This window comes from Triticum urartu, chromosome 5A (assembly GCF_056163025.1).
Source record: "Triticum urartu cultivar PI428250 chromosome 5A, HENAU_Tu73, whole genome shotgun sequence".
NCBI lineage: Eukaryota > Viridiplantae > Streptophyta > Magnoliopsida > Poales > Poaceae > Triticum > Triticum urartu.
Genome location: NC_141877.1, coordinates 50,604,326 through 50,674,674, shown reverse-complemented (window position 1 = coordinate 50,674,674; position 70,349 = coordinate 50,604,326). Strand labels below are relative to the sequence as shown.

Genomic DNA, 70,349 nt, shown 5'->3' with positions numbered 1-70,349 from the left:
TCGATTCGTGCCAACCCAACAGATACTTTCGGAGATACCCGTAGTGCACCTTTATAGCCACCCAGTTACATTGTGACGTTTGGTACACCCAAAGCATTCCTACGGTATCCGGGAGTTGCACAATCTCATGGTCTAAGGAAATGATACTTGACATTAGAAAAGCTTTAGCATACGAACTACACGATCTTGTGCTAGGCTTAGGATTGGGTCTTGTCCATCACATCATTCTCCTAATGATGTGATCCTGTTATCAATGACATCCAATGTCCATGGTCAGGAAACCGTAACCATCTATTGATCAACGAGCTAGTCAACTAGAGGCTTACTAGGGACATGGTGTTGTCTATGTATCCACACATGTATCTGAGTTTCCTATCAATAAAATTCTAGCATGGATAATAAACGATTATCATGAACAAGGAAATATAATAATAACTAATTTATTATTGCCTCTAGGGCATATTTCCAACAAGAAGAGGATGTCTGGACTTTGGTGGTAGACTAGCTCCTAATGAATTTGAAAAGATCTTGTTTAGGCTTTAAAACCTCCAGCATCTTAACAGCTTCCAGCACCCTGAAATGCATAATTGTTCCAGCATCTACAAGAGGAAGCATCGGATACACGTTTAAACTATTCCAAATGATTAGATAATTAGACTAACATTACTAGCATAAAAGTATCATAGAAATATCACATAACTGTTGGAGTTGTGCATACCCTGCGTTGCTTATACTTTTGTCTCGAATTGCTGGTAAAGATGGGCCCTTTCTATTGAGCCGCAAATCTTGTATGGCTATAATGCAATCCTTCAGCTCTGATGCTTTGTAGCCTATCGGTTTTGCATTTCCTTACTCTACTACACAAAATCACAGGATTGTTTTGTTGGAAATATACCCTAGAGGCAATAATAAAAGCATTATTATTATATTTCCTTGTTCATGATAATTGTCTTTATTCATGCTATAATTGTGTTATCCGAAAATCGTAATACATGTGTGAATAACAGACACCAACATGTCCCTAGTAAGCCTCTAGTTGACTAGCTCGTTGATCAACAGATAGTCATGGTTTCCTGACTATGGACATTGGATGTCATTGATAACGAGATCACATCATTAGGAGAATGATGTGATGGACAAGACCCAATCCTAAACATAGCACAAGATCGTATAGTTCGTTTGCTAGAGTTTTCCAATGTCAAGTATCTTTTCCTTAGACCATGAGATCGTGTAACTCCCGGATACCGTAGGAGTGCTTTGGGTATACCAAACGTCACAACGTAACTGGGTGACTATAAAGGTAGACTACGGGTATCTCCGAAAGTGTCTGTTGGGTTGACATGGATCAAGACTGGGATTTGTCACTCCGTATGACGGAGAGGTATCACTGGGCCCACTCGGTAATGCATCATCATAATGAGCTCAAAGTGACCAAGTGTCTGGTCACGGGATCATGCATTACGGTACGAGTAAAGTGACTTGCCGGTAACGAGATTGAACGAGGTATTGGGATACCGACGATTGAATCTCGGGCAAGTAGCATATCGATTGACAAAGGGAATTGCATACGGGGTTGATTGAATCCTCGACATCGTGGTTCATCCGATGAGATCATCGTGGAGCATGTGGGAGCCAACATGGGTATCCAGATCCCGCTGTTGGTTATTGACCTGAGAGTCGTCTCGGTCATGTCTTCTTGTCTCCCGAACCCGTAGGGTCTACACACTTAAGGTTCGGTGATGCTAGGGTTGTGAAGATATGTATATGCAGTAACCCGAATATTATTCGGGGTCCCGGATGAGATCCCGGACGTCACGAGGAGTTCCGGAATGGTCCGGAGGTAAAGAATTATATATAGGAAGTGCTGTTTCGGCCATCGGGACAAGTTTCGGGGTCACCGGTATTGTACCGGGACCACCGGAAGGGTCCCGGGGGTCCACCGGGTGGGGCCACCTATCCCGGGGGGCCCCATGGGCTGAAGTGGGAGGGAACCCAGCCCATAGTGGGCTGGGGCGCCACCCCCCAAGGGCCCATGCGGCTAGGGTTGGTGGGGAAACCCTAGAGGGGGCGCCCCCTTGCTTGGGGGGCAAGCCCCCCACCCTAGGCCGCCCCCCCCCTAGTAGATCCATCTACTAGGGCCGGCGCCCCCCCCCCCATGGCACCCCTATATATAGTGGGGGAGAGGAGGGACTTCATACCCAGCCCCTGGCGCCTCCCTCTCTCCCCGTTACGTCTCTCTTCCTCGTAGTATAGGCGAAGCCCTGCTACTGTGACGCCCTGCATCCACCACCACGCCGTCGTGCTGCTGGATCTTTGTCAACCTCTCCTTTCCCCTTGCTGGATCAAGAAGGAGGAGACGTCTCCCGTCCCGTACGTGTGTTGAACGCGGAGGTGCCGTCCGTTCGGCGCTTGGTCATCGGTGATTTGGATCACGTCGTGTACGACTACTTCATCACCGTTCTTTGAACACTTCCGCACGCGATCTACAAAGGTATGTAGATGCATCCGATGGCTCGTTGCTAGTTGAACTCCTAGATGGATCTTGGTGAAACGAGTAGGAAAATTTTTGTTTTCTGCAACGTTCCCCAACAGTGGCATCATGAGCTAGGTCTATGCGTAGTTCTTCTTGCGCGAGTAGAACACAATTTGTTGTGGGCGTAGATTTGTCAACTTTCTTGCCGCTACTAGTCTTTTCTTGCTTCAGCGGCATTGTGGGATGAAGCGGCCCAGACCAACCTTACACGTATGCTTACGTGAGACCGGTTCCACCGACTAACATGCACTAGTTGCATAAGGTGGCTGGCGGGTGTCTGTCTCTCCCACTTTAGTTGAAGCGGAATCGATGAACAGGGTCCTTATGAAGGGTAAATAGAAGTTGACAAATCACGTTGTGGCTTTAACGTAGGTAAGAAATCGTTCTTGCTAGAACCCTAATTTAGCCACGTAAAACTTGCAACAACAATTAGAGGACGTCTAACTTGTTTTTGCAGCAAGTGGTTTGTGATATGATATGGCCAAAGTTGTGATGAATGATGAATGATCTATATGTGATGTATGAGATGTTCATGCTATTGTAATAGGAATCACGACTTGCATGTCGATGAGTATGACAACCGGCAGGAGCCATAGGAGTTGTCTTTATTCTTTTATATGACCTGCGTGTCATTGAGAAACGCCATGTAAATTACTTTACTTTATTGCTAAACGCGTTAGCCATAGTAGTAGAAGTAATAGTTGGCGAGCAACTTCATGGAGACACGATGATGGAGATCATGGTGTCAAGCCGGTGACAAGATAATCATGGAGCCCCAAGATGGAGATCAAAGGAGCTATGTGATATTGGCCATATCATGTCACGTTTATTATTTGATTGCATGTGATGTTTATCATGTTTTGCATCTTGTTTACTTAGAACGACGGTAGTAAATAAGATGATCCCTCATAATAATTTCAAGAAGTGTTCCCCCTAACTGTGCACCGTTGCGACAATTCGTTGTTTCAAAACACCACGTGATGATCGGGTGTTTTATTCAGACGTTCACATACAACGGGTGTAAGACAGATTTACACATGCAAACACTTAGGTTGACTTGACGAGCCTAGTATGTACAGACATGGCCTCGGAATACAGAAGACCGAAAGGTCGAGCATGAGTCGTATAGAAGATACGATCAACATGAAGATGTTCACCGACGTTGACTAGTCCGTCTCATGTGATGATCGGACACGGTCTAGTTAACTCGGATCATGTAATACTTAGATGACTAGAGGGATGTCTAATCTAAGTGGGAGTTCATTAATATTTTGATTAGATGAACTTAATTATCATGAACTTAGTCTAAAATATTTTACAATATGTCTTGTAGATCAAATGGCCAACGTAGTCCTCAACTTCAACGCGTTCCTAGAGAAAACCAAGCTGAAAGACGATGGCAGCAACTATACGGACTAGGTCCGGAACCTGAGGATCATCCTCATAGCTGCCAAGAAAGATTATGTCCTACAAGCACCACTAGGTGATCCACCCGTCCCACAGAACCAAGATGTTATGAACGCTTGGCAGACACGTGTTGACGACTACTCCCTCGTTCAGTGCGGCATGCTTTACAGCTTAGAACCGGGGCTCCAAAAGCGTTTTGAGAGACATGGAGCATATGAGATGTTCGAAGAGCTGAAAATGGTTTTTCAAGCTCATGCCCGGATCGAGAGATGTGAAGTCTCCGATAAGTTCTTCAGCTGTAAGATGGAGGAAAATAATTCTGTCAGTGAGCACATACTCACTATGTCTGGGTTACATAACCGCTTATCTCAGCTGGGAGTTAATCTCCCGGATGATGCGGTCATTGACAGAATCCTCCAGTCGCTTCCACCAAGCTACAAGAGCTTTGTGATGAACTTCAACATGCAGGGGATGCAGAAGACCATTCCTGAGTTGTTCTCAATACTGAAATCAGCGGAGGTAGAAGTCAAGAAGGAACATCAAGTGTTGATGGTCAATAAAACCACTAAGTTCAAGAAAGGCAAGGGTAAAAAGAACTTCAAGAAGGACGGCAAGGAGGTTGCCGCGCCCGGCAAGCAAGCTGCCGGGAAGAAGCCAAAGAATGGACCCAAGCCCGAGACTGAGTGCTTTTATTGCAAGGGAAGCGGTCACTGGAAGCGGAACTGCCCTAAATACTTAGCAGACAAGAAGGCCGGCAAAACGAAAGGTATATGTGATATACATGTGATTGATGTGTACCTTACTAGTGTCCGTAGTAGCTCCTGGGTATTTGATACCGGTGCAGTTGCTCACATTTCTAACTCAAAGCAGGGGCTGCGGAATAAGCGGAAACTGGCAAAGGACGAGGTGACGATGCGCGTCGGGAATGGTTCCAAGGTCAATGTGATCGCCGTCGGCACGCTACCTCTACATTTACCATCGGGATTAGTTTTAAACCTTAATAATTGTTATTTAGTGCCAGCTTTGAGCATGAACATTGTATCGGGATCTCGTTTAATTCGAGATGGCTACTCATTTAAATCCGAGAATAATGGTTGTTCCATTTATATGAGTGATATGTTTTATGGTCATGCTCCTATGGTGAATGGTTTATTCTTTATGAATCTCGAACGTAATACTACACATGTTCATAATGTGAGTACCAAAAGATGTAAGGTTGATAATGATAGTCCCACATACTTGTGGCACTGCCGCCTTGGTCACATAGGTGTCAAACGCATGAAGAAGCTCCATGCAGATGGACTTTTAGAGTCTCTTGATTATGAATCATTTGACACATGCGAACCATGCCTCATGGGTAAGATGACCAAGACTCTGTTCTCAGGAACAATGGAGCGAGCAACCAACTTATTGGAAATCATACATACTGATGTGTGCGGTCCAATGAGTGTTGAAGCTCGCGGTGGCTATCGTTATGTTCTCACCCTCACTGATGATTTGAGTAGATATGGGTATATCTACTTAATGAAACACAAGTCTGAAACCTTTGAAAAGTTCAAGGAATTTCAGAGTGAGGTTGAAAATCAACGTGACAGGAAAATCAAGTTTCTACGATCAGATCGTGGAGGAGAATACTTGAGTCACGAATTTGGTGCACACTTAAGAAAATGTGGAATAGTTTCACAACTCACGCCGCCTGGAACACCTCAGCGTAACGGTGTGTCCGAACGTCGTAATCGCACTCTATTGGATATGGTGCGGTCTATGATGTCTCTTACCGATTTACCGCTATCTTTTTGGGGCTATGCTTTAGAGACTGCCGCATTCACTTTAAATAGGGCTCCGTCGAAATCCGTTGAGACGACACCGTATGAATTATGGTTTGGGAAGAAACCTAAGCTGTCGTTTCTAAAAGTTTGGGGATGCGATGCTTATGTCAAGAAACTTCAACCTAAAAAGCTCGAACCCAAGTCGGAAAAATGCGTCTTCATAGGATACCCAAAAGAAACTATTGGGTACACCTTCTACCTCAGATCCGAAGGCAAGATCTTTGTTGCCAAGAATGGGTCCTTTCTAGAGAAAGAGTTTCTCTCGAAAGAAGTAAGTGGGAGGAAAGTAGAACTTGATGAAGTATTACCTCTTGAACCGGAAAATGGCGCAACTAAAGAAAATGTTCCTGAGGTGCCTGCACCGACTAGAGAGGAAGTTAATGATCAAGATACTTCTGATCAAGCTCCTACTGAAATTCGAAGGTCCACAAGGACACGTTCCGCACCAGAGTGGTACGGCAACCCTGTCTTGGAAATCATGTTGTTAGACAACGGTGAACCTTCGAACTATGAAGAAGCGATGGCGGGCCCGGATTCCGACAAATGGCTAGAAGCCATGAAATCCGAGATAGGATCCATGTATGAAAACGAAGTATGGACTTTGACTGACTTGCCCGTTGAACGGCGAGCCATAGAAAATAAATGGATCTCTAAGAAGAAGACAGATGCGGATGGTAATGTGACCATCTATAAAGCTCGACTTGTCGCTAAGGGTTATCGACAAGTTCAAGGGGTTGACTACGATGAGACTTTCTCACCGGTAGCGAAGCTGAAGTCCGTCTGAATCATGTTAGCAATTGCCGCATTCTACGATTATGAAATATGGCAAATGGACGTCAAAACGGCATTCCTTAATGGTTTCCTTAAGGAAGAATTGTATATGATGCAGCCGGAAGGTTTTGTCGATCCTAAGAATGCTAACAAGGTGTGCAAGCTCCAACGCTCGATTTATGGGCTGGTGCAAGCGTCTCGGAGTTGGAACATTCGCTTTGATGAGATGATCAAAGCGTTTGGGTTTACACAGACTTATGGAGAAGCCTGTGTTTACAAGAAAGTGAGTGGGAGCTCTGTAGCATTTCTCATACTATATGTAGATGACATACTTTTGATGGGAAATGATATAGAACTCTTGGACAGCATCAAGGCCTACTTGAATAAGAGTTTTTCAATGAAGGACCTTGGAGAAGCTGCTTATATATTAGGCATCAAAATCTATAGAGATAGATCGAGACGCCTCATAGGTCTTTCACAAAGCACATACCTTGATAAGATATTGAAGAAGTTCAATATGGATCAATCCAAGAAGGGGTTCTTGCCTGTGTTACAAGGTATGAAATTGAGCTCAGCTCAATGTCCAACCACGGCAGAAGATATAGAAGAGATGAGCGTCATCCCCTATGCATCAGCCATAGGTTCTATTATGTATGCCATGCTGTGTACCAGACCTGATGTAAACCTTGCCGTAAGTTTGGTAGGAAGGTACCAAAGTAATCCCGGCAAGGAACACTGGACAGCAGTCAAGAATATCCTGAAGTACCTGAAAAGGACTAAGGAAATGTTTCTCGTTTATGGAGGTGACGAAGAGCTCGTCGTAAAGGGTTACGTCGACGCTAGCTTCGACACAGATCTGGATGACTCTAAGTCACAGACCGGATACGTGTATATTTTGAATGGTGGGGCAGTAAGCTGGTGCAGTTGCAAGCAAAGCGTCGTGGCGGGATCTACATGTGAAGCGGAGTACATGGCAGCCTCGGAGGCAGCACATGAAGCAATATGGGTGAAGGAGTTCATCACCGACCTAGGAGTCATACCCAATGCGTCGGGGCCGATCAAGCTCTTCTGTGACAACGCTGGAGCTATTGCTCTTGCCAAGGAGCCCAGGTTTCACAAGAAGACAAGACACATCAAGCGTCGCTTCAACTCCATTCGTGAAAATGTTCAAGATGGAGACATAGAGATTTGTAAAGTACATACGGACCTAAATGTAGCGGATCCGTTGACTAAACCTCTCCCTAGAGCAAAACATGATCAACACCAGAATTCCATGGGTGTTCGGTTCATCACAATGTAACTAGATTATTGACTCTAGTGCAAGTGGGAGACTGTTGGAAATATGCCCTAGAGGCAATAATAAAAGCATTATTATTATATTTCCTTGTTCATGATAATTGTCTTTATTCATGCTATAATTGTGTTATCCGGAAATCGTAATACATGTGTGAATAACAGACACCAACATGTCCCTAGTAAGCCTCTAGTTGACTAGCTCGTTGATCAATAGATAGTCATGGTTTCCTGACTATGGACATCGGATGTCATTGATAACGAGATCACATCATTAGGAGAATGATGTGATGGACAAGACCCAATCCTAAACATAGCACAAGATCGTATAGTTCGTTTGCTAGAGTTTTCCAATGTCAAGTATCTTTTCCTTAGACCATGAGATCGTGTAACTCCCGGATACCGTAGGAGTGCTTTGGGTATACCAAACGTCACAACGTAACTGGGTGACTATAAAGGTAGACTACGGGTATCTCCGAAAGTGTCTGTTGGGTTGACATGGATCAAGACTGGGATTTGTCACTCCGTATGACGGAGAGGTATCACTGGGCCCACTCGGTAATGCATCATCATAATGAGCTCAAAGTGACCAAGTGTCTGGTCACGGGATCATGCATTACGGTACGAGTAAAGTGACTTGCCGGTAACGAGATTGAACGAGGTATTGGGATACCGACGATCGAATCTCAGGCAAGTAGCATATCGATTGACAAAGGGAATTGCATACGGGGTTGATTGAATCCTCGACATCGTGGTTCATCCGATGAGATCATCGTGGAGCATGTGGGAGCCAACATGGGTATCCAGATCCCGCTGTTGGTTATTGACCTGAGAGTCGTCTCGGTCATGTCTGCTTGTCTCCCGAACCCGTAGGGTCTACACACTTAAGGTTCGGTGACGCTAGGGTTGTGAAGATATGTATATGCAGTAACCCGAATATTGTTCGGGGTCCCGGATGAGATCCCGAACGTCACGAGGAGTTCCGGAATGGTCCGGAGGTAAAGAATTATATATAGGAAGTGTTGTTTCGGCCATCGGGACAAGTTTCGGGGTCACCGGTATTGTACCGGGACCACCGGAAGGGTCCCGGGGGTCCACCGGGTGGGGCCACCTATCCCGGGGGGGCCCATGGGCTGAAGTGGGAGGGAACCCAGCCCATAGTGGGCTGGGGCGCCACCCCCCAAGGGCCCATGCGGCTAGGGTTGGTGGGGAAACCCTAGAGGGGGCGCCCCCTTGCTTGGGGGGCAAGCCCCCCACCCTAGGCCGCCCCCCCCCCTAGTAGATCCATCTACTAGGGCCGGCCCCCCCATGGCACTCCTATATATAGTGGGGGAGAGGAGGGACTTCATACCCAGCCCCTGGCGCCTCCCTCTCTCCCCGTTACGTCTCTCTTCCTCGTAGTATAGGCGAAGCCCTGCTACTGTGACGCCCTGCATCCACCACCACGCCGTCGTGCTGCTGGATCTTCGTCAACCTCTCCTTTCCCCTTGCTGGATCAAGAAGGAGGAGACGTCTCCCGTCCCGTACGTGTGTTGAACGCGGAGGTGCCGTCCGTTCGGCGCTTGGTCATCGGTGATTTGGATCACGTCATGTACGACTACATCATCACCGTTCTTTGAACGCTTCCGCACGCGATCTACAAAGGTATGTAGATGCATCCGATGGCTCGTTGCTAGTTGAACTCCTAGATGGATCTTGGTGAAACGAGTAGGAAAATTTTTGTTTTCTGCAACGTTCCCCAACATGTTTAGCCTTGAGAGCACAAAATATCAAAGGCAAAAAAATGAGCTTTCAGAATCTACCTCTTAGCTCTTACCCGAGGATTAGTATCTAGCCCGGTGGTCAACCTAGAAAGAAAAAATGATGAAGCAACAATATTGATGGCAAGAACGGGAGACAACTCTAGTCCAAACGACTCGGCTCAGCACAATAGCTACCCAGGAACTCAAGTAACAAGCTGGAGCACCGCGACAAAGCATGCAAGAATAACTTCAGGCGTCGACACAAAGAAGCAATGGAGGAAGGATTAAATGAAGTTGGTCCAATATAATGAAAGGATTGGTAGTCACCTTTTGTCTCTTGGGCTAGATCTTGTAAACCACATGACATTATTAGCGAGACAAAGGTAAAATACACAAGGACTTATTTAGACACAATTCGAAACATACACATCACAGAATTGGCAAATGACGCAATATGATACCACCAAGCAATAGTTCTTATATAAAAAACAAAGATGCATTTGATTGTTCAGTTAGTTGCTAGCATACTATCTCTGTCAATCATAGGAAAACTAGTACTCCTAAAGTGCCAATTACCAAACTATATAGACTCCTAAACTTCTAAACTACCAATTACCAAACCATATGTTCATATTATCCTCTACGATGAGCCGACCATGAGAAAGCTTCATCTGCTCCAAAAGGCAGAGCAATAGAGATGGATGTTAGGTGGTGCTACTGTTGGAGATGAAGCACTATACAATTTAATTCATCACATGGCATAATATGGAAATGAGCAAACACTAGTCCATTTATTTATCTTACTTTTGAGTCTAAAATATGGTACAAAGAATTTTCTTAGCAGTGTGTCATAAGCTCCTTTGAGAAGGAAACATAATGGTTTCTCATGAGCTAGCTAATATCCAGGCTAATAATGGCTCTTGAATTGACATCAAAGCAAAAAACAGATCATAAAATAGGGACAAAATTATCCAAATCATGAAAAAAATACAATGCATCAGCAAAGAGTACGAGCTTTATCTCAGCGCTTGCGAGTGTAGAGCAAGAGAAAGAGGTAAAGCTACGGCCATATGAATTCAAAAGTTTTAATTCTAGAAAGTATGAGCTCTAGCATTTCATTCGTCAACCATAGATAGAAAAATGTGTAAGAATAGGTCAAAAAGCACAAAACGGGTTGGCAACCAGGTGTTAGTATCAAGGCAATCTAACTATAAACAAAGAAAAACGCTTTGCATTTCCTAAAGGGGTGATCTTCTTCTAATTACTTGGTTTTATGTTTTAAAACAAAAAGATACAATGAACATTACAAAAATATAAATGGTACGGCGGTCCCTCCTCTTTTTACCCGGACTTGGGATTGGCTACACATAGCATAGGCAGAGTTACCCACCCACCCTCCAAAGTGAGCAAAACAATCCTTAATTTTGGGGAGAGCAAATTTTCTCTCCCCTACTAGTAAGGATTGCCTCGCCCTTGAGTAGCATTAAGCAGCAAGGATTTCCTCTTGCATAGGCTTTTTTTAACCAAATGATCAAGGCAAACGTTAGTTTTGATGGAGAGCAAAATTTGCTATCCACCAATAGCAAGAATTGCCTTGCCCCTTCAGTAGCCTTAAGTGAGCAAGGTTTTCCTTGGTTTTGAGGGAGGCCAAATGGCTCTCCTTCACTATCAAGGATCACCTTACCCCTTGCTTAGATTTACATTTGTATTAATTAACCAGAGTCTTCCTTCAATTTTAGAAGTAAAATATGATATTCTACGTAGCCAAAATTGATTTGCCTCTTGCATAGCCTTATCTTTGCGCCAAATAAACAAGCCAGTCATTGTTTTTTATGAAGAGAAAATTTTGCTTTCCTCCACTAGCAAGGATTGCTTGAGTAGACTTAAGTAATCAAAGATTTCCTTGATTATAAGAAATGTGAGCAAAATGCTATCCCTTTTGTGGAGGGGTCAATTCTCTAGAAGCGAGGATTAAGCTATCCATACTTTTGAGCAAAGTGAGAAAAAAATCCCTTATTATGGGGAGTCAATCCTCAAAGAGCAAGGATTTCTATTTACCTAACCAATTTTTTGTGCAATGTACACAAGACTTTGTTGCATACGTACGAAGTCAACCCTCCATGAGCAAGATGATTTTGCCACTTGTCTGATAGGCACCATACTTTCGGGGACAATGCGCAGGTGCAATGTTGTATGAAGCATCGGTTCAACGAGTGCAACATGTACACCACTACCTGTTATCATGAAACAATTATCGTGATAAGAATCAACATCATATTTCATAATAAAAGTGCATTGAGGTTCAAGTAATAATTATGAACTGTGTAAACCCTGCTATTTTACTAAAGCATGAGCGCCAGACCAACATAGAGATTCACTTGGGGTATCCAGTATACATAGGAAGTAGAAACTACATCCATACAACATAGCGTCACGCTCTAAAAGATCAAAGGATCAACTGTATCAAAAAGAAGAAAGGGCTCCCTCATAAAGTAGCAAAACTACAGAAACAGAGTATTACTCATAGGAATAGAAAAAAAATGAAATGTTTGCTTAATCATGACACTTGTTTGTGGTAGGAAAATGACCTAATAGTGGAGATAATAAATAAATAGGATAATTTATGTGATCAAACGTGTATCTATTATCACCAACAGTAAAGAAAGTTGCTATTTCAGAAAGTAGGTGTAGAAATATTTGGAAACCATGTTTCAAAGGAAATGAAAATATATTCATAAATGGATAGTTGCAGGTACAAACTTATGGATTCGATGCAAACAACAAGGAAAAATTATGACTCATTAAGCTCATAGAATTGACAACATATTTTTCGTAAATAAAGAAAGTTCAACAATGTTATAGTAATAATTATGAACTATTGTATGTAGACCCAGCCTCGTTATCATGACCCAGCCTAATTCTCACACATATTTGTGGTACGAAACCGACCCAATTAATAGTGGGGATAATAAATAAGTTGGATAATTTCTGTGGTCAAACTTGTGTCTATTATCATCGAGAATACAAAAAATTGCTATTTTAGAAAGCCTGTGCAGAAATATTTGGAAACGAAGTTTCAAAGAGAATGAAAAGATTTTCATATATGAGTAGGTACAGTATACAAAATTAAACATATGGACTCAAACGACGAATGATAAGAAAAAAAAACATTGACTCGTTGAGCTCATGTATGATCCGAGAACGAATGGGTTCATCAAGCACTACCACGGCGCACCGTGCGTGAAGAGGGATCGGATGAAAGCTTGGGCGTGCGTGAAGCACAAGCCGGCGTCCGAGTCTAGCCTCCCGGCGGGCAAAATTAATCCAGCCAACACCATAAAAAGTGTGGGCGAGCTGAGGTGGGGGAGAGGCATGGAAGCTAGTCTGGAGAAGAGTGCGTGCGGTGAGGGACGATGAAGAAGGGGGCTGGACGGCGCTACCGGTTTGATGCGACGAACGGTCAGCGCGGGTCAGAGTTGGATGGGTGTGATGCTTCTTTCTCCACTTTCAAAGTGCTAACCAATCGAGTAAGTTTAAATAGTTTAGTCACAATCAAGTAGCTCATGCTTAATAGGCATCCTTTCCTTTGCAATGCCGCCGTTAGGATATTCAGGAGAGGGGCCAAAAAATCAAGCTACTACTACATGCTCATATCTTCGTCAACATTCTGGATGTCTCTTTTTTATAAAAAGTTGTATTTCTGGGTGTTTCGAATGAACAAAGCAATGTTGGTTTCCTGCGGGCAGAAAAGGTGATACCCACCGCACACACACAAAAATAACATGTATTTGAGCGACAAGTAATTCTGGACAAAGGTAGTAGTGGATTTTTATATCTGACATTTCTAAATACCCAAAAAAACAAGTTGCGAAAAATCTATGCATTGGCGGATTACTCGTTTCATGGAGGGTTGCGGTGGCTTCTATATTTCAATCTACGGTTTTAGAAATTTATAATTCTTTTTTTTTACTAGGCGGAATTTTAACCAATCAAGTTTTTTTCTGAAAAAACCCTCAGATCTATTAGCAACACCAGCAGTACAAACAACCGCAACAAAATAGAAATCACAAAGAGATCCAAATGGAGTCAACCACCTCCATCTTAGCTAGCTAAAACTGTAAAGCCATGGTTTTTCCATAAAAAAAGGCAATAGAGGGATATAGCTACCGCGGGGAGTTAAATGTGACGATAGATGGCCACCGAATAATACTGGTGAGGATAGTTGATTGTGATGCCCGTTTGCACCGAAGTACCAAGAATGGGGCGGCGCACCAAGCGATACTACAACAATGATCATATGGACTAATGATGGACAAGGAAACCAACATTTATATTAAGCATTAGGTGGAACGTCCACTAAAATTTTCACTAGATGGCTTAATGCTTATTGTAATTTTGAGCATCGTCGATGTCGAAATTGAGTCGTTGCTGAAATCATCGTCGTTAAAATCATCCTCATCCTCACCTGCGTGCTTGTGGTCGTCTTCACCATCACCTCCGTGCTCACCCTCGCCACGTTTGTGACCGGCGGCATCGACCCCGTCGCCACCGGCATGCTCTGATATATGTCACATTTGCCATTTGGTCCACTATTGTTGGTTATTTGAATATGCAATTTTAGTCTAATTGAAGAATAAGTATGTAGCTAATGATATACGGGTCTCGTATATAAAAAAATTATGAAGGCTCGGATATGGAAACTCTAAATTTCCATGCCTCCAAAAGCAGCAGGACAGGGACGAAAGATGTTGAAGAGTGAAGACCAATGCTCATCGCGCAGGAAAGTCCATTTCCGAAACCTGCTCTTACATACATTATGCCATGTATTTTCCATCATTTTTCTTGTGAGCTTGGTCATATTTCTTGTAGCAGTTCGCTGCAATAGAACAATAGAGAAAGTCGCAATCTCTTGTACTTCAACTCGGTTCCTGATTAATGAACTGTATTGCACTCATTTTATAATAAAAAGGGCAGCCCGATGCACGTAGCTCCTGCTTGTGCAAGGTTCGGAGAAGGGTCCAGCCACTTTGGGTCTTTTGTACGTAGGTTTTTCCTACATTTCTACAAGAGGCTATTTTCAGGATTCGAACCCGTAACCTCATGATCACAAGGCAACAGCTTTAGCACTGACAATAAAATATAAGATAGAATATATACAAAAAAATTAGCCATATAAGAAGATAGGCGCGAGTAAAACAAACGTTGAAATAGCAAAATCTGGTGGAGCAAGCAGAACTTTGGTGATCTGACAAAAATGCCAAACACAACCTCAGTGTTGTTGTCTCTTGAGAAGGAGTTCCGCTTGAGAAGAGGTGACCTTGCACTTCACGGCCAAGAGCCCAATACCACGCGAGGTGCAAACGGTTTTTTTTTCCAGCCACACAGACACAGGACCTCAGATGTGCTCTGACACGCACTGTTTGCCTTTTATATAACAACAGTTACATACAAGAATGCAAACAAGTCTTAAAATGGCAATACAGTTACTTTGTGGCATGAATTTTACAGGAAAAGAAAAACAGGGGTTCAATGAAGCTTTACATCCTTGCGTTGCATGCTCGGTAACATTTCACTCCTCGAAATACGTATATTTAGGTAAAAAGGTAAACCAAGTCCATTAGTCTGAGCTAAATAAATACTCCCACCATGGGACGGAGGGAGTATTTGTTAATTGAACTAAAATCACGACATTTTTTTGGATCGGAGGGAGTATTATTAACCAGGACTGATCGCATAGCAAAACAGACACGAGAAAACTATATTCAGGCGGTCAATTTTAATTTTATTTAGTTGAAGTTGACGACCTGCCGGATTCGAACCGACCAAAGGAGAGCACGGGGGATTTCCCATCCCTGTGCTGCCACCCACGCTCTTCCGACCGAGCTCAAAGCCGGTGACACAAACAACCACTTGTTACACCTACTAGTAGGCTTAATAAAGACAGGACATTAACAAAGGATTATTTAGTTAAGTATGTTGTTTGTTTATATGACATGAAATGGCTAGTGTCACAAAATATATTTTTAAAAACAACTACTAATAATTGTGATTTTGTATAGAGAAACCACATGTTAGCACAAGGATTTGGCGTACGAACATCTGCTGCTTTTATACGTGTGTGTGTATATATATATATATAGTATACTATACTACTAATAACACCCACAATAAAATCAAAATATAATCCACAGATCTCCTTGGGTTTGGTGTTCACTTTCCTTGCTCTCTCTTGTCCAAGCGATTGGGCCCGAATTTTTTTAAGTTTTCCTCACATAAATAAATCTTTGGTCCATGGAATGGGCCCAGCAAGGCAGATCAGCGTTTCCTAGGCGCTCAAATACAAATCATACGCTTGCAAATGCTTCTAGATGATTGACGTTTGATGGATGATCCAACATTTATCCACGCTTCCAGTGGACATGGTTACATTTACAGTGTACCATTAAAATGTAATTTTTCTCCACTTGACATAAATTTTCTCCACGGTTGATTTTGTCCTGGAAGTCTACAGCATGCACGAACAGGTGGGCCAAGGCTAACGGGACAGAGAACCAGAGGCCATATACCAACAGTGTGACGCAAGGGTCTGATGTGTTCTGTCATACTAGTGACTTTATTTGGGGGCTCAACCCTTCACACGTCATGCAAAAAAAGGAACTTCCTACGTCGGTTGGTCATTAAAGCTGCTATGAAAAATATACTGCCTGTTTATGTATTTTGACAGTGAAAATAGCGGTTAGTTTGGTTGTAAATAGGATCAATAAATCTAGCATAGCCACAAACGATTGCACGCTCACGTCACACCCCAAAATGCCAAGCGGAGCCATGTGGCTTCACTGAGCTTGAGCTTCCATGGAAAGATGGTAACAATGGGCGTACGTGTTCGGCCTGTGCCCAAACTAACCATGAATTTTGTCCTGCTGGCAGAGCCTAAAAGCTTGTCACATGCTTGGATGATTGCCAAAAGCTTGGTCTTTTCTCGCATGCCACAACTATGTATTGGCTTGGCTATCCATGGGCACAACTCCTGGCTTAAGATCTCCTTTTTTCCGGGTTTGTCTATCTATGTCTAAGTCGACTGAGATTTTCAGTTCAGAAGAGTGCATTTTTAGTTTAGTGAAGTAGCGCAACTTACATCTTATTTTTCACCAAAAGTTGCGCTTCTCTAAGAGAATCTCAGTCGACTTAGAAGTAGCAACGCCGGGTTTTTTTCTTCTTCTTTTTCTTGGCAAAGCCAGCTGATTTAGCAACGCACCAAACTCGAATTACCCATTATTTTCTTTGGGATATGCCGAGCCTGAGACCTGCGGGCCTCTTCATATTCTTGCCTGCTTTGGACTATTTCCCCGTTCCTGCTCGCTTTTGCAGTGAGATTAGCATGCACACCTGCATCACGGGTTGGGGCTACACAAGCAAACAGATTAAGAATGCACTTACTTACACTGGTGGATTATGCATGTCTCGGGCGAGAAATCAAGCAACCTGCAAGAACGCCATCCTGTGGTTAACACAGAAGTCAGACCAAATATAAGCAATGCAATTAGGGGAAATAATTGGTGGCTAATACAGGCAGGAGATGAACACATACCACACTGGTTCCGAATAGTTTGTGGATAGAAGCATATACATTCACATTCATACAGGGCGTCTCTACATACAAACCCCACGGATGACAGATAGAGATATATATGTATGTACCTGCAACAAGACGAGCAGGTCCATGAATAAACAACACGGCTTACCCAAAGACAGGATACAACTGCGCCCAAGAAAACAAATTTTATAGTGTGATTTATAACATATTAAAGCATGTGTGCAATGGCTCTGACAGAATTTCTTGTCAATCCCAAGAAAATGGGTCCGACGAGAGTTGTATCATCAAAAGTTCCAAGCGACAGTGTTTCCCTGCTCAAAGCAACTAAAGCCAAAGCAAAGAAAAGGCCCAAATCTGATTCATGCTGATCCGGGTGCAAAAGCTGGCCATGTTGGTAGGTACATCTTCCGTATGTAGGGGATACACGGAGAAGGCATCACACCACAGGCCCATCAAGCAGGAAAGGAGATTCCCTGCCATGCATGTGCAAGCAAGCGACAAGGCTATTTCCTTCCATACTGCCATGCACGCAACTAATATGCATACTTCGTTCAAGTTGATCAAACACAGCAGGGGCAATGCATCCGTGACATTCTAGCATTGGGGCAAAGAGCATAATCCTCACAAGATGAAGGCAAAACTTCATTATTGCTTGCCTTTCTGTGTTTCATCTTTTACAGGCTACTAGTTAGATTTACTTCTCGTCCAATAACCACAATGTAATCTCTATATCTTTCAATCGGTCAAATGTAATTAATCATAGTGTTGGGCTGTTTGGCAATGTACAAGATTGTGGGTTTTCCAAATCTATCCAGATATGAGCAAGAACATTAGTATTAACCTTGTCAGCAAGTAACCAACCATCCACTAGCTCCGCCCACGCTGAACTCACTTGTCCTCCTCTTCACTCTCACCAGACCAGAGGGAGAAAGCTCACTTGCAGTCTTCCACAAGGCAGTGGCGAGCTGGCAACCAATAGTCGGCGATTGTGCCTTACTCTGGATAGCCTGAATTAGCAGCTCATCTAGCCTAAAATAGTGTAGTTTGTTCTTCATCACAGGGTAAGAAACTGTAATCTCCCCAAAACAGCATGTTCCACCATCCTGTACTTTAGTGTAAAATCCTGCCCAGGGACAAAAGGAAGACAATAAAAAACTCTAGATCTCCAGCAAGTCGTTTTCAAGTTAAAGATTCAAAAGAAACTCCAAAGTTGCCAGCAATGCAGATATAATGATATGGAAATAAAATGATGGCATTAGCCCACTAGAAGTTGGCCGCTGGTGCTGGATCAAGCCTAAAGGTACATGTAAGTAGCTCAGTACCCAACCATATATGAATATATGGAAGGTCATCCATATACAGGTAAAAGTTACATTACACTCTTACAAAGTACTTGGGTTGCTGAAGTCTAAAATAACTGATTTTATCAATCGGGATCTTTATGTCAGAAATATTAACAAGAAGGCATGCAATTGTGCGAGCTTGGACTACAAAGTAACTCGTTGACATTCCGTGTTCCATGTCATCTCTACACTATTAAAGGGGGATCTGCTGTCGTCGTGATGGTTCCACCTCCTTACCACGTACGATTCCCTCACCCATCATTTTTCCCATCCCAGGGATCTGTCGTCATCGTGATGGTTCCACCTCCTCCTTACCACATACGATCCCCCTTCCCATCATTTTTCCCATCCCCGCCGATCCCCACCAATTTTTTCCGTAACAAAAAGGAAACAACCCAACCCACGCACACACGTCTCGCCTATGTGATCCCTAACTGCCACGGGCCACTTACCTCTACACATGCACGATCTGCTAGGGCGAAAGAAATTGCTACCCTACTGTCGCCTCCTATCGCACTCCCTTCGTCGTCATGCTCGCCGTCGTGCCAGCCGCCTTATTGCCATGGTGTCCCTCCCTCCCTCCCTCTCACGATGGTTGTGCGGAAAGCGATCGGAGGGCATGGCCGGCAGCAGCACACGGAGGCTCGCAGCGGCACTTGTGGTTCATGCTTGCGGCGGCTGCGGAGAAACGTGCACAAGCCCAGGCAGGCAGCAGCCAGGAGCAGCGGGCGAGACCGAGGACAGGCTGTGCTCATGTTCGTCTCTCCCCTTCTCTCCCTCATATGCGATGTGCTTCCTCCTGTACACTACTCTCTTTACCTCTTGTATTTTTACTTTTCAAGCAACCTCTCTTTGCCTCTTGTATCCTGTAGCCCTAAGTATGACTTGTGCAAATCAAGATGAAAAATCTAGGTGGAGAGTTTGATGAAGGTTTTTTTTTTCTGGTCAACAAAAATCAAGTTTGTTCCTACACTTTGATATTATGATTTGTGGTATAGTAAACACCATTGCTGCTTATTCAGTAAATATGAGAATATAAATGGGTAGCATGGTCTAATAAATAGATTATGGTACTTTTCTGCAAGTTATTTTATGAATGATAAAGATACAAAATTTATCATGTAATATTCAGATCTCACATTTATCTCTATACACTTATGGCATCAAAGGTCTTTGTTTCCTAGAAACCGAAAATAGATACAAGATCAAGGGGCTGTTTGGTTTGTGACTAAGATTGCCAAACGTTGCCGCATCTAATTCTAAGGTTAGGCAAGTTTGACCAACTTAGGTGAGTGTTTGGTTGAAGCCACACCTTAGGCAAGCCACAATATGGCCCCACGTGACATACACACGAAAAGTGTGGCAAGATTCCCTCAGGCTTGCCAACTTGTGGCTCTCATTTTGTTGAACTAATCTAAGGCAAGCTTGGCAAAAATGTGTGGCAAAATATGAATGCAAGGCCTAGAACCAAACAGCCCGCAAGTATTTTGTATGTTTTTTTCAAACTGAAAATTCTAATATTTATCTAGCAATCTTTTGCAGGTTGTGAGGCTGCTCCATCATTCCATATTGTCGAGCTTCCTAAAAATGGAGGGGACTTGTTGCAGACCCATAATCTATGATCTCACGTGTTACGTTTTTGGTACCATTTATTTGTCGAACATTTTTAAGAAATTTGACTCTTCGCACTACTAGATAAGTGGCAGCATTCAATATGTAGTTCTACATGAGTTTATCATCATTATGTAAATATGGTTTTGGAATCTTTCACAAGCGCAACAAAACAAACATGATAAGCTCTGCTAAGCTTTCATATTAATGCTACTTATTGTAGACATGCTAATAAACTACTAAGCTTTCATATTAGAATTTTAACGTTCCGTAAGTACTTTCCTTTACTCCCAGTTTTGTAGGTATAATGATCAAGGTCCAGATTCACTAATTAACTGATGGATTTGTGCAAATATTTTGAGGTCAAGCGAAAAGAAAATCAACTTCTTGATTTCACGATTTAGCGAACATGATCAAAGAGTTGTGTAGTCATGAGGACGCCAACTTCACACTGGAATACTTAACGTAAGGAGTCATGAGGCTGGAATATAACACTTCTTTACCTTCTACTTATATTTGCTACAGTGAAGGAGAAACTATCTATCTTGAACACTATGTGTCATTGTTGTATTGTGTAAATTGTAGCCATGCACCCGTAAGTATTAAAGCTAGGAAGGCATGAAGCAGACTTTTATTTTATGTACTCCATTCTTCCCAACATGTAAAGCACTTACTTTGGAGGACACGACTTTGACCTGTTGTATATGCCAAAGTACGTGGATTGAACATGTTTAAAAGGTATGGTAGTATTTCTCTTGAAAAATAATTTTATTCCATGTGTGTATACTAATTTTATAGCCATACACTAAGTGAAAATAATAGTCAAAGTTGTGTGACGAGGAACATAAAAAGGCAAGCGGGCCCTACATTTTGGAAGGAGAGAGAATACTATACACTTTTGGAAGAAGGGGGTATTAGTTTATTGGTGTCACTTAATATCTAATTGTTTTGTTTCAAATATAAGTGTCAAATTGAGTGATTAATTTCGCTTTCCCATGTCATGCATGTGCCTCTAACCTTTACTTGTTCTGATGTACCTGGACCGTAGAACCTTAATGTTCTACACTCCCAACTACACCATGCGACAGGTTGCTTCAATAAGGCTTTTGTCGGCAACGCCAAGAAAATGTTGTGACTTATACAAGAAATGAATTCTAAAAGTAATGGTCTTGTCACTAAAGTTTTAGATGTAATTTAACTTTTCAAAAGTTGTTATCCAAAAATATATTTTTGAATGCTTCAATCTCGTAACACTTCTATGATACAGTTCAATAAACAATGCATTAGCTATAACTAAATGGATCAAATAACCTCATACACCAAAGTAAGCACATCAAACATTGAGTACTTCCATCATCTGATCGATAAATCGTCACTATTTTATATCCTCCCATGGCAACACACGGGCGTTCAACTAGTCTCTGTAATAACACAATATGACAGAATTGCATTTGATTATCTGACTGCACAACACCCCCATACGGCTTCAGTAATGGAGTTAAACTGATCTCAGAAATGGAGATATATAAAATGAATGAGGGGACTGTGAACCATTGCTAAACCAATCGGATTACTTCCCCATTGACCTAGATTTCTCGAACCCACACCGAAATGCATGTAGTTTGTATTAGAAGAGGAACGCTGAGAAGGGGACAACATTGCCCATTGTCCTGGAAATTAAGTTCATTATAGCAATCAGCTGAGCATTTGCAGTTCCATATAATGAAACCTATATATGCTGTCCAACTCTGGCAAAAATTCTAACCCAACGATAATACTAACACCCAAATTTAGGGCACACAATAACGTAACACAATGATTTGCCACTTCAAAGAATGTCTACTGATGATATGGCTATGCTACATTTTTTCTTATCGAGGAATACCATATCAAATTCTTTGGAGCAGATTATTGTCGGCTTTCAGCTTTTCACCAATAAGAATGATAGCTAAACAAACGACAAAGTATAATGTAAATGCTAACTTCTGAGCCTAACATGGAAATACTTGTAACTGTAGCATTACCTCAGTAATAAGCTTGACTTCTTAGTTCATTGATCCACGGCACCTAAACAGCCAGCACGTAGTTAGCAAGTGAATGAGTAAAAGAGAAATATCCTAAAAATGGCACAAACAACTATCTCGATAAAATAAGGATAAGATTAAAATAAAACAAAATTTAATGGTAGCATAAATATTGTATCAGATGAATAAACACATGAAATTATTCTACGGGCACTCCCAAGCTCCAAAAAAATTGAATTTGAGTACTGGCTATTTGTGCTCAGGTCCACATGACGGTGGAACAGTCAGTGGCAAGCGCAGAATTTCGGAACACATCCCAAGCAAATTACAGGAAATAGCACGACAAAGAAAATCAATGAGAAAACAGACGTCATTCAATTTAGCAACATATGAATTCATATGTATGTAGATCATAGTTTAAAATCTTGTTGGCTAATCAAAGTGGATAGCAGGAGTATCAGTTCCTGGTGAGAGTGTCATTTCCAGCTGTCAATTGTTTTGTAGTTTATTCTCTATTAGATCATACTGAAACTTACATAATACTGAAAGTTTAAAAGAAGAATGAAGGTTCACAGCAATCAGAGCAGTAACCAATCCTGTGGAGGTGTAGATTTTTTTTTGGGGGGGGGGGGGGGGGGGGGTGTTGAGTGAAGTACAGAAATGGTATCGATTCTGTAGCTATCAACAGTTCAGTGAAAATTATTCCTGTGCAAGCAATTCCTTAGCATTCATGTATAATTAACCAGGGGGGGGGGGGGGGGGGGGTCAGACCTAAAATCAGTAGAAACTAAAAAAAACGCATTAACTTCTACAGAAGATGTCATGTAAAATATCTAAGCGATTACCTTTGGGAACCACAGTGGCATGGTATCTTCTTTTCCTCCAATGGAAATTTGTAATTGTACGTCAATTCTTCGCCAGCATATATACGCCTCTTTGCGTAAATGAAAATCTTCTTGTGGCCCTCAACAGTAATTACTTTTGTATAACAATTCGGCTGGCAAGGAAATAATGAGACTGCTATTCAGCATGTTACAGACATCACAGTTGAATGTTTATTGTTAAGCAGTTTACCTCACACGAATGGTTGATAAATCTTGCTAAACCACCACGCTTAGTAGCATCAACCTGTGTAAATTAAGAAAAAATGGAGGCAATGAACAGAGTTGCGCAAGGTGCAGTCACAAAAACTGGCAAAGATTAAACATGATTTCAATCAAAGGTTTGAGACTACCAAGCATCACAAGGACCCCAACCCATTAAAAGATCACATTTATGCTTTACATTATTATATTGTCACATAGCTCCATCATTTTCTGTACTGCTTCAACATTATCCAATTCTTCTATTGTCTAAGAAGCAAATATCAGAAATAAAGACATGTATGCAGCACACCATTTTAGATAAAGGCAGATAGGAATAATCTTCTACACCTACCACATAATCATCGTCCAAGCGAAAAAGGTAACTGCTTCCAATTCCACTCTTCTCATATTGATCCTCACGTATGTCTGAGACCTGCATGGTACAGATATATCAATAAGCTTCTTATAAAAACTACGTACTACATTGATGAAGGGATTGTTGATTTCAAGATAACAAAATTACCGGACGGCGAATCAGTTCACCAACATATTCAATAACGAAATCTTCTGCATCAATTGACTCAAGGGCCACCAGACCCCATTCATGGATCTTGCTCCTTTGAAAACGTAACCGCTTCTTCCTTGCCTGTATGCCAAAGATAGAGTCAGTGGTCATCCAAACTGTCATGGCAAGAGAAACTTGTGTACATGCAATGATTTATTTTACCTTCGATTGGGTAATTTTCAGTAGCTCAGTGCCTTCAGAAGCAGCTAACAGGTTTCGTAACTTTACGCGATTTGTTCGCGCAGATGTACCTTTAACTTGCGGATTTTTCCACACATTATTAGCTGAAGTTGAAAGAATACTCCGAACATGGTACCCTCTCACACGAGTCCTTTCTGATGGAGTGGCGGTGCGTGCCCAATTACGCCACTCCCACCCATTGGAGGAAGCTCTTGCACAGCCATCTGACTCTGGACACAAAATCAATGGCTTTGCCTTCTGACTGGAGTCAGTAGACATGTTCTTATTCTTTCTTTTCTTTGCGAGCTTTGTGGGCACACTAATGTTCTCAAAAGGAACCTCATTATCAACCAGAGGCGTCCTAGTAAGATGAGAAGTCCTTTGTCCTACAAAAGAAAGATGATGCATGTGATAAATCTATGCAAATTTACAGGGGATGAAGCAAACAGGATTAAAATGCTTACTCTTTGGCACATCATTGGAAAGCCGCTTCAAGTCTTGTTCGATATTCAAAGGGTTTACAACATTATCAAGAGTTTTGGTACGACTCTTGGAGGTCTTTGGCACATCACTGGAAAGCCGCTTCAAGCCTTGTTCAATATTCGTAGGGTTTACAGCATTATCAAGAGTTTTGGTACGACTCTTGGAGGCTTTTGGCACATCATTGGAAAGCCGCTTCAAGCCTTGTTTGATATTCAAAGGGTTTACAGCATTATCAAGAGTTTTGGTACGACTCTTGGAGGCCTTTGGCACATCATTGGGAAGAAGCTTCAAGCCTTGTTTGATATTCAAAGGGTTTACAGCATTAGCAAGAGTTTTGGTACGACTCTTGGAGGTCTTTGGCACATCATCGGAAAGCCGCTTCAAGCCTTGTTCGATATTCAAAGTGTTTACAACATTATCAAGAGTTTTGGTACGACTCTTGGAGGACTTTTTCGACTTCCCGGCCTTCCTTGGTTCCTGGACATTTTTAAGATGAACCTTGCGCTCAACAAGCTCGCGTAGAGGCTTGGAAAGCTGCTCATCCGTTGGAGTTCCCACTGCTTTTTTGGATGACACTGCTTCACAGTTGTTCCTTAACTTTCTCTTTTTGTAGTACGCATATTCTTTATTAGGTCTCAATGATTCGTCGATGTTTTTAGGCACAAAAGTCTGCTTGGTATACCATGAATCAAGGCACTCGCTGATAGTATCTGACAGGAGAGATGCCCACTCTTCTATAACATTCGTATGCAGTGTCTGCCTGCAGATAGCCACGCTGATATGTCTAGATATTCCGGGCATAGAGTTAATTGATTTTGAAGGTCGGTATTTGTTTTTGTCCATGACCAGCACAGAAGCTGAGCCAGTCTCCACACCAGGAGGCACCTCATCAAAACTCTCATCCGATTCAGCTGCCTCAGATACATCCAGCTTTTCAAATATACTAGCATAAGATGAAGAAGGGGATTGATGCTCCACTGCATGCAAATTAAAGGGGTTAAAAATAATATAACCAAGCTCAGGTAAGACAAAATGCAATAGAATAATGGTCATTTACCATGAGAAGTGAGCATTTTATCTGTTGCCACATCAGATACAGATGATGTTGCGCCTGCCACCATGTCAGCAGGACTGGGTACAGTATCAGTAGCTATTTCAGCGGTAACCAACACTTCATCTACAGCCATTTCAGCCGGACTGGTTATTGCATCTACAGCCATTTCAGCCGGACTGGTTATTGCATCTAGAGCCATTTCAGCCAAACTGGTCATTGCACCTAGAGCCATTTCAGCCGGACTGGTTATTGCAACTGTAGTCATTTTAGCAATATCCAATGATTTATCTTGAGCCATTTCAGGAGGAATGGGGGGTGTTTCAAGAATGTCCATTGCAGCAGAACTAGGCGAGTCCGGTGCATGAACAGGAGTACGAATTAGTTCCTGCAATACACATGTCCAACATGAATCATGTAAATTTCAAAATCTCAGTAGTCATAAGAGAAATTATTTATCATTGATATCTCACTTGTTCAGTGATGTCTTCAAGTCCAAAGCACAACCAGTTTGTTATCTCCTCTGCAATAACCTCCCTGAAATGGTGAAACAAAGTTTCCTTTGCTGCCACGTATAGTTCATTCGCCAGCATCACCTGGACTCCTGATGAGGGGTCAAAATACATGGTGGAACTTGATTCACGCCACCAACTATTTTTGTCATTGCAAGAACTAATGGCTAACAGCGGCGGAGAGACGGGACTTGCACACTCCAATGTTGGCCCAAATCCAGGTGGGAAATCCATGTCGCACTCAAGAGCTACTGAATCACATATTACCTGCAAAGACATGGAAGTATAAGAACCCGTTATATATGACGAAAGAAAGGATATGAACGACAAATTGCCCCCCTCCAAGAAATAGATACACTTGGTGTCAGAGACAAAACCTTCAATCCATCAGCTTCTTGCTTGTTTGCGTTATCAGACGCACCAGGAATACTCGTACAAGGAAGACTTGAATGGTGATTTCTCTTAATCCATGAACCACAGTAGTCCATAACAGGATCATACAATATCCCATCCCAGATATTCTTCATGGATTCATAATAAAGAGTTTGCCAAACTGCTGATAATATATCAGAAAATTTGGCATGCACCGCAGTTGACTGAACAGCCACAGGAGAAGTTGCTCGTACTGTATTATATGAGTTTCCTTTTTTGTGATTAGTAAATTTTGCATGAGCCTTGCCCTTTAATGCTGAAGCCTTCTTGCTGTCAGGCTGCCAATGTCAAAACCATGAGGGGGAGATTATGAAAAACTGAAGAAGGACCATACAAAGAGGTGCTCTTATTAGAAACACTTTGTGCCAAATAATACACACCTTAACAGCTAGGAGTTTCGATTTTGCAGCTAGCTGCTTCTCAGTCTTCCTACAGGCGATAATTTCTGGAAGCACACAGCTGAAAATTTCATCAACAAAAATCTTGCGGGCTGATTTCACTATACCGGCATGGAGCTGATGACTAATATCATCGACTATGTCACCCATCACGTCACTGGCTGACCCAGAATCATTCTCTGAAGCTTCTGAATGCTCTGTGTGACCTCCACTCCACCAATCAACTAATGATACAAGTGTAAATGGACCAAATTTGCTATCAACATGGTAAACCTACAATAAAAACAGACTTCATTCAGATTGCAGACTAATAATGAGATAAAGAAAATAGTTCACAGCTATACACGCAAGATGTGTAAGTATGGTATTATAAAAAGGATCTAGTAGCACAGCACGTCAACTTTTTTGTTTAACTTGATTCACGGGAGAACAACAAAAACTTACAGATAGAAGTTTCATTGACATTTAATGAATTTAACCGTTTGTACGCAGAAAATAGCTTGTGCTATCAATTTGGTATTCAACCTCACTGAGTTACCCAGTATTTTGCACTTGACAAGGCGAGAAGAGAAATGTAAATGAAATAATTTATCAAACGGTTTACAAGTGGTGTTAATCTAACACATAAGTGCAAGGACACTCAAGCCAATAATGCAACGAATTTCAAGAGGTCTTCACAAAACCAACAGCATAAATAGTGTATGTACCAGACTAATATTCTTGAGCTTTGGCTAGTTATGACCAGATATGTAATTGCCTTCTAATAATTGCAGACCTGCCATTATGTAACTTGAATTGAAACATTGCAGTAAGCCAGTAACAGGGTAACAAGAATGAATTGTTGCTCGAATGGATAAAGCATATGCCAACATAACTCAAGAGGATGGGATTTACAAGACATGGTTTTGATTGCTCAATATTTTTTACCATAGAAAGATCCTGGAGATAGCTGCTATGAAGCCAATAAGAAAGTTCAGCAAGAGAATGTGGCCCATGACGGCTGCCATCGCTGTCCTCGAACATCCAGCATGACTCATCGCTTGAGAGAGCCTGGTGAGAGAACAGAAGCTAAACAAATCAGGGAGGTAGACAAGCGGCTGGACGGTGTGCAGAAACATAGGTAAAAAATGCTCAGCGTACATTTGGAAGCGCCAGTTTATCAGTACGAGCCACTGTCTTATTCTCCTTCGGTTCATTCGGAGTGGTGACCGCGCCAGCAGAATTCCATTGTGAAAGAAACTGCTCCAGAGAACTCAAGGCTACAGGATTGAGCATTTGCCCACCAACAAGAGCATAAATAGCAAGATCTCGAGGCAAGAAACCACTGGATAGCCCCTCATAGAGCTGCTTGGGTGCGTAAGGCCCACACATCTGGCCATGCTCATTCACATACATACAGCCTTCAAAGGGCTGATGTTGCGGATATGCACCGTATGTCCCATTTTGACCATTTGAATGGCCCGTGCCAGACTGCGAATAGATCCCACCGCCGTTATTGACAGGACAAACATTCCCCTGCATGGCAACAAACATGCCAGAGCTCTGCGGTTGGTCGCCACTACAGGAAGCAATCTGCCGCCTCTCCGAACACCTGGTCAATCAGAGCCCGTGATCAGCTCCAGCTTTAATTAAGTAAAAAAGGAAGGAAACAATAATGTGACCAAAACAAACAGAGAGGATCAACGGAAGGTTGTACCGGTCAAGCATGTTCACGCGTGCACCACTGCAGGCCGACGCGGAACAATCAAGCGGCTCCCTGTCAGACCACTTTGTACGCTTCGTTCTGGGGAAAGAGCTGGGGCTGCGGAAGCTCGACGACTCTGCTGGCGAATCATCCAAGCCCTGCTCACAAGGAAATTGCATAGGGGTCACACTAACAACAACATAGTATTTCTCAAGTTCAGAACAAAAACCGACGCCGTGACCCTTCCACGCAACACGAAATTCACCATGCTATGTAACAGAACTCGCAAATTCAGGACGATCTCTAGGAATCGACCACCGTCACGTCTACGAGAGCAATCGCAAAAGTTCTCTCCGTCCTCGCCTCGCTCACACGCTACCAGCGGGCGCTATCGCCATAAACTCCAAAACCACGCTGTAATCCAAACCACCCACACGGCCGCGCAAGAGACATAATCCCCGGGGCCCAGTGGGCAGATCCCCGACGGCGGGACGAGGGGGCCCCGAGCCCGCCTCGCGGCGACGACCACGCGCGCGGGCCGGCGAGGCGGATCCGGTGACGGGGAGAGAGCGGGAGCGAGAGCTCACCAGATCGGAGCGCGCGTGCGGCATGGCTTGCTGGCGGGGGATCGGGCGCCCTCCGGAGTCGGGTCTCCGCCGCGCCGCCGGCGGGTAGGGTTAGCGGTTGGGGGGGGGGGGGGGGGGGGGTGGTGGAGAGCGTGCCGGGCAAGAGGAGAGAGAAGACGGGGAGGAGCGTTTCGGACAGCTGGCCCGGCCAGTAATCATCATCATGATCGGAAGAACAAAATTACTCACCTCTGATTATTGATTTCCAAACTGGGCAGAACATGAAGTTTCTATAAATTTTGTGTTCCTCTCCCTTGCTTCTCTGAATCCCGCGATGGCGGAGGCGGGGGCGACGGTGGGGACGAGAGCCGCCCTTGACGACGAGTTAGGGATTGGGGCGGAGGGGTTTCGGAGTCTGGGGAGTTTGGGTAGAACGCATGAACCGAAGATGGAGGCGGCAGCGAGAAGGATGAAGTTAGGGTTTAATTCTGGGTGTTTGTATGAAGAGGGTGGATATAAGGTCCATGGATGAAGATCTACGAGTTGGCGGTTAGGGCAAAGGTATTCACCTGAGTCAGGAGAGTCCCCGTGATCCAGGATGAAGGTCGCCGGAACCGTGGATGATGAAGATGGTGGGTGCAAGTAAGGTGGGAAGCGGATTGATCCAGTGAGGAGGCTGCAAAATCGAGGAGGACGAAGGCGGCGGCGGCTGTGGGCGGGTAGGATGGGGTTTCGATTTGGGGTATTTGTACGAGGAGGAATGGATTTAGGTCGTTGGATGAAGATCTCCAAATCTACAAAATTCTAATTTTGGCAAATAAAAAATAGTTAAGTACTAAATAATGCACCCCATCCCAAAAAGGGGAAAAAGAACAATTTTGATCTCTTCCCCTTTCGTCTTCATAACCAGGAACTCGAGCGATATTGTTGAGACAAGATTCACCTCGAGTCAAAGCTAATAGCAAGGTAAAGGCTAGGCGATGACAAGTTAGAGGTTATGATGATGAGTTTCATCAGAGTCGGGAGAGTTTTGAGGAAGCGATTGATCCGTGGTGGAGAAAAAAATAGGGAGGATGGAGGTGGTTGTAGTGGGTAAGGCATGAAGGGTGAAGTTAAGTTTTCAATATGAGAGTGCCTATACATTAGGTACCTGAAAATTTCATCCGCGTCGGTCACTTTCGTCAGGACCGCTATATCTTTATCCAACGGCCAAAAGCATATCGTGCATTGTTCATCTTTAACCCCATCTTCTTCTTCCTCACACAATCACCCCCGCCTACCCCACCTCAACCGTCTACCTCCGCCACATGCGGCCGGCAAGCGCTGCCACACGCCACCCCGCCCTTCCCTCAGTGTCCCCCCCTCCCTCCCCCCCCCCCCCCCCCCCCGCCATTGCTTGAAGCTATCGCGACCATCCCTCTGAGCTCCCCAACTACATAAACTCTAGCGACCCCCCACCCCCCCCCCCCCCCACCCCACCCCCCCCACACCACCACCCTCCTTGCGCCCATATCAAGTTTCGGACTCACTATCGCCGGTTCATGCTCGTGCACGGCTCGGCCTTGCCATGGTCGGCATTCCTCACACCATCCGCGCAAAATTGCACCTTCAACCTCACGCAAAGCGGAAATTGTCCGACGCTCAAAAGAATTTCAGGTGCCTGACGATTAGCAAACACATTTGAGTATTCCTATCAAAGATGAATACAACAAAGATCATAGAAAAATCTATTTCAGCCAACTGAAAAACATATTACTACGAAAAACTAACATTCCTGTGTTTGTACAACTCTGATGGTTCTCAATTGACGCCATGAGCCAGAAGATCTTCATCCCACGCTAAAACTATGCTATTCCGAGAGAAGATGACAGAAATTGATTAAAGGAGTAGACAAAAACAGAAAGCAGAGATGAATTCCAGCATACACCAAGTGCTTTACAAGCTGAGCAATGTAACAAATCCACAGAGCATTTGGGCAGGGCTTTGAAAGACTTTCCCTAAAATACACTCACAGTTGATCACTGCCTTACAACTGCTGCTACTTCAGTGAGACATCTACTTGACTCATGAACAACTCGACTCCTTATCTAGAGATGCAGCAGGGGTAGGGCAGTGCAACTCTCTAGCTAAATCATGGCAACCAAAAGGTGTTTGTGAATGCCTGAAATCGAACCATTTCCCGCGAAACCCGCGCCTCGGTCACTCTTGCTCCAGTTCTTAGTTACTACTGCTACAACATTACATTGCTGGTTCCATCTGCACCGCTAGTACCACCCAAAACATCACAATGGGTTCAGAAGTCATCAGTGACAGTTTCACCTGAAGAACTCTTGCCACTGCACTATCAGCCCTGAAGCTCTCCGCAGGAAAACCATGGAAGCCAAAAGGAGTTCCAGGCCAGGGTAAAAGCTTCAGAGCTCATGCATCAATGGTGAGGTGCTTCTTGTGACTGGACACCTTGGCCTGCAGCTTCTCCAGCTTGGCGCTGGCGCTCCTGTGCCGGTCGTTCATCTTCCCCTCCTCGGTGCTGCACATCTGCAGCTTCATCTTCAGGCTGAACATCCGCTGGACCCGCGCCGCCCACCCGTCCTTCCCCGCGGCACCGCCGAGCTTCCGGATGTCCTGCCGCATGCCAGAGCACTCCCTCTCCAGCTCCGCCAGCCGCAGCCGCATGCTGTCCATGCCGGCCCTGAGCGCCTGGTTCTCCCTCACCGCCGCCGACGTGACCCAGCGGGCACCGGCTTCGCCGGACGTGGCGATGGTGCCACTGCCATGGAGGGGGCGTGAGGATCCTTCCAGGTTGTCGGAGACCATAAGGCACCCGGCGATGGATGTCCGCAGCTGGAGCTGCTCGAAGAAGAGGACCTGCACCACCACACGCAGCGGCAGGCGCTCGTTCTGCGCTGCGTGGGTGCATGCCTCCAGGGACAGCTTCTGGCAGTCGATCAGCCGGCAGAGATGCTCGCGCTCGGATTCCGGTAGACAAGAATGTGCCTGTCAGCATTGCAGAACAAGACTAAACAGCATCAGCAATGGTAAAGTTCAGAATTTAGCAAGTCAAGCGGCTAAGAGTGACGATGTGATTATTATGGAAAACAATAAACAGCATTAACAATGTGTATGTGAAAAAAAATGCAAATGTGTCTTCATTTCTTGGCAGAAAAACTTAAACATATATGGACATTAGTGTCACCATGCCTTTGGAAGAAGTATCAATTTTACAAATTACAACACTAGGGCATGTTTGGTTGGCTTCCACACTTGGCCACATTTTTGTGCCACCACAAAAACTGTGGCACGCCACTTGTGGCAAACTATGGATGGCAACCAAACATGCCCCCTTTGAAGTGGAGATGAAGAAACTGCATGGTAACTATTTTCAGATAAAAAACAGACTCAAAAGTTTTACCTTCAAGTATACATCAATGGCGCGGTAAAGTCCATCGTCTAGAGGCCGGGCATATTCAGGCAAAGCAGTTGCAAGAGATTCAAATTTCGGTGGCTTCAGGTTGATATCTGGTGCAATCTCTGCAAGGTAGCCATCAATCAGCTTGGCGACAGCGGTGATTGGTGCAAGTGAAGGAGAACCCATCACATCATCCAAGCACGGGGAGCCACCACCCATGGTCTGATCCATCGCCAAGAAGTGATCAAGGATCCTGCGCACACATTCGACATTGTAGAGCGTGTCCATTGTGTACGAGAAGTTCGGCAGCAGCAGATCCTCCAGTGTGGCTTCATCTAGTTGCATGCCAACCCTTTTCTCCAAGTTGGAAATGCAAGCACGGCTGACTTTCAGAATCATGGCAGTTCGAAGCAGCCAGAGCAGAACGTTTGTGGATATCAGGCCTCTCTGAAGAGGCAGCATCCTGTCAATGTCCTCAAGCAAATGCCTTTGTTCTTCCTCGGATAAGGTAGCAGCAGCAGAAGTCAGGGGCACTGGTCCCATGCTTTGACGCCTATTCAGTCCTGGGAGACACTTCTTGGCATAGTACGTGAGTGAACCGGCGACGATCTCCTCCTTGGCGCCTCTTGACTCCATGGTGGAGATAAGCCTCTTGTATGTAGGGAAGCTCAATGATGAAGCATCATCATACCACCAATCTGAGCTGAAGTTCCCGAGCTTTGCGCCCGTGCTAATACCATTCCACAATACACTGCCACCAGGGCTATGCATCGCACCGTGCTCTGATACTGGCCAGCCAAAGAGGTCTGGGTCGATGCTAGCCTTGGCGGCCAACGATTCGACGCACCTCTTTGCAATGTGAAGGTCTTCGGCATGAGGGAGAAGGACATCACATGTCTTGAGTGCTTCCAGGGAATCTTTCCAGCTGCGGAGAACGACTTGGTTGAAGAACATTTCTGCCTGGTGGATGAGGTTATCCTGAGCTGTTTCTTCTGTCATCTCGAGATATTCGGCGGCGCAACGAAGGTGGACAATATTTGCTGGAGAGAGCTCTATCTTCAAACCATAACAGAACCTTGCCACTAACTCGAATGATTTTGCACCTCCAGGGATGTCAGACAGTTTGATGGTACATTCATCTTGGTCTGAATTCTCCTCAATCAACCTTCCCAAGATGGCACTCTTTGAAAGCAGAGGGAACTGCAAGGAGATAAGGACCATTTGGAACAAAAGGACAGCCAGTAAATATCAACCTCACACATTGAAGGCGAACATCGAGAGGAAGTAATTTGTAAGTGCTCTTTCTTTCATTCTTCTCCTTGAGAATCACTTTGTTAATGTATAACTATTAAGGACTACACTAATTAAGTACAGGTGTACAACTCATCTAAGAAAAGGTAAGGAAGCAGAGATGATGTTTTTTCTTCGAGCTTGTACCTAACGGTCTAAATACAAGCGCGGGCTAAGCTACAATATCTTGCTTCAAATCATCACAAATTTACAGTGGGCTACTAATACTGTAGTAGATTGAAAAGGCAAATTACCTTGTGGAGGTGGAAAGACATCTCCCCGACCTGAACGATAACGTCGCTGGGAAGTCCAGTTGTGCAGAACCTGCAAGGCCCACAAGAAGACGGTCATCAGTGAATCACTAACCACATATATTTCGGCTTGCACAGTTTTAGTGAAGCAAGTGAGGTAATGGGTACGAGTAGTAGTGTAAAAGAACAGCTTCCCTGTTTAACTTAGATGCTAAAGAGAGAACTGATAAGGCATTGTTTCATATCCTGACCATCTCTTTAAACAGAATCTATAGACAGACCGGCATTGCTTCTACAGAAGCTACTATAAAAGAGCAGGAAGGTCGCTGTAGGCTAGACTCTAAAAATATCCACCCTGAAGTACTGGAAGGGGACACCTGCATTATCTGGCATTTCAGCCTCACCAAACCTTAAAACTGGCCCTGTACATGAAAGCGAAAGGGGAAACAAAAACCCTAGCGCTTCATAAAGCACAACAAGAAGAGGAAGTAGTAGCAATGTGGGTGCAGACTGGAGTAAATCACACAAATCGCCATGCCATGCCATGCCAGAAAATTGGGCAAGAAAGGAAGATCCTGGAGTTCATGTCATGTGCCCCCAAATCCCCATTTGAAACACATTATACTCTTTCTACCTTTTCTAATTTTCAGACTATACATAGTAAACTAACAGCAGGAGGCCAGGAACAGGACAAGCGCGCCCAATTGTTTAATGTCGGCCACGAAGCTTCCAAATCGCACACATTTGCATGCATGGCAGCACAAGTCTGAAAGAACTGAAGCAAATGGCAAAGCCATGGCTGGTAAAAAAAAAGGAAGGAGCAGAGCATGGAGCATACCATGCTTGGCCTCGCCTGGTGAAGGCGTCCGGCTTGGAGCCCAGCTTGACGGAACCCATGGATCCCTGGAGGGGGGGACGGATCTGACTCCCCTGCGTCCAAATCCGGGGAGCACGCACGGCACGAGCAGCACACCCCAGCCGGGTAACCGCCACTCCGCAGTTCTCCCTCTCTCTAATCAACGCCCCGGGCCCGAGATTGACCGAGAGAACACCACCATTGCAAAGCGCGAGGGAATGTGAAGGCGCAGAGGCTAGAAATTCCTCAGGATTCCCGGGGCTCGAGCTCTAGCAATGGGGGATGAGGAGCGGGGGCAAAGGCGAAGGGGAAAGGAAGCAGCGGAGAGTCCAAGAAACGATGGCCGGCGACTGCGGTGGGGGAGAAGGAGAAGGGGAAGGAGAGAGGGCGGCCGGCTGAAGAAGGGTGGATTGGTGGCGTGGGAGGGGGGCTGCGTGCTTGCAAATGGTGCATTGATGTGGGTTTGGAGACCTGGGGTGGGAACGAAGAGGGGAATGCTCCAGAGGCAGAGAGAGAGAAGAGATTGTTAATTTTTTGTTGGAGGAGATCTACCTCTCCTCTACTCTAATCCAATCTGGGGCGTGGTGCGGTGCAGTGAGAACTGAGATCCTCCTGTTGATTTCGGCTACTGCTGCTACTACAGTGCAGATCCATTCCGTGGCGTTATCTTAATGACATTTACAGTCTGCGCGCACAGCGTTCGTTCACCTTGTTTGCGATCTACGGCAGTACGGACCCACGGCATTATCTTATACTAGTAACACTCTGATCACAGCATTCATGCATTCATTCGCGTTGTTGGTGTGGTCAAATCCGGCACGTGGATAACAACATCTCATCATTATCCTTCTGCAAGAGGGGCAGCGAGCCTATCGCACTTGACACCGATGGATCAAATCCGGTCAGGTTTACACTTTCTACTGATGTACTGTATGCTTTACTTTACTAGTAACAGCCAGTAGACAAAAGCTCTGGCGTCTGCTCGCACATGGCCGGAGCCGGAGCCCAGAGCGCTTTGCTTCAGTTTGCTTTGCTTTGGGACTGCAACGGCAAGGAACGCGTACCTAGACACGGAGATGAGCAAACAAAGCCGTGTGCGTTGAAAACGGAACGGAACGGACGCTTGCTTGCCTTCTGGCCCACGCCGCGGCGGCTTCCCCCATGCAGCTGCAAAGAGCGGGGTATGCGCGACAGTCAGAGCAGAGACCACGAAAAGATAAGATTCCTGCTCCGCGCCGCGCCCTCACCGACAGAAAGTAGTACGTACTGACTGTAGGAGGCCGGTCCATCCCAGTGGATTTGCTTCGCCGTTGATTCTTCTTCTTCTCCTCCTTCTTCACAAGGATGAAAAGTGTTCGTCTCGGGGAGTGAATAAATTCAAATTATTCAGAGCATCTTCAGCCCGCGTGCCCTAAGAAGGCCCTTCAGGCGATTTTTCGGCCGTCGGCGCCAAAAAATCAACCCAGTCGCACCCCAAGGACCCAGTTTTTGCCGACTCGGGCCGAAATTGGCGTCGACAGACCCAACCCGAACCCGGCGCGCTGGGGGTCGCTCGGGGGCGCCGGGTGAATCTTTTTTGGCGCGAAGAGCCACGGGCCAGCCGCGTCAGCGACTCGACTCTCTTCTCGCCGCTTCGTCGTCCTCATCGCCTCGTTTCCCGCGGCGAATCAATGCCAAAACTGTGCGCCGGCCAGCCTCCATTGACGCCTCACGGGCGACGCGCGTCCCCTCGGCCGCCACGCCATCAAGCCACACGTAACGCGCCGGTCAAGCCTACCACACGGCCCCTCCGCCTATATAAGCCGACCACCAGCGCGCCGGAGGCACGCACAGACACTCCACCGCCGACGCGCCAGAGGGACGACTACCTCCGGACGGAGATGACCCGGCAGACCCAGGCCCTGGAGGAGATCGCCGCCCGCAAGCGTGGGCGCGAGGACGAGCACGACATCGTGGTCCTCGACAGCGACGACGACGCCCCCGGACCGTCCAACCCGCCGTGCCAACCGGGGGAGGGATGCAGCAGGGACGGCGGCGGCGGCGACTACACGCGGTTCTACCGCCTCCTCGGCATGTAGAACTGCAAAGGCGGGCGGCGGACGGCGAGGTAGACGGCGAGGAGCGGCGATGGAGACGGCGGGGGCAGCCCGTGCTAGTTTTTTTTGTAAAATATGTTTAAATTTGAACGAACTCGCCGATGTTTGCGTTAAATTTGAGCCGTATTTGACTTTTTCAAAAAAACATGGGCGCCGCGACTGGGGGGCATCACGCCCCCAGTGCGCGGTTTAGCGCCGGTGTGCCCCCAGAGGGCGATTTTTAGCCCCTCCTGAGGGGCCAACGGCTGGAGATGCTCTTAGCATTGGAAGTTGGAACATGGAGACAGTCCCTGGCAAAGCGTGGTTACAACAAGGGATGAAAGGGCTGTTTGGTTCTAGGCCTAGGAGTGCCACATTTTGTCACACATTTTTTATCACACTTGTCTAAGGTTAGTTCTTCAAAATGAGAGGCACAAGTTGGTAGGCCTAAGAAAATCTTGCCACACTTTTTGAGTGCATGTCATGTGGGGCCCTGGTGTGGCAAAAAATACATTGCCTAAGGTAAGACTTGAACCAAACATCCTTCTAAGTTGATCAAAATTGTCTAACCTTAGATGTGGCAACCAGTGAATTTAAGCGGACGAGGCATAAAACGAAATGGTTGATTGTGCCATGTGGTATGATTTGCTCAAAGTCAAAGATCTATACTAGTACTGTAGAAGGGAAGGAAAGTGGAAATAGGGAATGGCCAACAAACTGACTTTTCCATAGATGCATTGTGTGGTGACTTTTCCCCTCGGTGAAAAGTTCCCACAATCGTGCGGAACTTAACCGATCAGGAGTACAAAAAGTTAAGGAGCAAGAAACTTGATAATCTTCCTGGGCTTTGGCAATACATGGTCTCGAAACAGGCTCCTGCTCGGCTTTATATATAAAGCAACATTGGCAATAAATTGTTAAAGTACATGAGTTAAACTTCAATTGAGCAAGGCACTAAAAAGGAGAGCACTTACAGTAGGTATGATTTGAATAATCTTATAATCTAAGAGGCTGCAGTACCTAGGAATGCATAAAACATTCAGCACCACAGCTTAATTTTCTTGGAATAGATACTTCTATTCCAAATAAGTTGTTGCACATTCATGACTATATGCCAGAAGTACCAGAAGATGGCACTATTATTATTTTTTAAGTAGGAAGGAGAGATTTGTTCGGTGCCGCTCACATTATCCATATCAATGGACCAGGATTACCATACACAAAATGTGGACAAATGATGTAACTCATTAAGTTATAAAGCAAAATCATAGTACTATTATCCTTTATTTAGTATCCATCCTCGTGAAAAAACAAATAAAGTACTTTGTCCTTCTCCTTAGGTGAACAACACCAGCACTGCATGGGGGACAAAAGTCCGCTAGTCTTTGCCGCTCACACAAAAATCATGAATGAATTACTGGAGAAACATTGATTCCCGAACTGCTGTATGAACCAGGAAAATAAACAGGGAGAAAATCATACATAAATCATGGTCGACCCAATCGAGTCAAACAAGAACCTCCATCTTTACATTGCAAAGTCCTTTCCATGGTTGGGGACAATTCAACACTAGTTCATGAGGTCAAATACCAACAGTTTGGCAGAAAACAAAGAGCCAACAAAGTAGCCAAACAAGCAAAACACAAGTTGAACGTTCGTCTTGCAATTCTGTCGCCTCCAAACCTTGGCTCTCTCTCATCTCTCGGGTGTGGGTGGTTTTCTCCTAGGTGCCTTGCCACTTTTGGGGTAGTGTGCACCATAGCTAGAAATCTATGCAACAGCCAAGGGGGGCAATCAATATTATCAAGACAACCATTTTCTTGATTTATTTAAGCATTCAATGATCATGAATTCATCCTAGAAACAGCAATGAATCAGAAAGGTGGCTGCTTTGTTCATGCCAAACCAAGTCACCTCCCTGAGGTGGTTGCTCTGTTCTTGCTAATTCTTTATCAATAGAGCTTTGAGTTAAATATTTTTCCACTTATGTTGCACAACGTCTAGTAGCAGAGAAATCCTAGTCCGCTCACTCACTAAGGTTTCTATTTGCATTATTACTATATATGGATAGCACATTGTGGTCCAACTTGCTGACAAGGAAGGCGATCAAAATTCCTGGAGGCAGCTGCAGCTACCTTTTATGCAAGGAGGCATAGGCCTACGATCCAAAGAAGCAACTCATCAAATTACAAATCTCAAAGAATGTCATTGTGGGACAGGGTTGTGGCCTATATAAAAAAATAGTATATTAAAGGATAGGGTTGTTTTTAACATGTTATATGCAGCAGGCTATAGTTGACATAATGTGCTCTGAAAAAAAATCAAAATGTTGATTATCTAGTTTTATGCTGGGAAAGAAAAATCACAAGTTGGTCTAACCAAGTAAAATATAGTCTTACCATTTCACAGAACAAAAAACAGTCTATATCTAGAAGTATAATCTGAATTTAACAAAGACTGATAAAAGTAGTAGTTCATTAGATGTTCAGGAGCCACTGTTCATGGGACAAAATATCGACAATTTATAGATTGCTAACATAAGCACAATAGTACTAGCAAATTCCTTGTTCACACTTGTTCAACCACAACCGTGCTGCACACACAAAAAACCGGCCTGCTATAACTCCTCGACAACAACAAATAATACTGCTTTTCGTGTCAAGAATGCAGAAAAGATATCAGGAAAAAAAACTGACAGACCTCAACAATTATTAGCTTCTCTTAAAGATGCTTCAACCTCATCTGGATGGCCTACTCTACTCATAATTCTCCATCTCAACACATAACTGTGTTTTGTTCAACTGAGGCATCACAATAGTCTGCTAAGTGACTTAATCAGCAGCTTGATGTTCTGTCGTGTCGCCTCATCGCCAGTGAAACCAGAGATGTCTGAGCTGATACTCTGAAAGTAACCAAGGACACATGTAAAAACCTTGCTTGCCTCCAGTTTCAGAAATAACTAAAGATACAGATAACAGACCTCAATGTTCTTCAAAGTAAATATAAGGGTGAAAATAGACTGCTTGATTAGATCACTGTTCTCAGGGGTAAGCATGGAAGACTTCAACCTTCTGCACGGTGGCATAAGGACAAGTAAGATAAGAGTGCCATAAAATTTGCACTTCCAGGGCTATAAGAGAGCAGAAACAGCAGTTGGTAGGATTAATCAAGTACCTTAAATCGCCGGATGCCTCAGCCAGACCTTTAGCTATGGTTTCCACATCCTTCACCAGATCACTCTCACGCACCTCCGAGAGCAAAGGTTGAACTTCTTCAGCTAATGCTTCAATCTGTTCCATCACTAACATTTAAGTTGATGCATATGACATTTAATGGCACAACTAGTGACCACTATGTTCCTCTATTGTCTGCAAATAAGTTGAGATCCAGAAAACTGCATATATGTGGAGAAAGCATCAGCCACCCTGTTTTTGCAAACAGAAAATAAAAACCTAACAACATATGCCAACTGAGTGGAGGTCCTTCCCCTTGATGATGGTCCTGAAACAGTGCTAGCCAAGCATACTAGCCAGTGGCCGGGATAGGTATGCAATAGCAACATGATGGACCTAATCTTGAAATTTTCAGCAGTTCAACCCAAGTCCCACAGAAGTATGCGAAACTTGTATCAGTTTTGACAGAGTTAGTTTTGAGCTCTAGTATTGTAAAGATGACCAAGTTTTTTTTAGCAGTATTAAAACAGACTATGTTACTTGGTATGCTGCCCAATACCCATCATATGCAGGACATATATGGAAAACATGTTGATGCTCAGAGATGAGTATCAATAGTCACAAAATTAGGACATAATATATGCCATCACTTGACAAGACATGCTATGAGGTAATGCAGAACCAGGCCCCTATATAGTACCATATGCATTTGGCAAACGAGTCTTTCTTCACAAATAAAAAGAACTGAGGTTTGGGAAACACTACTGCAAAAATGCAGACCTGCTTCGCAGAACTTCATCAGGTGGGGGTCATTTTAATTTTGTAAAATGAAATCCTATTCAGAAGTATCGAGTAAAACAGAGTAGTTTCACAGATAATTCATTAGCTACATGTGGCAAACGTATCAAAGGATGCAAAATGTCACACAAGAATTAGTCAGAAGATTGTACCCGTGAAAGGAGAGGTTGTGCTTCTTCCATTATAGATGCAACCTTTTCTGCCAACTTGAAGCTTTTTTGAACACCAATTTCCTCCATGTCTCTTCCTAAACGGGTAAATATACCAACCAGTGCATCTAAGCTTACTCCTTGATGTCCTTTCATTCTCTCTTTGTCACAAAGGATTAAGCCTTCTTTGGAACAGTCTGCGTCAAGTGGACCAACTGAAGGTGTAGGGAGTGGATCTTTTGGTGTAATGTCAATCATTGTCTCCATTAGGAGACCAGATTGATTCACCTCAACCAATGAATTACGGGGCACGATAATTTTATCATCTTCAACCTGCCATATAGAAGAATTCATCTATCAGAGATTGAGTCCAAAAAAGGGAAGTCTTCTATAGTACAGCAAAGAAACTGAAGCACAGGCAAAAACAAGGGAACTATTGATAACAACTTACTAGCATGCCACACCCACTCATTATCATAATGGAACAGGAGAAATGTGACAAAATGATTTATTGGGCAAACTAAATTATGGTTCAGTTTTGAGAAATGCTTACACGAATTGCAAGCACTCAGGAAGAGAAGGCAATGCAACACCTTCCAGAGTGAATTTTGTCAGAGTTAGGGATTAACAACTTTAGTTTGTGTTCAGTTTCCACATACTACATTCTACACACTACAGTGAGAAATCTATGGATACCAGTAAAAAAGGAACTGTTGACATGAATTATTGATGAAAAAAAGAGGAGAGAGCAAGAAGTGTTGATACGCACCTCAACATATGCATCAATACTCCTGAGCGAAGAGTCGACGCGGACGACGCTCCCGACTGTGACCCCGCGTATCCTGAGGGGCGTGCCCACGCAAATCCCGCACGCCTGGCTGAACTCGAACACGGCGTTGTACTTGCGGAACCGCGATCGCAGCTGGAACCCCCGGAGCCACACGAGCGCGAGCGCCAGCAGGACTGCCCCGGAGACCATGAAGAGTCCCACGCCGCCTTCCCACACGCTGCGCTTCCCGAATCCGTAATCTCCCAGCGGTTGCACCGTCCGGCGCCACAGCTCGACGAGCGGGGCCAACGGGTTCTTGCCGCCATCGGGGGAAGGCGACGCTTCGCCGTCACTCGAGGTTGCCGCATTCGTACAACACAAGAATCTGCATAGCAGCAGAAACATACTATAAGCTCCACAGGATATTAAGTCTAATCTCACTGTCATAGTGGAAACACAGTAAAAGTTCTCTACAGCCTGACGTATCCATCACAAACCATCACCACAGCCCAGAACCGACCCATTCTGGTGGAATGGAACCACCCTTGTAGATATTGCTTAAGAGAAAAGCGGAGGAAGAGGAATCAGAGTGGCTAACCTATGGCGGAGTGGATGAAGAAGAGGCCGCCGCGCGGAAGGCGTCAGGGCGAGCGCCGGCGCAGGCGGAGCCGCTTCGCCGGCCAAACTGGAGGCCGGACGGCGCCGTCTCCGTGCCGTGGTCGCCCAGGGCACGCCCGGCAACAGCGCTGCTCCGCGCCGGGACCCTGTCGGTGGCCCGGTTCCCGACGGCACGCCTCGGAGGGCGGCGGCGAGCAACGTCCCGCGCCGGCCGCGGCTCCTTCCGGCCGCACAGCGGAGGGGGCACGGAGGGAGCAGCAGGGGCGCGGGAGGTGCGCCCGTGACCCTAGGATTCGCCGCCGCGGCCATCGGGCCCCCACCGCCGTGGATCCGTGGAGTCCGTCGCTGGGAGAGGCGGAGGAGCGAGGGCGTGGCCTGTGCGGTTGGTTGGGCCCGATGGGGGAATTGGGATGGTTGGGCCTACTGAAAATTCGGGGGCTATTCTCCTCTGCAGAAAAAAAAGGTTCTCACTTACGCTGATGGCGGACGCGAACGTCGTTGACCGCTTCTCGTCACTGTCGCTGTGGTGCAAAAACGTCTGTGTTCCTTCCAACGACGCTGCTCGGCTGCACTACGCGTCCAGTTCAAAGGTCTGTGCAAGAGATTGATCTCGATGGCGTCCGGTGTGCCACTTATGATGTGTTTGGTAGTCTGCGCGGATTTTGGACACTTTATGTACGTTAACGGCCGAGTGAAATCAGGCAAAAAGAAAATCATGTTGTGCACATAGTTTGTTTGTCTTCATCTCATCCGCCTTCAATCTGGTTGGACAGATAAAACTAGATATGTCGTAAGTCTGGTTGAGTAGATACGCATGCAATGGTATTTGGTTGTGAAGCTTGTTTTGTGCAGATGAAGAATGTGGTTGTTTGGTTAGTGGTTACATATAAAACATGTAGTCTGGCAACCTTTTTTTGATGTGGTGAGATTCAAAATGCAAGGTCAATTGGGACATGGTCTGCCGGCCTTTTGAGAGGGGAGGTCTCGGAGTACTAAACACAACAAAGTTTGCGAGAGTGAGATGGCTTTGATTCGAGTGGAAGGAACCAACGAGAATGTGGGTTGGCACGGGAAACCCTTACGATGAGATGGACCTCAATCTCTTCTACACATGCACGACAATCACGGTTGGTAATGGGGCGAGGACCCCCTTCTGGGAAGCTCCTTGGGTTCTAGACCGGAAGCCAAAGAAAATCCCGCCTGTTATCTTCGAGGTATCCACAAGGCAAAATGGAAAATCAAGGAAGCGCTCCTCAATGATGCATGGATCTCCAAGATTAAGATTACGATTAACTTTATTGTTGAGCACATTAGGCAATTCATAAACTTTTGCACTCTCATCAATGGCTTCCATCTTGAGGAACACGTCGAGGATGAAATCATCTGAAAGCACATGGAGAACGGGCAATTATCGTCGGCCACCGCTTACTTGGCACAATTCATGGGCTCTACACTCTCTCCAATGCCACATGCGGCATGGAAAGCCTGGGCGCTACCTAAAGTGAAGTTCTTCGCGTGGTTGGTTATCCAAGATAGGATTTAGACCGCCGGTCGATTTAGCAAAACATGGGTGGCCAAATTGCGACCTTTGCCCCCTATGCAAGAAAGTGCAAGAGTCTGGTGCCCACCTCTTCTACAAGTGTAGATTCACCCTTCGCCTTTGGAATTTGGTCAATGAATGGCTGCATATTGAGCACCTTGACACTTCTACGTGGCATCTCGAGCAATCCGTTAAAGATTTGTGAGTCAACCGCTCCAACATCACCACGCCAAATTGCAAGGCCCGGGCTTCCCTTACCATGCTAATATCTTGGGCTATTTGGAATGAACAAAACGCGAGGGTCTTCCGCAACAAGTCCTCTCCGCCAACAATCTTGCTTAATGACATCAAGCTTGAAGTTAAACTTTGGGTCACTGCGGACGCAAAAAAGTTAGGGACTATCATTCCGGGAAAGTAACATCCTTGTAGTTTGCGGACGTGTAACAAAACATTCTTATCCTTCCTTAATTAATATACGCGGCAAATCTTTTGCTCATTTTTAGAAAGTGTGTATTGTTACATAGGCACAACATAGTCATAGGCAACAATGCTGATTTCACTTGTCAGGCTTGAACAGGCTGAAGCCACCCTCCACGGATCATTTTCTTTCTACTGCTAGTACCCTGACCCAGCCTACTAGCCCGTCTACATATACACACACAAATCCAACGAAGAAATAGAAAAAAAGTTGCTTCAGGCAGACGTCAAACTCTGCCGCTAGGCACTAGCGTACATGGAATATACAAGAAATTTATGGCATCTCCAAAATATGAACCCTCAAACTGCCTGCAACTGTCCGGACTATGAAGTCCGGACGTGTTTTGACATCCGAAGTGGGTTTGTATACGTTCGGCGGCCAGTCTAGACGTTTTTTTTCCCGCAAACCAGAAGCAAACTGGAGGATGGGTTTTGCAGGAGTTCGAACGGCAATCACGTAGGATTCCGACACCCCGGCCCACCCAAAACCCCCCGGATCCTACACCTCCATCCTTCCATATTTCTTTGCATCCATTTTCTCTCTTGCGGACGCTGCTGCTCCACCACCCCGCCCGCCCCGCCCGCCCTTTTTGGAACTCCACGACTCCATCACTCCACCACTTGACCCAGGCTCCATAACGCTTGTTTGCCGTAGTCGGTCTACACCTCTCCTTTGTCCGATGCACATGTACCGTCCGCCCGTACGGTAGTCATCATGCCCAACAAGTGTTCGGTGAAATGCTTGTGCTAATTTTTTGTCGCTTCTTCTTTGAAGCAATGAATTCAGATATAGAGTACTTATACGAGCATTATGTTGAGTCGTCTGACGACTCATTGATGAGGAGGACTAGACGGATGAGACGGTGATGAGGCGGCGGTCCTTATAGACATGGAGAGTGCGGAAGAGCATGTTCTCAATTTCAAGGGATCGATCAAGGGTTAAAGGGGACAACTAGTTCATATGTGCTAGTAAAATTCAAAATTGAACTACTATAATTTGAATACTTTGTTGGATTGTAATATTTAGATTAGAACTACTGCTGCCATCATGGATATAATCCTGACAATACTAGGGGGTATGGATGTAGAGGCAATCGTATATAGTGAACGGTGGGGTTAGGAGTATGCTCAAGGAATTATACAAGTTTTTTTAACAGAGAAAGGCACCAACAGGTGCCAATATATTCAGCTCAAATTCAGTGTACATCATGATTACAGAAACTGCTTGCAAGAAAGAGAGAATTAGACTGCAGAATCTGAGAAAGAAGAGCTGAATAGAAGTCGGAGAAGACAGGAAGGGAGCATAATCCCTTCTGATGAACCACATGACTAAACAAAAGAAGGCAGCCTAAAGAAGAAGATGACATGAACTGCCCTTCTGCTACTCAAGGAGCAAAGATACACCATGGAAACTGCACCAATAGCTTCAGAGTGAAATTGGGCTCAATAGCTTGCATCATGTTCTGAAGAAGAAAGAGAACTTCGAACACAGAGATAGTAGTCCAGCCGAGCTCCAAAATCATTGGCTTAGTTTGCAGATTCACCAACAAGTCTCCTTGTGCCTGAAGAAGTCCATCCCTGCAACTGAAATACTACAAGAACAAATGAAGCAGAGTATCTTGAACAGAGAAGAACCAAGAAGCAAAGAGCTAGTAACAGTGCACCGTGTGAATCTTAGGGCCCGTTCGGAAGCTGTCTCGCTTCCCAAGTGGCCAGCTTCTTGGCTAGCCAGCTTCTCACGGGAAGTTATATGCGTTCGGCAGCAGCGGCAGCTTCCCATCCGTCAACGTGGGCCAGAAAGAAGAGGACCCCACAGGGCGAGGATGCTGGTTCGCTCCTCTCATATCGAATCGTTATGCATGCCACTTCGGAAGGGCATTGGGATGTAATAAAGTGCAACTTCTGCTCCTGGTTTTCGCGAAGCTAGGCTGGAGTAGCTCCTGAAAATTGCACCGCGGCCAGAATTGCTCCGCGGAGCAGGCTTCTCGAAGCTGCGGCGTTCGGCCAGCTTCCCGCCCGCTTCCGGAGAAGCACGGAGACGTAGCGCTTCAGAACGGGCCCTTAGTACCAGGAATTTGGAAATTAGAAAAAAGGGATACAACATTGTAGGAATTAGAAGAGTGATTACGAGCAAAGCAACAAATCTGAGTATCCCTATTCGTTGTGAAAACCTGGTGAGCAAGGTTATGGGCAACTCCATTAACTTATCTAGCAATATGAAACGCTTTAGGATTAAGAGCTGCAGAATATTTGAAAAAAATGGCAAGATCCTTTCTGATATTCCAAGGAATAGAGGGATCTAAGGTGTTGTCCGAAGCAGCACATTTAGCAAGAGTAAGACAGTCAGTTAGAAAAGTAGCATGCATAATATTGAGCCGAGAGGCTATATTACCAGCAGAAGCAAGAGCAATAGATTTAGCTTGCAAAGGAGTGGATGTAGAGGAAGCGGAGGCCTGAATTTGAATATTAATTTCTCCCTGCTCCGAGGGAAGAGAAATATAGATACCAACACCTGTAGCCACATCACCTGGAGGAAGGCCAAGAACTTTTTTTGTTCTGAAAGCTGTATCAGAGTAAATTCTTGGCCCGACAGCTAAAATATCAGACATGAGAGAATTACCTGGCAAGGGGAGCTGATTGCTAGCAGGAATGTGTTGAACCTGTTGATTCTTAGTAGAAAGACCAGAAAGAACATCATGAGGCTCCAAATTTAAAGCACCAGCCGCAATGCTAACTTGATAAGGATGAGCTTTGTTTCTATCAAAAAGAAAATCATTTCTTGATTTCCAAAGTCTCCACATAAAATTTAGGATATTCGAGATGGAGCCATGTGGGTGATTCATTTGAATGAAAGCAATAAGCACTGAATGCATTGTAGTATGGCATTGGGTTAAAACATTAGCTTTGAGAAACCAGGGAGAAGAAAACCAGGCCGCACGAGCAAAATAACAAAGGAAAAATAGATGAAACTCATCCTATGGTTGACCACATCGACAACACTACCCGTAGGCAAAGCTTTTCTTAAAAGTCTCCATGCAAAAGTTTGCACCCTAGGAAGCATATTCTTTTGTTTCCAAAATATTTTAAGTAGATTTTTCAAATCCAAAGGAACAACAGTAGGGGCATGTCTAGGATTAGAATGAATATCTTGTAAACACAATTTATAAGCAGATTTGCAGGAACAAATACCATTTGGAGTAAGATCCCAACACAACAAATCTGGAATTTCGTCATCAACAATATCAGTATGAACAATAATGGAAGCCAAAGGTTGCTGAAAAATCGAGAAAATGAGAGTTTGATTCCAAATCCTTTGACCTGGAAGCCAAAGATCCTTAACCAAGGCCGGGTACACAAAAACAACATGTTGAGGAATGAGATTCTCATGAATGGAACTCCAATTATTACACCAAGGAGTGCTCCAAATAGAAATGTTACCTTGCGTTATTTGATAGAATGAATGAGTTTTAAGCTTAGGTAACATTTTAAGAATGGAAGCCCAGAAAGCAGATTTAGGAGGAGTAGTAGTGGCAGTCCAAATGGAAGCATTAGGAAAATATTAGCTTTAAGCACGGGATACAAATGAGAAGAAGGGTCTTTAGCTAACCTCCAAGCAGCAGATAAAACCAGACTTTCATTGATGGCCTTCAAGTTCCTAACACCTAGACCTCCTTCATCTTTGGAGTTGCAAATGTCTTTCCATGCTCTAAGACAAAGACTCTTTGTAGAGTCATTTTGTCAAACACCTGTCCACCAAAAATTCCTAATAATAGCCGTAAGCTTAGCAATCAATTTCTTAGTGAACAGGATATTAGCCATATAGTAGACATGAATGGACGAGAAAACTGAACGAATCAGCTCAAGACGGGCAGCATGAGAAAGCAAGTTGGCTTTATAAGAAGGCAATTTTTGCAAGAATTTGTCCAGAACAAAATTATAAGCAAGAACTCTGTTTTTAGCAGGAAGAATCAACGGATGACCAAGATGAGTAAAATTTGCATCCAAAGAAGAAACAGGGAAAATCCGCTTAATTTCTTGCATAGCATTTAGGAGAAACATGAGAGCTGAAAAGAATTGCAGATTTAGACCAGTTTGGAGTTTGACCAGAAATAGCACAAAATTGGTTTATAAGATTAGCCATGGTGTGAGCTTCCTGCAAAGTGGCCTGTCCACAAACCAATAAGTCATCCGCAAATAAAAGAGAGTGAATGGAGGGGCAATTTGGTCCAAGAGAGATACCCTGTAATTGATGAGCAGCAAGCGTCATTAAGGGCAATGGAGAGTTCATTGATAGCAATAACAAATAAATAAGGAGACATAGGACAACCTTGACGAATACCCCTAGAACTGTTAAATTTTTGAGAAGGTTGCCCATTAATGACGACAAAAAACGTAGGCGAGGAGATGCAAGCATGAACTAAATTTATGAAATGACCATGCAACCCTGAAAGCATAAGTGCTCCCTGGGTGGTTTTGGTAATAAATGTCAACATATCTCTTGTTGGACTAACACTTTTACCTAGTATGTTTCAGATAAGTTCAACAATGGAGTGGCATGGAGTAGAGGATGTGGAACCCCTTCAAGATGCTAAGGACAAAGGATTGGCTCAAGCTTCAAGATCAAGACTCTACATTTTCTATTTTAGTGATCCAAGATCACATTGAGTCTATAGGAAAAGCCAATACTATCAAGAGGGGATGAGATGTTGCTTAATGGCTTGCTTGCTCAAAGTGCTTAGTGATATGCTCCAAAACCCTCAACTACCTTCCCACATCCACATATGACCTAAACCAAAAGTCAAACCTGGCCCCACCGATTCTATCTATCCGGCGCCACCGAGTTTCAGATGTCATAGCCACTGCCACAAACCCCAGCAAATCGGTTTCATCGATAGGGATCTCGGTCTCACCGAGATGGGATTGTAATCTCTCTGTGTATGTCCATTACCAAAACCGGTCTCACCGAGTTTGAGCAATCGGTACTACCAAGATTACAATGCAAACCCTCTGGTTAGCTTATTACCAAAATCGGTCTCACCAAGTTTGTGTAATCAGTCTCACCGAGTTTGCCTGACCAACTCTCTGGTTAGCTTATTATCAAAATCGGTCCCACCGAGTTTGTGTAATCGGTCACAACGAGATTACGTTATGCCCTAACCCTAACCATATCGGTCCTACCGAGTTGCATCTCGGTCCCACCGAAAATCCTAACGGTCACTAAGTTTGCCGAATCGGTCCGAGCGAGTTTAACCATTCGGTCCCACCGAGTTTGGCAAATTGTGTGTAACGGTTAGATTTTGTGTGGAGGCTATATATACCCCTTCCACCCACTCTTCATTCGTAGAGAGAGCCATCAGAACATACCTACACTTCCAATACACATTTTCTGAGAGAGAACCACCTACACTTGTGTTCAGGTCAAGATATTCCATTCCAACCATATGAATCTTGATCTCTAGCCTTTCCCAAGTTGCTTTCCACTCAAATCTTCTTTCCACCAAATCCAAATCCTGTGAGAGAGAGTTGAGTGTTGGGGAGACTATCATTTGAAGCACAAGAGCAAGGGGTTCATCATCAACACACCATTTGTTACCTCTTGGAGAGTGGTGTCTCCTAGATTGGCTAGGTGTCACTTGGGAGCCTCCGACAAGATTGTGGAGTTGAACCAAGGAGTTTGTAAGGGCAAGGAGATCACCTACTTCGTGAAGATCTACCGCTAGTGAGGCAAGTCCTTCGTGGGCGACGGCCGTGATGGAATAGACAAGGTTGCTTCTTCGTGGACCCTTCGTGGGTGGAGCCCTCCGTGGACTCGCGCAACCGTTACCCTCCATGGGTTGAAGTCTTTATCAACGTGGATGTACGATAGCACCACCTATCGAAACCACGACAAAAACATCCGTGTCTCCAATTGCGTTTGAATACTCCAAACCCTTCTCTTTACATTCTTGCAAGTTGCATGCTTTACTTTCCGCTGCTCATATACTCATTGCATGCTTGCTTGATATGTATTGTGTTTGTTAAACTTGTGCTTAAACTCCACTTAAACTTAAGAATATTAAAAACTGCAACTTTTGGCACTTAGTGTCTAATCACCCCCCCTCTAGACACCTCTTCTCGATCCTTTCAAACCCTTTCCGAGAAAGAGCAGAAACAATAAAACTCCATTCAAGACGATCAAAGGCTTTAGCAAGATCTATTTTAAGCATGAAAGAATTATGTTTCCAGGATTTCAAGGAGAAAGAGTGAGTAATCTCTTGGGCAATGATGATATTATCACTAATTCTTCTACCCTCAATGAAAGCTTGCTGAGCAGGATCTATATAATCAGGCAGGAGAGGCTTGATCCTGTTAGCAAGCGATTTAGCAATAATTTTATAAACAACATTACAAAGGCTAATTGGACGATAATCCATAGGGACTTGAGGAACCAACTTCTTAGGAATAAGAGCAATGTTAGTATCATTAATGTGAGGAGGTAGAACACCAGTAAGATAAAAATTGATAACAAGCTGGGTAATCTCATCTCCTATCCAATCCCAAGCAGCCATGTAAAATTCAACATTAAGACCATCTAGCCCTGAAGAAGCATTTAACTTCATATCTTTAAGAATTTGCAAAACCTCATGTTTATCAGGAAGAGCATAGGTTCGGGCCCTCTAAGGTGGAGGTAATACCCTACTCCTGTGGTGATGTTTGCTCTTGGCGTAGGGTACAATGTAAGTGTGCTCAACCTTTAGCCTGTGGCTTCCCTCCCGGCTTATATAGAGTGTGGCAGATAGGGGTACATAATGGGATGGTATTAGTGATGTTCATAGCCTCAGGTGTGGCCAACTGTTTCCTGGCATTTACTACTGGTAACTGTCGTATTTAACTGAATTATTTCATCGCTGGATAACTGTCGTTATAATGACATTGTGGTCGAGAGGTGTCCTAGGCGGTGGCAGTCTGGAGGCATAGCCGACTGCATCACTCGTCTCCGCCGAGTGCCTGGTGGTCGACAGTCGGGTGGCTTCTATCCGAATGTTGGGACTTAGTTCACCCACATGCCATTGCTGATGAGAAAGCCGCTTGGCCCAGTATCTTCTGGCCATGCTTTATATGTGTCATGGGCCTTCAGTGGGCCAATCATATACTTGGCTCTCTAGCTTGTATTTTTAACCCCGATAGCTGCATTTGAACATTTGAATAATTTTTAGCTAAATGAAATTAGATATGCAGCTATTTTGGGCGTGCAGACAGAAAAAAAATTAGACGGATCTGTGTGACTAGCTTTGAATGACTGGCTCCCGCATCAGTGCCCATGAACTAGTCCTCCGGGTCCGCGAATGGTTGCGGTGTCTGATTTAAAGGTCGGCGTTGGAGATGCCCTTAGTCAATAACCAAATAGCTTACCTCACTCCCTTGGAGTACGATGAATAGATTGGAAGTTTCCCACAAATCCAAGTCTTAGGAGTACTCACAGGCAGTTAAATTGAAGTAACATTCTTAAAGAGTACTCACATGCAGTTAAACTGAAGTCTTAACCATATTCTTAAACTAACGATCCAACACAAAAGTCTCAAACTAACAAGTGCCCAAAAATTACACCCTACCGGTCCATGGCAAATGCCTCGTCGTGCTCCTTACATTGGGACACCACCTCAACGACATTAAGGGTGAGCATGTTGTTCATCATCTGTCGGTGTTCTCATCACGAGGCTGAATTCCGATGGGATGGTCAACTAATTGGTGTGGTGACTGTATAAGGCACAACATAAAAAGATAAATAACCTTTTATATGTTTGACAAATGTCCTGAACTAGAGTAGGATACTCATGATTGGTCACTTATGATACGCACCTCTTTATCTTGCTTGACTACCTGTTACACCTCTTGATCTTTCGGTTGAAGTGATGAAGAAGATCGATAGCCTGCGACATGCCTACCTTTGGGCGGGCTGTGATGAGATGACCGGCGGAAAGTGTAAGGTTAATTAAGATCTTGTATGCAAGCCCAAGATTTATGGTGGACTGAGAGTGCTGAACCTCCAAAAATTTGCAACCGCCCTGAGTTTGTGTTGGCTCTGGTACGAATGGGACGATCCATGCACGGCTTGATCTGGCTCTGAAACACCTTGCACTAGCAACAACAAAGATCTCTTCGTTGCTGCTACATGGGTGTACATCGAAGATGGAAACAAAGCTAAGTTCTGAGAATCTCCATGGTTGGAGGCCTCTGGCCTAAAGACATTGTGCCAAAGATTTTTGAGTTATCAAAAAAGAAAATGTGCTTGATCAGAAAAGCTCTTGACAACAACCTTTGGGTCCACCTTCATCAAATTGACACTTAGCAGGGGCTAACCTTGGACCATATTCAGCAATTTGTAACACTTTAAAAGATGCTTGCTGATGTAAAACTCAACCAGGGTAGCCAAGACACCATAACTTGAAAGTTCATCGACAATGGTGAGTACTCCGCCTCCTCGACTTACATAGAACAATTTGTTGATCTCTTATTTTGTTCAATGAGTGCTATAATCCGGAAGATGTGGGCTCCTTCGAAGTGCAAATTTTTTGCTTGGTTGATCTTTCAAAATCATGTTTGGACAGTCGATTGTTTACTGCTTCGAGGTTGGCCAAACTATAATTTGTGTCCTCTCTATAAGCAAGTGCAAGAATCTGCTGCTCACCTTCTATTCCAATATAGGTTCATTGTTCGGATTTGGATTGACTGGGCATTCTTGACTCCTCACCAATGATTTGGCGTCATGAAACTCAGTTAGAAAGATTGATGGCTCAAGGCGGTTAATGAGGAGATGACCATAGGATGGGTTAGAGATTGATGGCTCAAAGCGGTTAATGGAGAGGTGCCCACAGGAAAGTCATCACCTCTTTGATGATACTTGTTTCATTGGAATAAAGCGCTTGTCTCATTGGAACAAGGCGATTAATGAAGAGGTGACCACAGAAAGGTCATGACCTTCTTGATGATGCTTGTCTTATTGGAAGGAGCGATGCATCCCCTCCTTGATGATGCTTGTCTTATTGGAAGGAGCGCAATGCATCCTCTCCCTGAGGCTACTTGTAATGAAAGTATTATAGGTAGTATCATGCATGCCAACTAAGTAAGTTTGATGAGGTGGCATAAAATTAAATGAAGAAAGAGAGGCTTGAGTATTATATCAATAAATTTAATCCTTTAAATACCAACTTATAATACTACTATGCATTAGGGATGTAGTATCATAGACTAATTTATATATACTAGTCTATGATACTCCCTATTACAACCACCTTACAACCACCCTGATGATGCTTGTGTCATGAGACATTTGAAAGGAGCGCAATTTCAAAATGTCTCCACCCTGACCTCCGTTGTTATCGCCTTGCTTGTCTCATGAGAAATTTGAAAGGAGCGTACTGCAAGAATTTTTCAAAATGTCTTCGCCCTGACCTCCCGTTGTTATCGTGAAAATCAAAGAGAAATCCGATCTTTCCAAAATGTCTCCGCCCTGACCTCCCTTGTTATCGTGAAAATCAAAGAGAAAGCCGATCTTTGGACTTGGAGCGAAGCATTTTAGTATTGTTACGTGGTGAGAGTAGACTTTTTGTTTGCCGCCTATCGGCTTATGTCTAAAGCCTCTTTTTAATCAATGAAAATGGAAGTCTTTTGCCTTGTTTCAAAAGAAAAACCTATGTCATTCTCGAGGTTTATCCAGTTATAGTCTGCGAGAGCACATTTGCATCTTAAATCTTTCACGTACTTCCAACTGAAAATTTAGTCGAGAGCTACGTCCACGTTCAACCACCGGAAATAAAAACTGCATAAACTCTGCTACCCAACATAGTGTGCTCTTGCTCATGCAGGCTTCGCAGACTACGTGCATCTCAAGACACAGCATTGCATCTCACGGCCGTCCGTATCGTCATCTAGACATCTATGTGGTCACCAGGTTAAAAAAGGAGATCTGTGGTCATGGAGGATTCAAGGTCTCAAAACTCATGAGCATTCTCAAGTGCCATAGATAGAACACATAGAACAGAGTGAGCAAACATTACAGCAGAAATTCTAACGAAATTCGCACTTGCTTGGTTCCAGGGCGAGCTAGCAGACGGGACAGAGTGCACAAACTGTCAAAGGTACATGGAGAAATTTTAAGGGAAATACTACATTTCAAGAGCTGCTCCAAATTTCTTGGCCCTAGCCCGATGCGCTCCGTGGCTTAGAATATGCCGGAGAGCATGGTCGCCGCGCTCGATAGTGCGGCTCCGGTGATGGCGAAATGGACGACGTGGTCGGAGTGCCCGTTGTCCCCTGTCAGCGCGACGGCCGCTCCGGCGATCGCCCCTGCGATTGCGCTGTTCTTCTGCAGCATCATCAAGGCAACAAGCACAAGTTAGTTAGCAGCCAGTTAATTCTGAAGCTGATCTGAATCAGCAGGTAGAAAATTAATTTGGAGATCGAGAAACCAACCCAGTCATGGTGTCCTCTGGCCTCTCTGAGACCGTATGTTATCCCAGAGTAGACTCCGGCTGCCAATCCTGCCAGAAGAACAATACACATTACAAGGTGCGCTAAAATAATGTTTGAGCTACAATAATTAGTTGGTGCTAAAATGAATTCTCACCCCACTGGATGGCCTCCTTGCTTGCCGATTTAACCTGCAAATCAAGGTGCGAGCTAGTGGTCAGAGGGAGAAGAACCAGCTATCCAAACAGATAATTTGAGCCTTGAAAAGCAAGCCTTGCAGCTTACCACTGCATCGAGCGACTTCTGGCCGTCATCCCCTGTGGAGAGTCGAGTTCATCAGCTCAGGCTTAACGGAAACAGAGAGAAAAGAGGTACTGTCCAGGAGAAAAGAGGTATTACCTCTGGCGCTCGAGAAATGGCTCCTCTTGGCGGTGCTGTCCAGCCCCGTCGAGTCTCCTCCCATCCCTTCGACGGCGACGAAGTATGCCTCCCGCGACACAGCCCTTGCCGCTCCGACCTGCCATCATACCAGCCCGGAGCAGTCAGATCGGTTAAACACGAGACGAGCAGGAGAAAAACGATGGAGCAGAGCACGCGTGTACGGTGGTTGGAGAAAAAAAGGCACGTACTCCGGCGGCGCGGATGAAGCTGTCGGCGACGCGGTTGAGCAGCGGGTGGCCGAGGTCGAGGAGCGGGCGCCGGTCCATGCTCGCCACCTCGTCCTTGAGCGTGCGCGCGTCAAGCCTGCTGCCCATCTCTCCCTCACAGCCGGTCTTCTCTCTTCTCTTGCTTGCTATGGACTGCGTGCTGCACTGGCGATGCGATAGAGAGGTGCCGAGCGGTGGAGTCGACGGCCTCGGTTTTATGAACGGGGCCGGGGAGGCGCGCGCGGGTACACGTGTGGGGCGCCGCGCGGCGACGTGTCCGTGCCGCTCCTCGTGGCGGGCTGTGCGCGCCCATGGCGCAGGCGGCAGAGCGTTCGGGAAGATTCTCCATGCGCTACGAGGTAGAGGGGCGCGTGGCAGGAGAACGTTGGGCCGAGCTGAGGGGGTCACCGCACTACGAGAGACCTCCTTTTCCCTGAGGCAAACTACGAGATCTCCTGTTTGGCGTCAGACCAGTGGCGTGAGTGTTTTTTCCTTTTCTTTTTTTATTTTCTTTCTTTTTCATTTTTCCTCCTTTTCCCTAAGACAAACTACGAGAGCTCCTATTTTTTTTCTTTTTTTTTTGCGAATCAACCTGTGGTTGAGTTGGTTATAGGTGGACAGTGGTATTCCCAATCCAGCAGGGTTCAAATCCTGGTGCTCGCATTATTCCTGGATTTATTTCAGAATTCCGGCGATGTGCTTTTAATGGGAGGAGACGTTTCCGTCGATGACGAGACGCCTACAGTGACTTCGTAAATCTCAAGATGATATGCCGACTCAGTCTCTCGAAGGTGCTTATAGGGGTAGGGTGTGCGTGTGTGCATTTATAGGGGTGAGTGTGTGCGCGTGTATATGAGCGCTTGTGGCTGTACTGATGCTCAAAAAAAGTGGCGTGAGTGTTTTTTCCTTTTCCTTTTTTTTATTTTCTTTCTTTTTATTTTTTCAAAATGTTGGGATTTTCAAAAGGATTCATGAATTAAAATAAAATTGATTTCAATAAAATATTTTAAAATAAAACAATTCATAACTTTTTGTTTCGATTTTTTTCGAATTTGAATAAAAATAATAATTTTAAAATGTTCATAAATTTGAAAAATATTGGTGAATTTAAAAAAATCATTTTCAAAAGGTATTCATGAATTAAAATCCCTATTAAAAATAAGAAATTTATATATTTTAGAATTGTTCAGCTTTAGTTTTGAAAAAAAGTTTATACCAAAAATACGTTCATTGTATATTGATTTTTTTCACTATGTATTAGAAAAATGGTTAGTGTGTATTGAAAACATGTTCAACATATATTAAGAAAATGTCTACTTTGTATTAAAAAATCATTGTATATTAAAAATTGTTTATCGTGTATTAAAAAAATTTGTTCATCATGTTTTAAAGAGGGAAAAATCAAACATTTTCTGAAATTGAGATCCGAGTGGTGCACACGAGGACGATTAACTCAATTCAAGCCATCAGATTGAGGTAATACACCATATCCTGCTTCTCCGTATTGATGATCAAGCACCGTATGAGAATTATGGTTTATTTCTATAAGGATGATGGTGTCCTGGACTAGGGGTATTCATCACGTCATCTCCCGACCAGTGGGTCGGGCCGAGGACCCCATGACGATTCACTAATGTGCCACTTCGGGCAGCCCATGACGTATACAAGGAAGATTCCACAAGACTTGGTGATCAAGAGAAGGATCCCTCTCCACCGACATATCCGACTAGGAGTCTTGTTATCCTAGGCCTCCGGTACATTATATAAGCCAAGGCCAAGCTAGTCAATAGATCATTATGACATTTACCATCTTCATACCCCTAGGGTTTAGACCACAACTTATGATCTCGAGTTAGATCAACTCTGTACTTGATACGTCATCATCAATATAAACAAGAGCAGGACGTAGGGTTTTACCTCCCTCGAGAGGGCCAGAACCTGGGTAAAAATATCATGTCCCTCGTCTCACGTGACCCATCGATCCGATCTCACAGCTCGGGCCCCTACCCGAGATCTGCCGGTTTTGACACCAACACTGGTGCTTTCATTGAGAGTCCGCTGTGTGATCGCAAAGAATCGATGGCTTATCTGCAGACCGTGCAGTTTTTCTGGATAGCGGGTTCGTGCTCACCAACACCGCTTCCTCGAGCGTTGCTTTGAAGAATCCTTTGATGAAATTGTGTGGAATTGAGTCTATAATGACCCCGTAAAATTTCGTCGTATTCCGATGGAGGAATCTCCAGCGATCTACAATATACCGGAGCTCTGTCGAATTTGAAAGTGAATCCGGCCGAGTTTAGGGCGAGGAGTCCAGCGTCCAGGCCAGACATACTTTGAAAGATCCAACCGTTTATCAGCCGCAGAATTAGTATATCGATCACCCCTCAAATTTTCAGCTCAATCCGACTGTCCAAACTTCGGGAACGGCTCGAGGAGTGCGTCTATTTTCAGATCTGTTTCCTGCGCGAAAACAAATCCGACCCGAATTCATCTTTTTTCATGAATGAGATATTGGACATCTTTTTGGAGGAATTTCCTCTTTCTAGGGTATTGTGTGTTGTTCTCAAACACGTGCCTACATATTTTGATTCTTTTGCGAGGCAATTTTTACCGTTGTGCCGATGTCAAACCGGTCCGACCACGTTGTTCCACGGTTGCCGACCTGTGCCAGCATCGACTGCGCCATCGCTCCATCAAGCCGACGACAACCACCTCTGATCATAACCTCAGCGAACCGACCAAGAGTTCAACATCACGTGTCAATACAACATAACCACCCCATGGAGTGCACGGGGCTGGCATGCTGGCATCGCCGCCCGGTCACTTCATCAAGCTGGCATCGACCACAAATTTTGACCCGCGCCAGCATCGCCGTGCCGCCTCTTCTTCAAGCCAACATCCAACACGCAGACCTGCTTCGACACGTCGGTTGACATGGAGGCTTCGGCATCTCTCGGCCGACCTGCTCCAACACCCCGGCTAGACCAGGGGCTTCGCCATCGCTTCATCGACATACTCCGAGGACTTCTGTGTCGCCAGCCGACCAACTTCATCATGTCAGCTGGACTAGGGGCTTCGCCTCACGACATCAACTGTGCGAAATCGCCACTTTGTCAATCCGAGATCTTCATTCGGGCACCTCGGGACCGGTTTGAGGGTTGGGACCTTGACCTACGGCAAGCTCGGCCCACGTCGTCAATGCCGTGCACATTAACCAGTTAAGTCGCTTTCATGCTCAAATTTTTTAAATGTTTAATTTTTGCTCGGTTCGACCACACATTATATTTGTGTTAAAAAAATATGTTTGTCAAAAACTTAGTTTCTTAAAAACACTTGTTTTTCCCATGTTAATTGGGGGCTCTTAAATTTATATGAGCCGTTTTATACTAAATGTTTTCTTCTTAGTCGTTGCAAAGTCTTTTTTTACTACTCTGGTTTCCGACGCGAGTGTGCGGTCAATATCCGGATAGCCTGGTTTCTCTCTAAAGCTGCTCGAGTTTAGTTCGCTAAACTGGCCTGAGAAACACTCCGCCTTCGGGATAGGAGGTTGAAACTAAAGGCTGACCAACTTGAAGTTTGGAGATCGGATGTATGATGTTAAAGCATGACGAATGCTCAAATTCATTTTAAAGACCAATTTCGGATTGGCACTAAGAAACTTGATTTAGTTCGGATGTAAAGTTTTTACTAAAGTTTTTTGGTTTCCCGAGCTTATGGCACCTTTAACGTACTTATATGTTTTCCTTTCAGGAGGCGGGACATCCTTTTGATCGAGGTGTTCTGCGCGATGGTTTTGCTCGAGAAATCTTTTTCGACCCGCAGTTTAGCACCTTTCCTGTCGAGCTGCACGTCGGCGTTGTCAAAATTGTAAGCCTCGCAGTACAATGCCGGATAACTTTAAAGCATATGCAATGTCAACGGGGGGCTGCGACTAGAGCCGAACCCACCAAAAGCCAAGGTACTCCATGGAGTCCTCGGCAAAACGTTCTTGGATATTGCTTTATATGCATCAGTTTTGAATTGTGTCTTCAGCAATACTTGGGTTGCTCGGCTCCTGTGCTTGCCTCCTACGTCCCGCTTTGTTCGGCTAGGTGTGCAAAGGAAGAACCACTGCGACTGTACTTCTAATTTAACTGATAAAGTATCTCAGTGGAGAAAGCCAAAAACTGACTGTCACAATGAGAGCAAACAGGTCAGCGATCCGATGACTGTGTCAAACTATAGATCGACTAAGGTTACCCCGTGGGCCTTTCATAAAATTGGTCGAAGTGTTAATGGCTTGACCTCGGCTGACGTCGAACACTAACAGGAGGCCGGTAACTGGCCTCCCAACTTTAAGCTCCTATGACTAAGTGAAAGTTATAAAGTCTGCATATCTGATTGCCTCGTTTCCACTAACATAACCGCCTCCGGGCACTGAGACGTTGACTAAGGGTTGTCTTGTTAGTACGAAAACAACCTGCGTAGCATCTACAAAGGGGTGGAAGCCGGCGATGGGCCACTTTCAGATTATAAACTGTCGCAATGGAGTCAAAATAAACCATACCAAGGGCTCCTTGAGGCACCTCGGCACGGTTACATCGGGACTCCTGGAGAGCCCAACGTACCATCAACGTTTGTATTCAATATACGAGCACTGCCTTCCATAATCATCATTATAAAGCCATAAATATGCATCAATTTGATTTAAGATTTGTGCTTACCCCGTACGTTCCCTATTGTTCGGCTAGAGGGTAAAGGGAGCACCTCTGTGATTATTACTACCAGGTCATCCGGGTTTGTACCTCAGACGGGTGAAGCCGAAAGCTAGCCGTCTTAAGAATATAATTGTTCGGCAACGATATAAGTGAAAATTTATGTTCATTAAGACCATAGAGTTCAGGAACTTTCCCCGAACTAAATCCTCAATATTTTCCTCCCACATTGATCGGAGGTGAGGTTTCATGATCATGGTCATATGATAGCCTGGGAAAAGTAACTTATAATAGAACTATTTTTCCCAGAAGATGTTTTTACGTTAAATAGTAATATAACATATCTCTCAGCGTACCTTTGTTTATAAAACCATATGGCCAGATTGCCTTATTTTCCATAAATCTTTGGCCTTATAAAGGCTTAATAAAATTGGAAAACACTCTTTGGCTACTGGCCAAGGAGGTTGAAGCCGATGGTCGGTCAACAAAGTTTTGTACAATGCGGATCTGAGCATTAATGATGTAAAGTACTTGGATACATAGAATCATTACACATAAATTGTGATTAAAATCAATTTACTCCAGATATCGATCCTTAAGTCGGCCACCCTTGCCAAAATTAAGGCTCGGGGGCTACCAGGCTTCGCACTTCTCACTTAAAAGACATTAACGAGTTACATCGATCCCCTGTTCTGGTGTTGCCACCCGACCAGTGGCTCGGGGGTACTGCATTGATGATTCAATGCAGACAATTTACAAAGTGCAAAAAAGTTTTCGAGGAGATGACGATCCTCAGGTTGGTCGGCCGCACCCAACCTGAGTCTCGAGGACTATGCACACCATGTTTCCATTGCTAAAAGTATGTTGCCGAGCAAGGAATCGATCCTTAGGTCAATTTCGCATATCGAACTAAGTCTCAGGGGCTACTGGGATCAACGGTTTATGCTATCTTTTAGGTGCATGCCGGACATTGAGAGGACATACACCTTGAGGGCTACTGGCTATATATCCCGGCCAAGGTGGTGCACCACCTCGGAAGAAGTCCGGCATAAAGATTAGATGTAAGTGGCTAGCTCCATAGAGGGCATCTCCAGCGTTAACCTCGGTTGAACCCCTTCAACTTTTTCAAGACTGAAGTAATCTATGACACCTCAGATATAGTCCGACATTGGTGCTCAGCTGCGAGATGACACCTCAGATGCAGTCCGTCGTTGGTGCTCGGCTGTGAGAGGACACCCCGGATGCAGTCCAGCGTTGGTGCTTGGCTGTGAGAGGACACCGCCGCATGGGAAACTTTGAACCCGAGGTGTGGAGTTAAATAACAAGGCATTGATAAAGGCCGAGAACTTAAAGGGGCTCCTCGAATACCTGACATATGAAATCTTCAGACATACCTCGGCGATCATCAAGATCAGAGATGGGAAGATTTGTTGAACCAGTTTTCAAGACCGACCACCGAATACGAAGAACAGTTTGGAAGAATCAAGTAGCATCCCCAACTTGAAGACCGGTTCAGGGGGCTACTGATGGTGTCCTGGACTAGGGGGGTACTCACCACGTCGTCTCCCAACTAGTGGGTCGGGCCGATGACCCCCATGGCGAATCACTAATGTGCCACTTCGGGCAGCCCATGATGTATACAAGGAAGATTCCACAAGACTTGGTGATCAAGACAAGGACTCCTCTCCACCTACGTACCCAACTAGGACTCTTGTTACCTAGGCTGAACCAGTTTTCAAGACCCACGACCGAAGACGAAGAACAGTTCGGCAGAATCGAGGAGCGTCCCCAACTTGAAGACCGGTTCATGGGGCTACTGATGGTGTCCTGGACTAGGGGGTACTCACCACGTCATCTCCCAACCGGTGGGTCGGGCCGATGACCCCCATGGCGATTCACTAATGTGCCACTTCGGGCAGCCCATGACGTATACAAGGAAGATTCCACAAGACTTGGTGATCAAGACAAGGACTCCTCTTCACCGACGTACCCAACTAGGACTCTTGTTATCCTAGGCCTCCGGTACATTATATAAGCCGGGGCCAAGCTAGTCAATAGATCATTATGACATTTATCATCATCATACCCCTAGGGTTTAGACCACAACTTACGATCTCGAGGTAGATCAACTCTGTACTCGATACATCATCATCAATATAAACAAGAGCATGACGTAGGGTTTTACCTCCCTCAAGAGGGCCCGATCTTGGGTAAAAACATCGTGTTCCTCGTCTCTTATTACCCATCGATCCGATCTCAAGCTCGGGCCCCCTACCCGAGATCTGCCGGTTTTGACACCAACCAAGGGGTCGATTATAAAATCATATAGGGACTATCACTTCACATGTCCGGATGTGCATAAATATGTAGATATACCGGTAAGGAGGCCCCTACCTCCCTTATATAGGTGGACAAAAGGTAGGGTTACAAGAGTCCTGGTCGATTTTAAAGGTATCCTAGTCGATCTACAACTACTTATTTGGGGGAGTCTTCATTTTGTCCCCCAAGGTGGTGTTGGACTCTAAAGAGTTGGTGGACGTATAGTTGTGGGTTTGAGCTGCTCAATCATCGTTGTGCCTCTTCTGTCCTTTGTTGCTATACCTGATAGTCATGGCACCGTGAGTAGCCCCCGAGTTCATCAAGGTCTTGGTTGTTGATCCTTCTCGTTCCAGAATGATGTTCTTTGAGATGATGATTGGGTCAACAACGTCTTGCCATACTTGACCACTAGGCCTGGCTTGATGAGTTCAAAAGTACCTAAAATAATATTTGACAAAAATATTTGAGCCTCAAAGGCCTTCTGTTTGCGCGGTAGGTGAATTCTATGACCATTGTTAATGTAATAGGTAAATTTTGGTGATGTTTATCCTTTGCCTATTTCGGCTGAAGTTTGCCTATATCTGTCTGTTGGCACATCATAAATTCAGATGAAGTTCTTCATACATCACCTAGTGCAGGTATGATCAGGTACTACTAGTAGAGCCCATCAGAGGTATATCTTTTGAAGTCTTCGTCTAAACCAAAATGAAACTGATAGTTACAGAGCATGGCTTGTTTCGAAGCTTTAACGTGAGTTCATGTAATTCTGATGATGCCTGGCTTTTTACCAGGCCTACAGAAGTCAGCTTGAGGTCGTTTAATTGTCACATCATAACATCACACTATAACTCATTAAGGTATTGCATATGATCTTGTCTGTTTTGCTAGTTTGTGCTCAGTCGTGGAGTACGAGAGAGTCTATTTTTCCTAAACTAGAATAAACCTAGAATACCTTCAATTGACTAGAGAAACTTTCACCTGACTCATACCTGCATGCGGGGTAGTGATAACTGATACATCTCCAACGTATCTATAATTTTTGATTGTTCCATGCTATTATATTATCATTCTTGGATGTTTTATAATCATTTTATATCAATTTTTTGTACTAACCCATTGACATAGTGCCAAGTGCTAGTTGTTTTTTTTGCATTTTTTTACATCGCATGAAATCAATACCAAACAGAGTCCAAATGCTGCGGAACTTTTTGTGGATTTTTTTGGACCAGAAGACATCCATTGGGCCAAAGAAGCACCTGGGGGTGCTCCGAGGGGAGTGAGGGAGTCTTGGATTAGGGGGTCCCTGGGCGTCCGGGCTATGTGATATGGGCCGGACTGATGGTCCAAGAAGATACAAGATAGAAGGCCTTCCCTTGTGTCCGGATGTGACTCTCCTTTGCGTGGATGGTAAACTTGGCGTTCGGATATGAAGATTCCTTTCTCTATAAACCGACTCTATACAACCCTAGGCCCCTCCGGTGTCTATATAGACCGGAGGATTTAGTCCGTAGAGGCAATCATAATCATACAAGCTAGACATCTAGGGTTTAGCCATTACGATCTCGAGTTAGATCAACTCTTGTATCCCCTATACTCATCAAAGTTAATCAAGCGGGAACTAGGGTATTACCTCCATAAAGAGGGCCCGAACCTGGGTAAACATCCTGTCCCCTGCCTCCTGTTACCTTCGATCCTCAGACACACAGTTCGGGCCCCCTACCCGAGATTGGACGGTTTTGACACTGACATTGGTGCTTTCATTGAGAGTTCCTCTGTGCTGTCGACAGAAGGTTCGATGGATCATTCGATCATTCACAACGATGCCGTCTCGGGGGAGACTTTCCTTCCCGACCAAATCTTCATATTTGGCGGCTTCGCGCTGCGTGCCAACTTGACTGGCCACCTTGAGCAGATCGACAGCTACGCCCTGGTCATGAGATCGGTTTTGGAAATCTGAACTATGTCGTTGATATCCGAGGAGGCTTGATCTTCGAAGGGTTCGCAACCCGGACCGCCGCTCTGGCCTTCGATCCAGAGCAGATTACCAGGCCCAAGGACGGGAGTTTAGAGCCCGCCGGACTCCCTGCAATTATGGAACTTGCTACCGGAGATTTGGAGGGGACTGCGACATTGGCAAACCCGAAGACGAACCGGGCTCCCTTTGTCGCTAAAGTGCCGGACTACCCCTCGGACTCTGGATCCGAATTCTCGAGGTCCGTGTCAAGCAAGCGTGGCCAGGAGGCTCTCACCCCAGCCACCCCCGCAGACTATCGCTTCCCTGTCCAAACCTCGCTCCTAAACGAGGCTCTGGACTTGATGCGATCCCTCGCCATTACAGAGGAATCGCTTTCGAATTACGCCCAACCCGGACTAGGGGCTGAGAGTGGGGAATTTTATGTTCCACCCACCACCCACTTCATAGCCACTGTCGAAGACTTAACCGACATGCTGGATTACACCTCCGAAGACATCGACGACATGGACGACGATGCCAGAGACAAACAAGGCCAAGACCCTCCGTTTACTGGAGATGGATGGCCACCTCCACATACGACATGTACATGGTAGACACACCCAAAGAGGATGACAACGATGGCAAGAAGGATCCGGTTGAGGACAAGCCTGCTGAAGCACCTCCAAAGCATCGACGTCAGCGGCGCCGCTCAAAATCGCATCGCGAAAAGGACAGCAATACCGGCACCGGAAACGATAACACTCCGGAGAATGCCGAAGACCCTGAAGCCCCTGTCGAGCCAACGTCCGAACATGATGATTGGGAGGATGGGAAATTAACCCCGACGATCCAGTCGGGAACGAGGACTCAGAGGATAGTAACTACTTACCGACCTCTGAAGAGGATGTGAGCCTCAGTGACGAAGACTTCACCATGCTGGAGGAACCCCTCGAACAAGAGTGCTTTATGCGCTGGCTAATCGCCACCACAAGAAGCCTAAAAAAGAAGCAACAGCAACTCTAAGCCGAACAGGATACGCTCAATGATAGATGGACTAAAGTCCCGACAGCCGAGGAATATGGCCTCGAACGCCCAACCAAGAGCTACCCGAAGCGCAAGATGCTGCCACAATTTGACGATGAGGCCCTTGAGCCAATACCGCCAAAGTATAAACCTGCTGACGAACCTGACCGACCACCACGTGGATGGGACAGACCAGCTACTTACGCCGAACACCAGCCCGTGCCACCCCGCCCTCGAGGCAAGGAGGCAGCAACCCCGGGCTATACCTATGACCTATGCAAGGACCTGGACAATAGAGCCGGTCAGACAAGATCTATCTATGGGTTAAGGGGGCATGCTCCAACACGAGAGGACGGCCATCAGGCTTCAACATGCACAACCTCACCTGGGCCGAAAACCGCACTCGGACTTCATCCGAACTGCGCTGTGACATCGCCCGATACAGAGGCACTGCACACCCCTTATGCTTCATCGATGAGTTGATGGAGCACCAGTTCCCAGAAGGGTTTGAACCCATGAACATTGATTCATACGATGGTACGACGGATCCCGCTGTATGGATCGAAGATTTTCTTCTCCACATTCACATGGCTCGCGACGATGACCTCCATGCCATCAAGTACCTTCCCCTAAAACTCAAGGGACCAACACAACACTGGTTAAACAGCCTCCCAGAAAACTCTATTGGCAGCTGGGAAGACTTGGAGGATGCCTTTAGAGACAACTTCCAAGGAACCTATGTTCGGCCTCCAAACGCCGGCGACCTTAGTCACATAGTACAGCAACCTGGAGAATCAACACGGAAGCTATGGACCAGGTTCTTAATTAAAAAGAACCAAATTGTGGACTATCCGTACGCCGAAGCCCTCACGGCCTTTAAACACAGCGCCCGAGACGAGTGGCTCGCCCGACACCTCAGCCAAGAACAACTGAAGTCCATGGCAGCCCTTACCACACTTATGACCCGCTTTTGCATGGGAGAAGATACCTGGCTAGCTCACAGAAGCAATAGCACCAGCGACCCTGGCACTTCCGAAGCCAGGGATGGCAACGGCAAGCCACAACGCAACAAACACAAGCGTCGAAGCAATAACGAAGATACTGAAGACACGACGTCAACGCCAGATTCAGTGGATCCAAACCCGGTCAGCGGAAGAAGCCATTCAAAGGAAACAAGGATGGTCCATCTAGTTTGGACAGAATACTCGATCGGCCTTGCCAGATTCATGGCACCCATGATAAGCCTGCTAATCATACCAACAGGAATTGTTGGGTCTTTAAACAGGCCAGCAAGGTAAACGCCGAACATAAGGGGAAGGGGCCGCCCAGCGAGGATGACAATTAAGAGCCTCGCGCACCGAACACAGGGGGATAGAAGAAATTACCCCCGAGGTAAAAATGGTGAATATGATATACGCTACACATATCCCCAAAAGGGAGCGCAAGCGCGCACTAAGGGACGTCTATGCCATAGTGCCAGTCGCCCGAAAATTCAATCCGTGGTCAGCCTGTCCGATCACTTTCAATCGCAGAGATCATCCGACCAGTATCCATCATGGAGGTTCAGCAACATTGGTCCTCGACCCAATTATCGATGGATTCCATCTCACGCAAGTCCTTATGGATGGTGGCAACAGCCTTAACCTGCTTTATCAGGACACAGTCTGCAAAATGGGCATCGATTCATCAAGAATCAAGCCCACCAAAACCACCTTTAAAGGAGTAATACCTGGCGTTGAAGCCCGCTGCATGGGCTCGGTAACACGGGAAGTGGTCTTTGGTTTGGCGGACAACTTCTGAAGCTAAGAGTTGATCTTTGACGTCGTCCCTTTCCGCAGCGGTTATCATGCACTGCTCGGAAGAACCACCTTCGCCCGCTTCAACGCGGTCCCGCATTATGCTTACCTAAAGCTCAAAATGCCTGGACCTCGTGGCGTTATTATAGTCAATGGGAACATGGAGCGCTCCCTCCGTACTGAGAGCATACCACGGCTCTCGTAGCTGAAGCACAGGCTGGCCTTATCAAGCCGAATATTACCCCGGCAGTCAAGCCCCCGGACACTCTCAAACGAGTGCGGTCTACCCCACAGAATGACTGCCCGGCTCGTCTAGAGCTAGATTAGCAATCCCGCCTCTATCATAACCCCAGCTAGATGGCGACATACGTACCGTGCGTACATAAGTACGCACTAAAGATACCATGGGCATGGACGGAGGAATACGGAAAACACGGTCCACGGGCACGGCTCGACCCTATCCAGACCTTATATTTTCCCATCTTTTTCTTCTAGTTTTTCTTTTTCAGGTTCTTTACAACCCACACCACTCTTCGATGGTACTTAGGGTCCTTTTCCAGGCCCCTTATCTACACTCGATCGTTGATCCTCTCAAAGGACCATACACTATGGGGAAAAGCGGCGTAGACGTGTGGCAGAGTGTCCAAAGGATCTTCAATATCATCTTTTCAAATTTAGGACGTGCATACAGCTTTCCCTCGTTCTCGGCATGTAAAATGGCCTTGACGCTTATGGAATTTTCTGTAAAAATACGTTTTGGCGTACCAATCAGACTATAAATGGAAACAGTTTTGCCCAACCTTGTTCGGTATTAGCTTATTTCTTAATAGGTTTTCCCACTTTACGTCCGAATTGGCATATACACCTTGGTACGACTTAAATCGCCAGGGGCTCTATTTCAAACCATATATATATTCTCAACAATAGAAAGTCTGAACACTCTTAGAGTACACTTCGGCGTCCCGAATACTGCATTATATGCATCAGATCCGAATCACATCTTTGATCAATAGTTGGGTTGCCCAGCTCCTGTGCTTGCTACCTTACGTTCCATTTTTTCCGGCTAAGCTAGTAAAGGGGGAACTACTGTGATTGTGTTTCCGGCTGGCCTGGTCAAACACCTTAGTAGAGAAAGCTGAAAACTGACTGTTGTGATGCAGCGAGAGCTGGTCAGCAATTCGATGACTTACTAAATCTCTAGCGATTTCTTCCGTATTACATGAAGGGCTGGCTTTTTCCAGTCAAGCGCTTAAGGCATCTAAGTTTGATAGCCGCATACGCACCAGGGGCTACCCTATAGTACCATTGTCAAACTCCTATGGCTAAGTGAGAATGATAAAACTGTGTAGTTCGATTGCCTGGTTGACCGTGCTACCACCTCCTTTACAGACCAAGACATTGGGTCAAAGTGTGGTCACACGCCATCCCGAGCACCCCCGTAGTATCTACGTGGGGGCTAAAGCCGACAACTGGTAAACTCTCAAGAATTATAAATGGCCGCACAAGGGGAATAACACTTTAAGATAAATGCATACAATATATTACACAACCTGGGTTTATAATACATTGTCCGGGTAGCCCGGATACATTTACTCAAACATGATATCCTTCGAGCACTGACCCTCTATCAAACGGGCACCCTCGAGGACGTCTTCGAAATAGTGCTCCGGCTTGCGGCGGTCCTTGCCTCTAGGCAGACCCTCAACCGCCACGTCGGCGACCTTCATCTTCGCCCAGTGCATCTTAACACGGGTAAAGGCCATCCGCGCACCTTCTATACACGCTGAGCGCTTTACGGCCTCTACTTGGGGCAGGGCATTGCCAAGCCGCTTGACCAAGCCGAAGTAGATGCTCGGAATGGGTCCGGCTGGCCATAGCCGGACTATGATGTCCTTCATGGCCAAACCAAACATCCTATGCAGCTCTGCCAGCTACATCATCTAATTGTTCAGCAGCGCTGGTCGCTCCGGCGCCAAGTACTGCGACCAAAAGAGCTTCTCCGCCGCGTTCCCTTCTTGGGCCCGGAAATACTGGGCGGCGTCGGCAGCACTCCTCGGGAGATCCGCAAAAGCGTCTAGAGCACTCCACAGTCGATTTAGCAAAGCATATCTTAGACCGCCTAATATACTCTGTAAAAGAAAAGGCTTACCAACCGCTATCTGTCCGGCTTGCTTGATCTCCTCGCGAGTCGCCCGGGACTCGGACCGCGCCTCCTTCGCAACTTGCAGAGCCTTGGTGAGTTCGGCCGCTTGGGCCTTGTTACTCTCCTCCAAGGACTCACACTTGTTGGTGGCTTCCTGGAGCGCTTGCTCTACTTCAGTCACCCTTGCCTCATACTAAAGGCGGGCGGCCTTTTTGGCCTCTACATCTGCAGCCGCTTTCTCTGCGGCCGCTTTGCTCGCCCTCGCCTCCTCCTTGGCTTCGGCAAGGGCACTCTTGAGGGCCTCGACCTCGGCCGCGCTACCTACAATAATTTACATAGTAGCGCATGAGCTTAAACTCTGTGTTTGCATTAAAATTTAGGCTTGTAAAGGGATCTTTTCAAAAAAAGCCATACCTTGGGCCTCATCAAACCGCTTGTTAATACAGTCGATCTCATCGTCAGCCAGCTTCAGTTTTCGCTGGAGTTCGGACACTTCAGCATCCTTAGCTGAAGCCGTCAACAGTGAAGCCTGTTTATCAAAATAGATGAACGTGTTATCTCCGGGGACTATTTGATCCTCTATCTGGCTCTTTTTTCCAAAGACCCAAACAGAGTCTCAAGGGCTACTATCTATATACATGCATATTCTTCCAATACGAAAAGCGACTAAAAGCATGTTATATCACTTACCTCAAAACCTGTTAACAGGCTAGTGAAAGCTTCGTTCAGACCGCTTTTGGCGGACTGAACCCTCCCAACCACCGTACCCATCAGGGTACGGTGCTCTTCCACGATGCTACCTCTTGAGCACTGCGTTGG

The 70,349-nt window shown here is 45.2% G+C and overlaps 5 protein-coding genes across 8 annotated transcripts; all 5 read right to left on the bottom strand.

Annotated features, from left to right (window-relative positions):
- Positions 1–16,222: 16,222 nt before the first annotated feature.
- Positions 16,223–18,274, bottom strand: LOC147967952 (uncharacterized). The gene is made up of 4 exons (XM_087525457.1): positions 18,011–18,274; positions 17,164–17,273; positions 17,013–17,073; positions 16,223–16,927 (listed from the first exon to the last, which is right to left on the bottom strand). Exons 1-4 carry the CDS (start codon positions 18,031–18,033, stop codon positions 16,819–16,821), a joined length of 303 nt encoding a protein of 100 aa, XP_087381583.1. The 5' UTR covers positions 18,034–18,274; the 3' UTR covers positions 16,223–16,818.
- SDG25 (SET domain protein 25) lies at positions 17,791–29,268 on the bottom strand. 2 transcript variants are annotated; one of them, XM_087525454.1, is made up of 16 exons: positions 29,125–29,268; positions 28,550–28,695; positions 27,994–28,444; positions 27,781–27,903; positions 26,836–27,126; positions 26,401–26,733; positions 25,985–26,290; positions 25,518–25,899; positions 24,442–25,437; positions 23,960–24,363; positions 23,756–23,878; positions 23,585–23,665; positions 23,222–23,275; positions 22,993–23,144; positions 22,148–22,190; positions 17,791–18,292 (listed from the first exon to the last, which is right to left on the bottom strand). In XM_087525454.1, exons 1-15 carry the CDS (start codon positions 29,146–29,148, stop codon positions 22,169–22,171), a joined length of 3,888 nt encoding a protein of 1,295 aa, XP_087381580.1. In that variant the 5' UTR covers positions 29,149–29,268; the 3' UTR covers positions 17,791–18,292; positions 22,148–22,168. The 2 variants fall into 2 exon arrangements, with proteins under 2 accessions (XP_087381580.1, XP_087381581.1); XM_087525455.1 differs by lacking the exon at positions 17,791–18,292 and adding an exon at positions 18,719–21,793.
- A 1,728-nt stretch (positions 29,269–30,996) lies between these two features.
- Positions 30,997–35,526, bottom strand: LOC147967951 (BTB/POZ domain-containing protein At1g30440-like). Its single transcript, XM_087525456.1, has 4 exons — positions 34,889–35,526; positions 34,054–34,123; positions 32,513–33,709; positions 30,997–32,097 (listed from the first exon to the last, which is right to left on the bottom strand). The coding sequence occupies exons 1-4, from the start codon at positions 34,945–34,947 to the stop codon at positions 31,522–31,524; spliced, it is 1,902 nt and encodes a 633-aa protein (XP_087381582.1). The 5' UTR covers positions 34,948–35,526; the 3' UTR covers positions 30,997–31,521.
- A 3,424-nt stretch (positions 35,527–38,950) lies between these two features.
- LOC125507785 (protein TRIGALACTOSYLDIACYLGLYCEROL 2, chloroplastic) lies at positions 38,951–42,939 on the bottom strand. Of its 3 annotated transcripts, XR_007282989.2 has the most exons (7): positions 42,469–42,925; positions 41,871–42,255; positions 41,105–41,434; positions 40,156–40,271; positions 39,962–40,052; positions 39,682–39,883; positions 38,951–39,139 (listed from the first exon to the last, which is right to left on the bottom strand). XR_007282989.2 is itself a non-coding variant. In XM_048672282.2 (6 exons), the coding sequence occupies exons 1-6, from the start codon at positions 42,795–42,797 to the stop codon at positions 39,791–39,793; spliced, it is 1,344 nt and encodes a 447-aa protein (XP_048528239.2). In that variant the 5' UTR covers positions 42,798–42,925; the 3' UTR covers positions 39,484–39,790. The 3 variants fall into 3 exon arrangements, 1 of the variants encoding a protein (XP_048528239.2); XM_048672282.2 differs by lacking the exon at positions 38,951–39,139 and having other exon boundaries at positions 39,484–39,883; XR_007282990.2 differs by lacking the exons at positions 38,951–39,139; positions 39,682–39,883 and having other exon boundaries at positions 40,004–40,052; positions 40,156–40,375; positions 42,469–42,939.
- An 11,540-nt stretch (positions 42,940–54,479) lies between these two features.
- On the bottom strand, positions 54,480–55,818 carry ATOEP16-2 (Mitochondrial import inner membrane translocase subunit Tim17/Tim22/Tim23 family protein). The gene is made up of 6 exons (XM_048672280.2): positions 55,584–55,818; positions 55,354–55,471; positions 55,240–55,271; positions 55,112–55,145; positions 54,958–55,025; positions 54,480–54,850 (listed from the first exon to the last, which is right to left on the bottom strand). Exons 1-6 carry the CDS (start codon positions 55,707–55,709, stop codon positions 54,707–54,709), a joined length of 522 nt encoding a protein of 173 aa, XP_048528237.2. The 5' UTR covers positions 55,710–55,818; the 3' UTR covers positions 54,480–54,706.
- Between the last annotated feature and the right edge of the window lie 14,531 nt (positions 55,819–70,349).

Coding starts and splice junctions, on each gene's coding strand:
- LOC125507785 (XM_048672282.2), bottom strand. CDS start 42,797: ATGGCCGCGGCGGCGAATCCTAGGGTCACGGGCGCACCTCCCGCGCCC. Junction 42,256..42,468: donor CTTCATCCACTCCGCCATAG/GTTAGCCACTCT, acceptor GCTGCTATGCAG/ATTCTTGTGTTGTACGAATG. Junction 41,435..41,870: donor GTATTGATGCATATGTTGAG/GTGCGTATCAAC, acceptor TCTATATGGCAG/GTTGAAGATGATAAAATTAT.
- LOC147967951 (XM_087525456.1), bottom strand. CDS start 34,947: ATGGGTTCCGTCAAGCTGGGCTCCAAGCCGGACGCCTTCACCAGGCGA. Junction 34,124..34,888: donor ACCAGGCGAGGCCAAGCATG/GTATGCTCCATG, acceptor TGGGCCTTGCAG/GTTCTGCACAACTGGACTTC. Junction 33,710..34,053: donor TGTCTTTCCACCTCCACAAG/GTAATTTGCCTT, acceptor ATCTCCTTGCAG/TTCCCTCTGCTTTCAAAGAG.
- SDG25 (XM_087525454.1), bottom strand. CDS start 29,148: ATGCCGCACGCGCGCTCCGATCTG. Junction 28,696..29,124: donor CGCACGCGCGCTCCGATCTG/GTGAGCTCTCGC, acceptor CCTTGTGAGCAG/GGCTTGGATGATTCGCCAGC. Junction 25,438..25,517: donor TAAAATGCTCACTTCTCATG/GTAAATGACCAT, acceptor ATTTGCATGCAG/TGGAGCATCAATCCCCTTCT.
- ATOEP16-2 (XM_048672280.2), bottom strand. CDS start 55,709: ATGGGCAGCAGGCTTGACGCGCGCACGCTCAAGGACGAGGTGGCGAGC. Junction 55,472..55,583: donor GCTTCATCCGCGCCGCCGGA/GTACGTGCCTTT, acceptor GTATGATGGCAG/GTCGGAGCGGCAAGGGCTGT. Junction 54,851..54,957: donor CCAGAGGACACCATGACTGG/GTTGGTTTCTCG, acceptor ATGATGCTGCAG/AAGAACAGCGCAATCGCAGG.
- LOC147967952 (XM_087525457.1), bottom strand. CDS start 18,033: ATGGTTGGTTACTTGCTGACAAG. Junction 17,274..18,010: donor GTTGGTTACTTGCTGACAAG/GTTAATACTAAT, acceptor GTCTTGTTGCAG/GTACATACATATATATCTCT. Junction 16,928..17,012: donor TGCATAATCCACCAGTGTAA/GTAAGTGCATTC, acceptor AAAAGCGAGCAG/GAACGGGGAAATAGTCCAAA.